The 72089-nt window shown below is 44.3% G+C and overlaps 1 long non-coding RNA gene across 1 annotated transcript; it reads right to left on the bottom strand.

The window, feature by feature from the left end:
- Nucleotides 1-32504: 32504 nt before the first annotated feature.
- Nucleotides 32505-58152, bottom strand: LOC145390124 (uncharacterized). The gene is made up of 5 exons (XR_013895573.1): nt 58112-58152; nt 52752-52958; nt 51113-51412; nt 44030-44078; nt 32505-32525 (listed from the first exon to the last, which is right to left on the bottom strand). It is a non-coding gene; the product is annotated as an uncharacterized LOC145390124 (long non-coding RNA).
- Between the last annotated feature and the right edge of the window lie 13937 nt (nt 58153-72089).

The following is a 72089-nucleotide window of genomic DNA, read 5'->3' as shown; positions in this document are numbered from 1 at the left end:
GAGGAGAGGGAGGGAGTTGAGGGAAGTATGTATAACTGGGCAGGGGAGCAGCTCGGTTATATCAGTGCATCCAAATGTAGGTGTCCTTTTCTAGCTCCATCGTTTTGTTTAATTTTTGAAGGCTCTATGCATCGGTCTTGGTCACCTAATGGCGGCTCTCCATGCTGCTCCATCTGTGGCAGCTTCCCTATTCAGTCCCTCATCCCTGAGGTCACACTGAATGACATCGTCCCAGCTTTTTTTTTGGTCTACCTCTCGCAACCCTACCCCTAACATTAACACTTCTCACTTTCAGCACCCATTTATCATCATTCATCCCCTCCACATGCCCAAACTATCTCAGTCTGCCTCTTTTCATCACAGCACCAATACAGTCCAGTCCCAACCTACTCCTCAACTCTTCCATCATAAACCTAGCTCCCCCAGGCCTCACCCTCGGGGATGCACTGCACATCCACCTAATCATTGTCATTTCTGTACATTTGAGCTTGCGAATATCCTCTTCCTTTACTGCCAGGTCTCACTACCATACAGCATTACACCCCTAACAAAAGCTGTATACAGAGATCCTTTACTACAGAGGGAGAACCCTCTCAGTGTCAGGAGAGGCAACAGCTCCCTGAACTTCTTCCAACCACTCCTTGCTCTAGCCACAGAGCTAGCTCCAGCCCTGCCACAAGCACATAACATGTCTCCCAAATAACAAAACTCTTCCACACACTCAAGAGATCCACCAGCAAGTTCAATCCTTTCACGCTTGTCAATCTCCACCTGCTCTCTCTGACACACCGCACACATGAAATCAGCGTTATCTCGCAGTCTACCTCTAATACCACTACATCTCTTATGCACCCAATTATTACAGACACTGCACAAGATGGAATTACTTCCTATGCCCTTGTGGCAAATCGCACATAGCCATTCTCCTTCTTCTTTGACAGTACTGCCCCTAGCCCTGGATACCATCACTTTTGTTTTTTCTTCATTTACTCCTAAGCCCTTGTGCCCCATGCCATCTCTCCACTTCCTAAATAATGTAAAATGTACCCAATACAGTACTGGTATTTGTCCCTCAGCATCGTTTTAAGTGTGTTTAATGATGGAAAGGGTCGATTGTGCGAGTTTAGGCAGGTCTGGGAACATATCCCCATTGACTACATGTTATAACAGGTTCACTATACAATGGATTGCTATACGATGGGGTTTTCAGGAACGGAACCCCATCGTATAATGAGGGTTTACTGCATGAAAAAATATAATGGAAATTGGCTGTTTGGGTTTGGTAATGTGTACTGTATTGTAAATGAGTTTTTATCCCTGTAGAACAGTAATGCCACTCAGGGATGTGTGAGGCTGGTCGCTCTCATCTTAAATGTCAGGACCAACTTGCCTAGTCCCAGGGTCCTATGCTTCTCATGGGGCAAAGTAGGACTGGATGATGAATGAATGACTGAGAACAATGTGATTGGATGAGAATGAATGAATGAATGAAAGAACAGTAATGAGAAGCTGCACAGTCTGTTGCATAACACAAGCACAGTGGCTGCCCTGGATGCTGGTACTTTCAGCTGGATGTGGGTCTTCCAGTCTGCCTGAACGCTTTTCTTGAAAGTGTGTGTAGTGTGTGTGTGTTTTTACCTAATTGTATCTTTACAGGAATGAGTCAGGCTCATACTGTTCTGTGTATTAAACCATTTTTATCATACATATCCATAAATTTGTGAATAGTTTTGGCACACGCTATTTCATTCAGTAGTGCATTCCACTGATCAATTGCCCTATTTGGGAAACTAAATTTCCTTGCATCTTTATCACCTCTGTTTTTACATACATGTAGTTTTTTGCAGTGTCCTCTTGCTGATGCTTCCCCATAGGTTATATATTCATTTATGTCTATTTTCTCTTTCCCTGAGATGCATTTATATAGCATAATCATGTCTCGTCTTTACCTTCTCTCCTGTAGTGTTGGTAGATTCATTTTTTCTAGTCTTTCTTTGTAGCTTAGGTCCCTTAAGCATGGTACCCATCTTGTAGCTGCCCTTTTTACCTTTTCAGTCTTATCTGTGTGTTGTTTGAGATGAGGATTCCAGACTACTGATGCATACTCCAGGGTTGGCCTGATGAATGATGTTATTATCTTTCTCAGTGTGTCTTCATTTATATATGTGAATGCTATTCTCATATTAGTAAGCAGTGTATACATGTTATGTACCTTCTCACTGATGTGGTCTTCTGGAGATAGTTTGTTATTGATAATCACTCCTAGGTCCTTCTCCCTTTCTGATATGTGTAGGGTTGACCTTCCTAACTTATCATCCCAATCTAATCTTTTCTCACTTTTGCCACACTTAATTACATGACACTTGTCCACATTAAATTCCATTTGCCATTTATTGGCCGAGTGTGTGTGGGGGGGGAGGGAAGAAGAAACCAGAGGCCAGTGACTCTCTATGTTGTAGGAATGGCTCTGTTCCATTGGCTGAAATCTATGTTGTATTAACTCAGAATTTTCCACCCACAGAAGTTCAGGCCCCTGGAGCTGCAGCCCAAGAAGACCCGTGCCATCTGATGCAGCCTGACAGCGGCAGATGAAGCGCCTCACACCTAAGATATCTCTCTATCTATCTATCTATCTATTGCCAGACGCCACAATCCCGTAAGGGATGGCCATTTGACTTTGAGTTATTTGTTTTACGGGGAGGGGCACTAATCCTCCACCAACCCACTCGCTGACACGTAGGGAGCAAGTGTGGTTTGGTTATATGGTTACCACCCAGTGATGTAAATGGTTTCTTTGCTTACAGGAAACCATTTGGCTTGTCACTCAATGTAAAGCCACCTGTAAAGGAAAGGAAAACAATAAGAAGTGACAGGAAAGATGGGAGAAGGGGAAGAGAAGGGGGCAGGCACAGAAAAAGAATGATACAGGCTTAAGAAGAAGTAGGCAGCACTACATCAAATGTGTGGATGATGGTCGCCACCACCCACCACACACCTAAGATATCAAAGAGGCGAATTTCCCACCCCGAAGGTATGCCGTCAAGGCATAAATGAATGTCGGAATGTCTGTTCTTTAACCCCCACTGAACTGTTTTTAATTCCCCCTGAAGAGTTAGATGACTGAAATTGTGTGAGAATGTTAGATGTCTGAGCAATTGTGTGAGAATGTCAGTTGACTGCAGTTGTGTAAGAATGGTGGGGAATGTTTAATTATGTATCTCTTGTCATTTTTTATCCCACAGTGAAAAATAAAATATCCGTGAAATGTAAGTTTTATACCCACAGTCAGACCACAAGTGGCTTTTGCAGACTTAACACATCTCTGTGATTCATTCTCATTGCATCTCAGCATCCTTTTGTATGCACCTAATAATGAATACAGTGATGTAGGAGAATACTGAGTTGCAAAAAGGAAGCTAAATCACTAACAAAAAGGAGCTTCAGTGCCTACCATACAACTTATAATGTGGCCTCTTGTAGGTTGTGCCATCCACTCATGTGATAGTTTTCTTTGCTATTTACATCTTACGCTTATAGATTAGTCACTTACAGGAGCAGCCTAGCATGGACTAACCTACCTTAAGTTTTCCCTTCATATGCTTTTTGTTTTTCCAATTTCTTGCAGTTATCCTTTCATGTTTTTTGTTTATGTTTTGTTCAGCCAGTCTTCTGCAGTTAAACTTGCATGTTCATAGTTACGTTCTTTGTTCTTGCAGGTTTTTGTAGCTACACTTTCATGTTCTTTATGTGCTGTGTTCTGTCAGTGTCATATTGTGTGTTTATGTGCATTTTTCTGCCTACCTTATACTGTTGTGTTCTTTATGTGTTTGTGTTTTTGTCTGCCAGCCTTCTTCAGTTATCCTCAGCTATGTTCTTCTCTTGACTCAGTGCTTAGCCAGAGTTTTAAATCATGGCATACACTCTAGTCAGTTAAGGCAGCTCCCTAACACCTCTTCCCAAGCATTTCAATTTTTCTCTTCCTCCTCTTTCTCTTCCAAGTCCTCCTCTTCCTGTTCTTCTTTTTCTTCCAGTTCCTCTTCTCTTTCCTCTTCCTCATTTTCTTCTTCTTTTCTTTCATATCTCCTTTTTCCTCTTCCTCTTTCTGTACCTCCCTTTCCTCTTCTCTCTTGTCATCATGTTCTTCCTCTTGTCCTTTCTTTTCTTCTTCCTCTTCTTGTTCCTCTTTCCCTTTCCCCTCTTCTTTCTTCTCCTCTTCCTCCTTTTTCAGTTCATCCTTTTCTTTTTCCTTTTCCACTTTTCCTCCTCCTCTTCTCTTGTTCTTCCTGTTCCTTCTCATCCTCTTTTCCCTCTTCTTCCTCTTCCTCTTCCCATTTTTCTTCTTCCCATTCTTCCTCTTCCTCTTCCTCTATTCCCTCTTCTTCATCTGCCTTTTCTCTTTTCCTCCTTCGTCTTCCTCTTCCCCTTCTTCCTATACCTCTTCCTCTTTTCCTCCTTCGTCTTCCTCTTCCCCTTCTTCCTATACCTCTTCCTCTTCTTCCTCATTCTTTCTCCTCTTCCTCTTTCTCTTGTCCTTACCCATCCTTCCTCCTCTGCCTCCTTCTCCTCCTCCTCTTCTTCTTTCTCCTCTTCCTCCTTCCTCTTCTTTCTTTCTTTTTTCATTTTCTATTTTCGTCTTTCTACTTTCTTCTGTTTTATTCTTTCTCCTTTCTTTCTTCCATTTCCTCTTTCTCCTTTCTTCTATTTTCTCATTTTTCTTCTTTTCCCCTTCGTCTTTCTTTTCTCTTCTTTGTCTCATTTCTTCGTTCTTTCTCCTTTCTTCCAATTCTTTCTTCCATTTCTTTTTCTCCTTCCATATCCTTTTTCTCCTTTCTTCCATGACTTTTTCTCCTACTTTCTTTCTCATTATTTTCTTCATTTCTTCCATTTCTTTCTTTCTCCTTTCATCTTTATTTCATTTCTTCTTTCTTTTATTTTCTTGTTTCTTCTTTCTTTGTCATTTCTTCTTTCTTTCCCCTTTCTTCTTTCTCTCGCATTTCTTCTTTCTTGAATGAAATACAAACTTTTGTATGAATTAATTTAAAGGTCTGCAACGTAAACATTGCCGTAACGCGTATAATTATGAATGGAACGTAACGTAAACAAAGGGTGAGAAAACATGAATGAACAAGAAAATCTCTTTATTTGTAGCCTAATCATTTTAGTCTCACGTTTAACTCATCTCAGAAGCGTTTATATATGTCCTACCACATCATTACACACTGCAGAAGCATTAAGGTACAGTAATCAAGCGGAAATATGTTAAAATAAGAACTTTGAGAATGTGTGTTTTGAATGGACCGCTCGTCAACTCGTATTTCCATATGGTTATATTTGCATGCTTGTTGATTCTGGAAGAGCTAGTATATTTGAACTTCTGGACAAAAAAAGGGCATACTAGCGTGGTTGAGCATTATGTTATAGAAAAACTAGTATAATCTCCTCTCTCAGTACATCTGATTAGCACTGAAATCATTCCAAATAATTATATTACTAGAAATGTCTGGTAACTTTTCGGGCTAGCTAACATCGGCGGTTCAATCCGAGTTGATTTTTTTTTAGATACAGTGGCGTGACATTGCACAAAACTCCTGACCTATTGCGGACAGTAAATGTTGGCTATATATTACAGGCTATAAGGGATACATAACTGCCTTTCTCGCTGAAGAAATAATAGCACAGCTGGGGCGGATGTCCAGGCCTTACGAGCCCTACGTCAATCAGCTATACAGTAGATGCCGCTGCAGGGTGGGCCACGAATCATGGCTTTAAATAATTCTCCCCCACGAAATCCTGTGCTATAACTTTTACTAGCCGTCATTCAATCCCTCAACCCCCTCTTACACTGTATGGTACTCCCCTGCCATATCGATTATCAGCCCCTTTCCTTTGCCATATCCTTGATTCTCGACTGACTTGGTCCCCGCATCTCACTTCCCTTAAGACCTCTGCTTCCCTCAGACTTCGGTTATTACAAACTCTCAGCCATATGTCCTGGGGTGCAGACCGTACAACTGTGCTCCGGCTCCATACAGTCTTAGTTTTGTCGAAGACTGATTATGGCTGTCAGGTTTATGCATCTGCCTCATCTGCCTCCCTTCGGCGCCTAGATTCTGTTCACCATCATGGGTTACGTCTGGCGTTGGGTGCTTTTCGCTCCACCCCGGTTACGAGCCTACTGTACTGTATATGTCGAGTCGGGTATGTCCACTCTATCCTCCAGACGTGACAAGTTGGCTCTCCGTTACCACATTCTCCTTCTTCAACACCCATCTGCAGGTTTCCCTTCCTCTGTTACGCACCTCTCCCCTCCTTTTCCGCCCTCGTTAGCTTCATCTTTTCCTTGTAGGGTCTCCAATTTATTTCCATCCCCTTTTTCCCTGCTATTTCAGTTCTCCCTCTGCGAGATTCTATGTTCCCGCCTTGGCTTCTTCCTCGCCCTACTGTCTGTGATGTCCTGCTCTCTTGTCCAAAGTCCTGTTCCACCCCACAGGAACTCTATCATCTTTTTATGGATCATATGCATTGTCACTCCTCAGCGACCCCAGTGTACACAAACGGCTCTAAGTCTTCTGTGGGCTCGGATTTTGCTGCTCTTTTCCCAGACCATACCTATCAGATCCGCCTTCCACCAGTCGCAAGTATTTTCACTGCTGAATTGCTGGCCATTTTACTGGCCCTTCGTGTTATATACCGATCAAGGTTACACACTTTTGTTATTTTCACAGATTCACTTAGTGCACTACATGGTATTCAGTCTATCCCTGCCAGCAACCCGCTAGTGCTGAAGATACAGGAATGGCTGTTCCACATTAACACCAGATTGAAGTCTGTCTCCTGTTGGGTCCCAAGCCATGTTGGAATACCGAGTAGTGAGAGGGTTGACTGCCTAACACGTGCAGCTGTCACCTCTTGCTCTGTCACACCTCATCCTATCCCGGCAACTGATTATTTCCCGATTGTTACCCGTCTCCTTGGCCAGCGGTGACAAGCAAAATGGACGTCTACAACTGATAACAAACTCCGCGCCATCAAACGTACTGTCACTCACTGGCAGTCGTCCTCCCATTGCAACAGGCGTTGGGAAACAGCCCTAGCCCGTCTGCGCCTTGGCCACACGCGGATCACACATGGCTTTCTAATGTCAGGAGGCACTCCTCCGATCTGTCAATGTTTTCAGGCACTACTCACGGTCCACCATCTTTTGCTTGACTGCCCTTCGTTCCACGTCGTGCGCAGACGGACTCTCCCGTTCCTTTACTCCCTTGGACGTCCCCCTACCTTAGCCGATCTTCTTGGTGAATCCCCTGTGTTTTCCATCACACACCTCATGCGCTTCCTATCTCAAACCCGTATCTTGCCTCACATTTAGTGTCTTCCCCGTCTTCCCCTCTACCTTTATTCCACCATAGCACACCCGTCATTTTTATGCAGCGGTTTTAGTGCCATATAGTCCTCCTGGGCTTGGTGCCAGTCCTTATTACTTACTTCTTCTCTCTCTCTCTCTCTCTCTCTCTCTCTCTCTCTCTCTCTCTCTCTGCCGATGCTGGAGTTTGAATATAAAGTGTTACTGTACTGATAGTTTCCACTGAAGATTTAAGTGTCTTGTTGATATTAAAAAAAAAAAAAAAAGACAAGGCAGGTTGGTAGGTAGATAGTCAGGCTGGCAGGTAGGCATAGACAGGCAGGCAGGTAGGCACAGGCAGGCTGGCAGGTTGGCACAGGCAGGCAGGTAGGTAGGCAGACAGGTAGGCAGGCAGGCTGGCAGGTAGGCACAGGCAGGTAGGTAGGCAGACAGGTAGGCAGGCAAGCATGCAGCTAGGTAGGCTGGCAATTGGGAGGCTGGTAGGTAGACAGGCAGATAGGCAGGCAGGCAGGCAAGCAGACTGGGCAACAGACAACACACTAGACAGCAGGCTGGATAGCAGGCTGACATTACCTGTGTATACTACTACTGTTACAACTACTACTACTACTGCTACAACAACTACTACTGCTGCTGCTGCTACTACTACTGCTACAACAACTACTACTACTGCTGCTGCCACCACCACCACCACCACTACTACCACCACCACCACCACCACCACCACCACCACCACGATGGTCGGGGTTGGGATGCTTGCTAGTAAAAAGGATAAATAAAAATGTATTTCAGGTGAACATCATCAACCCAGACGACTAGATTAGCGTTGGGAGTATGGAGGGTGAGAGACTAACTAGGAGAGTTTATGTGAATGAGGTGGAGGGGGTAGAGGGAGGGGGAGACCGAGGAGGAGATGGAGGCATGGAGGAGAGAGGTAGGGCATATATGAGAGAGTGGGGATGTAAATTGGGAGTATAGAGGGTGAGTGACTAACTAGGAGAGTGTATGTGAGTGAGGTGCAGAGGGGAGAGGGAAGGGGAGACCGAGGAAGAGATGGGGGGATGGAGGAGAGAGGTATATGAGACAGGGGGTCAAAATTCAGAGTATGGAGGGTGAGAGACTAGCTAGGAGAGTGTATGTGAGTAAGTTGGAGGGGAGGAGAGAGGGAGGGGATGACCGAGGAAGAGGTCAAAGTTCAGAGTATGAAGGGTGAGAGACTAACTAGGAGAGTTGATGTGAGAAATATGGACAAGGTAGAGAGAAGGGGAGACCGAGGAAGAGATGGAGGGATGTATATGAGACACGGGGTGAAAATTCAGAGTATGGAGGGTGAGAGACTAACTAGGAGAGTGTATGTGAGTGAGGTGGAGGGTGGAGAGGGAGGGGGAGACCGAGGAGGAGATGGTGGAATGGAGGAGAGCGGTAGGATAGGGCCTATAAGAGAGAGCGGGGGATGTAACTTGGGAGTATGGAGGGTGAGAGACTAACTAGGAGTGTATGTGAGTGAGATGGAGGTGGGAGAGGGAGGGGGAGACCAAAGAAGAGGTGGAGGGATGGAGTAGAGAGGTACATAAACGGGGGGGTGTAAGATGGGGGGAGGGTAGCGACATGGCAGGGGACAGGGTGACATGGAGACGATTTGTATGTGGCCACTCCTTACGCAAATGAAGGCGTCTGACTATAGATGGATATATAGATAGGAATAATACTAAAGGTAAACATTAATCAGCATAATAAAAACAAGTATTTTATCTCGACCTAGAGAAGCTTCGAATCCCGTCAGTCACCCTCTAACCGTGAGAGGGGAAGGACGCTCGAGCTGTGTGTCTATTCTCAGTGTTGATAGTGTTTCAACAGCTTGCCCATCTTGCCGAGATGAACAAAGGTGAGGCAGGATATTGTTCATCAGTTCTTTGATACTGCCTGTTCTTTCAGTTGAACCATCTATCAATCTACAGTATTGCCACACGCCTTAATTACGTAAGGGGTGGCCACAACCTAATCGCCTCCTTGTCGATCTGGACCCCACCAGTTCACTGCCCTGCTCCCAGCTCACACCGCCCTCTCTCATATACCTCTCCACTCTATCCTTCCATCTCATCCTTGGCCTCGCCCTCCATCTCCGCCCCTCCACCACACATACACTCTTCTCGTCAGTCTCACTCTCTCCATCCTCTCCACATGGCCAAACCACCTTAATGTGTTTCTCCTAACCAATCTTTATTCGTGTGAAAAGTGGTGTGGAAATAAGTTATCTGAGAGGAATGTGGAGCTACGTGGAGAGACAGACAGGCTGACAGGGTTGCCGCTCCGTGAAAATCGTCTGCTAATGTGGAAAAACAAATAAGCGACGGACATGCAGTTCCGGTCTAGCAGCCGTAGGAGGATCACTGCCGGCTTAGTGAGACCTTCCCAGCTATGCCCGACCAGCGATCTACTGCCACCGCCTACGACCCGTTGAGGGGGGCATCCAGCAGTAGTTCTAGGCCGCCGGGAGTCACGAAGATCACAGGTGCGGTGGTGTGGTTCAACGTGAAGTCTGGGTACGGCTTCATCAAGCGCCGGGACACCGGTGCTGATGTTTTCGTGCACAGACTCCGGATCGTTGCACCTAACCCCCGACACTTTCGGCGCTCTCTTGGCGAGGGTGAGGCTGTGGAGTTTCGGCTCCGTCAGTCACCCAAGGGTCCCGAGGCTACGGATGTCACTGGGCCGGGAGGTGCTGCTGTGCAGGGCTCTGCCCATGCACGGCGGCGCCCCACGGCCCAGAGACGCCAGTCTCGTGATCCTGGGTGTTCTGGGGAGACTAATCTCCTGGTCTCGATGTGCGTCGCTACGGCACAGGCTTTTTGTGGGGGTGACAAGGCTCTGTTGCACGTTCTCCTCCCTCAGATCTTTGAGGAGAACGGGCTACCAAGACTTGTCATCCCCCAGAGCTTTGTCGGAGACGCATATTCAGCCCCTCGTCCAGATCGTCGTCCCCGGCGGCCTCCTGCGCAGCCCAAGTCCCGGCCACCTCCACCTCGGCCCCGCTGCACACCGCGCAAACGGCTGTGCCTGGACGGACCCCTCAACAGGGCGACTGGCTCGTCTGTCTCTCCCCCTACCGACCCGGCACCGATCACGGCCATGGAGCTTGACACCATCACCACCGTTGCTGAGATCCACTCCTTGCCGTCTGCAGCTGAGGGGGAAAGGGCTGCCGTCCCCGTTTCGCCCGACCACCGCGACGTCGAGGGCCCTTCCCCCCCCCCCCGTTTCTCCACCTGCTGCTGAGGGAGTGGATCTCACAACTTCCGCCACCGATCCGCCGCCTGCAAGCCCCTCACCTGCCCTTGTTCTGCCATCCTCTGCTGAGTCCGACGATGCTGCGTGTACTCGTGAGCTCCTCGCCGCCAGGCTCGAACGCGGCATAACTCTAGCTCTTAGCCGGGTCCTTCAAGACTCCCCATTAGGCGTTCCACCTCGCCTTAGGGACTCGGGGGAGCTAGAGTTGTACGAGGATATAGATCGCGACTCCGAGTACACCGACATCTCGGACTCTGATGGGCAGACTTGAGGTGCTTTTTTGCCCAGCCGTTTTTCACCACTGACCATCGCACCTTCCCCTGCCCCTGCCGCCTTCCCCTCGTCCTTCAGCCTGCTGTTTCCGCTTCCCCTCGTCCTTCCGCCTGCTGTTCCCGCTTTGCTCTGAATCGAGAGCTTGATTCCGCCATTTCCCTGACGGGCTCTCTGTTTGCCCGTGCCCCTACATGTGCGGGGCGAATATCAACACACACACACACGACGGACATGCACGTGGGAAAAATTACACGCTACTCATTTACAGAGCCGAGGAGAGGAGGGGGGGGTGTCAGCTGGGGATAATGCCATAGCCCGCGCCCTCCAAGATAGTGTTAAGGTGGGAAGGAGAGGCAGAGAGGGAGGAAAGGAGAGGCAGAGAGGGTGGAAAGGAGAGGCAGAGACGGAGGGAAGGAGAGGCAGAGAGGGTGGAAAGGAGAGGCAGAGAGGGAGGGAAGGAGAGGCAGAGAGGGTGGAAAGGAGAGGCAGAGAGGGAGGGAAGGAGAGGCAGAGAGGGTGGGAAGGAGAGGGAGAGAGAGGGGGGGAGAGATTGAGAAGGAGGGACGAGGGAGGGAGGGAGGGATGTGAGGCAGGAGGGAGGAGAGAGAAGAGGGAGGGAGTACAAAGGAATACAAAGAACAGCAAACAGCAACAGACCTTATGATCCTTTCGAGGCTTTTTGTTACAGAGTAGACTATGACTACGAGATCTAATTCTACATGCTGATGGATAAGGATAGTAAAGCAAGAAGGAGGAAACTACAACATAGCGTAGTTCACTGTATAATGACAATGGATTCTAAAGCAAATATATAAAAACAAGTAGGAATAGTTCTATGTAAACAGTAAAACAAAGCTGTGCATAACACTTACCGTACAGAGTTGTGTATTACTGTATCTTTAAGCCATATTGGACATGTGGAGAGAATGGAGAATGAAAGACTGACTAAGAGGGTGTATGTAGGTGAAGTGGAGGGAGGGAGAGGGAGGGGGAAGACCGAGGATGAGGTGGAGGGATGGAGTTGAGAGGTAAATGAAGGAGGGGGGAGTGAGATGAGAGGAGGGCAGTCAAATGGTGGGTGACAGAGCGACATGGAGGCGATTTGTTTGCGGCCACCTCTTGCGGGATTAAGGAGTCTGGCAATAGATAGACAGATAGACAGGGATGTGAAGAACCGCTCACCCTCCATCTTCTTATGTAACAACTTCCTATAGACTTATCAATCCATCAGAAATGCATCTACATAAACAAACACATACTAAATAGTTTTCCTCGCTGTCTTTACATATACTATAATTTCCTTGTATTTATTATCGTTGTTTTATAGAGGGAGGGGAAGGTGGTATATCTCACTAGGATCCTTTGGGCAGTCCTTCATTCATGCAACAGGTCAACTCTGGAACTGTCTCCCTCTGTCTGTATTTCCTACATCCTATGATCTCCAGTTTTTCACACGCAGTGTGTCCAGGCATCTCGAAATGAACGGATCTTGAATTTGGCTCTCCTTTGTATTGTTTTTTTTTCTTTGAAGGAACGGTTTCCCGGCTCCTGGCCTTTGGTTCCTTCTTCCTTGCATAAAAAAAGAAATGAGAGGAGCATGTGGAGTTACATGGAGAGACAGACTGACAAATGAGGAAGTGAAGGAGCGTTGTGGTGTGGATGTGGATGTGATAGGAAGCGTTAGGAGAAACACACTGAGGTGGTTTGGCCATGTGGAGAGGATGGAGAGTGAGAGACTGACGAGGAGAGTGTATATGAGTGAAGTGGAGGGGGAGAGAGGGAGGGGGAGGCCAAGGATGAGATGAAAGGATGGAGTGGAGAGGTATATGAGAGAGGGGGATGTGAGCTGGGAGCAGGGCAGTGAAATGGCGGGGGACAGGGCGACATGGAGGCGATTTGTTTATGGCCACTCCTTGCAGGATTGAGGCGTCTGGCAATAGATAGATAGATAGACAGTTATTCGTCCTATCTATCTATCGCCAGTCTCCAGAATCCCGTATCTATCCATCTATCTGTCTATCTATCGCCAGACGCCATAATCCCGTACCTATCCATTTATCGCCAGACGCCATAATCTCATATCTATCCATCTGTCTATTTATCTATCGCCAGACGCCATAATTCATTACCTGTCAGTCTATCGCCAGACGCCATAATTCCGTATCTGTCCATCTATCTATCTATCTATCGCCAGACGCCATAATTCATTACCTATCAGTCTATCGCCAGACGCCATAATCCCGTATCTATCCATCTATCTATCTATCTATCTATCTATCACCAGACGCCAAAATCCCCTATCTATCCATCTGTCTATCTATCGCCAGACGCCATAATCCCATATCTATCTATATATCTATCTATCGCCAGACGGTATAATCCCTCATCTATCTATATATTTATCTATCTATATATCGCCAGACGCCATAATTCCGTATCTATCTATCTATCTATCGCCAGACGCCTTAATCCCGTACCTATCTATCTACCGTATCTATCGCCAGACGCCATAATCCGGCAAGGGGTGGCCGTTTGTCTCTTGAGTTAGTTGTTTTACGGGGAGGGGCACTAACCCTCCGCCAACCCACTTGTTGACACTTAAGGAACACGTATGGGTTGGTTATATGGTTACCACCCAGCGTTGTAAATGGTTTCCTGGCTTACAGGAAACCATTAGGCTTGTCACTCAATGTAAAGCCACCTGAAAAGGAAAGAGGAGTAACAAAAAGTGACAGGAAAGATGGAAGAAATAGGAAGAGAGGAGGACAGACACAGAAAAAGAATGATAAAGGTGAAGGAAGAAATAGGCAGCACTACATCAAGTGAGTGGATGCTGGTGAGAAATAGAAAGAGAGGAGAGCAGACACAGAAAAAGAATGATAGAGGTAAAGGAAGAAGTAGGCAGTACTACATCAAGTGAGTGGATGATGGTCGCCACCTTGGAATCATATCCATTAATCCTTGAAGTAGTCGGCCACCTCCGATATTTTGCTCAGTTGCCGCTGTGTTGGTCTCTTCATTACCGTATGTGTTGTGTCTTTGGCCTTCTCATGTTTACATTGAGTGCGGTAGGTTCCTCGTGCTCCATCACCTGTATGGTTTTGCTGAGTGACATGTCTTGGTGGTGTGGGGTAGCCAGATAATGTCACTCATCATATCATCAGTCAGACCTTGCCTCGGTGTTCTTTTGGCCCCTTGCACTGGTACCCTAAGTGCACCAGTGAAGGGTGTTGCCAGGACTGACGTGTGCACGGGTGCTTAGCGTCACCCGCGTTGGATGGCTGCCACAGACGCTGCCCCTCACTGACACTATGTTTATTATCATATCCTCTCAGTGGCAACACTTCCACAATGGCTGGAGTGTCGTACCATGAGCTCTGACCCCCTGTTGTGGTGGTAAGTGAGCCTCTAGGTCACCCCAGTCCTCTGTGATCAACCCAGTCACCTCCAGCCCCGTGTGTGCATTGCCTTACATGGCCGTGCACAGTAAACACCCTGGAATGTACTGGTGTTGTGATGAGGAGGGGTAGACTGAGATGGTTTGGGTATTTGAGGAGGATGGGGAATGACGGTTGGGTGCAGAAAGTGAGAAGTGTGTTGGAATGATCTCCTGACTGAATGGCTACATCAGACTGGTAGTGTTTGGTGGGAACAAAATCACTTTTACTGTTGTGTGGCATCTACAGTACAAGTGCCATGTCCAGGCCAGTTGTACGGTACTATCATCGCTTCGTTTTTCGTCTCGTTTCGTTTATAAACGCTCCAACCTGTTTGCATGCATTGCCTTAGTCACCTACTGGCGGCTCTCCATGATGCTCGATCTCTGGCAGCCTCCCTATTCAGTCCCTTATCCATGAGGTCGCACCCAATGACTTCGCCCCGTTTTTTTTTTTTTTTTTTTTTTTTTCGGTCTGCTTCTCGCATCCCTAACTCTAATGTTCACATTTCTCACTTTCTGCACCCAACTGTCATCCCCCATCCTCTCCACATGCCCAAACCATCTCAATCTACCCTTCTTCATCACATCAATACACTCCAGTCCCATCCATTCTCCCAAACCATCTCAATCTATCCTTCCTCATCACCACACCAATACACTCCACTCCCATCCTTCCTACCAAACCATCTCAATCTACCCCTCCTCATCACACCACCAGTACACTCCAGTCCAATCCTACCTCTCAACTCTTCCGTCACAAACTTAGCCCCCCCTCCTTCCCCAGGCCTCACACTCAGGGACGCACTGCACATCCACCTAATCATTGTCATTTCTGTACGTTTGAGTCTGTGAATATCCTCTCTCTTTACTGCCCAGGTCTCACTACCATACAGCATTACACTCCTAACACATGCCACATACAAAGACCCCTTAGCACGTAGGGAGAGACCTCTCAGTGTCAGGAGAGGCAACAGCTTCCTGAACTTCTTCCAACCACTGCTCACTCTAGCCACAGAGCTGCTCCAGCCCCACCTCCAGCACATAACATGTGTCCCAGATAACAAAACTCTTCCACACACTCAAAAGACTCACCAGAAAGTTCAGTCCTTTCACGCCTCACAATTTCCACATAATAATAATGATAATAATAATCATAATCATCATTATCATCATCATTATCATCATCATTATCATCATCATCATCATCATCATCATCATCATCCAGACCTCCTTTACCACTCTACGGCAGGGTGAGAAGTAGCAACGTCCAGACAACCTAAGTTTGCCCAGTTCAATGGACCACGCTTCCATTCACTCATTAGTCAAGCCCCCGGAATCCTGGCTCCATCAGATAAACCAAAAAAACTTTCACCACGTTCTGTAGCTTCTCATATACCTATCTGATACAGTCAATTAGAACGCTGTCACGTTAAAATGGGGTGCCAAATTCCTGGTTATGCACTTATCACAACATTCATCCAGCCAGGCTCACCGACTTCCATACCTCTCATCCCAGCACACTCATCCACCATATCTCTCCACCTTCTCCTTGGCCTACCTCTCCTCCTCCCTCCTTCAAATTCGCTCAGATATACCTTTTTCACCACTCTATTGTTATCCATTCTCTCCACATGACCATACCATCTCAGTACACTCTCTTCGATTCTGGTGTCCACCGACTTCTTCACTCCACATCTTCCGCGAATCGTTATTTCGTATCCTATCCACTCTCTGTACTCCACATACATTCCTCAGCAGTCCCATCTCCACTGCTCTCACTCTTGACTTTTCATTTTCATGCCACACCATGCATCATCAGCATACAACAAATTTGAGATATTCCATCCATCACCATTCATTACCAACGCCATCCTTGTCCCCATTACTCGTGTTTTCACTTCGCGCGCACACACACACACACACACACACACACACACACACACACACACACACAGTACAGGGAACCTCTACAAATGGTAAGAAGCAGACAAGAAACATTCAGATATTATGGATCTACAGTAAGAAGTCTGAACGTCGGGGGTAGGGTTGCGAGAGGCAGACCGAAAAAGATCGGAGACGAGGTCATAGAGTGTGACCTCAGGGATAAGGGACTGAATAGGGAGGCTGCCAGAGATCAAGCAGCGTGGAGAGCCATCATGTGACTAAGACCGACGCATGCAAGCTTATTGGAGCTTTTATAAAAGATACGATACGATCACAGTACAAAGCAACTGATTAAGCAGCCAATAACTTAGTGTAGAATCCGAATGCAGTATAGATATCGCAGGGAAATACAGTAAGCCAGGAAAGATGTGATAAACTGTAGATTAGCTGGAAAGAATGGAAAACACAATCCACTGAGTGTCCACATATAGAGCCACATGGAAATTTATATTAGACCACCGCCATTAAGAAATAAAAGGACCTTTGAACATGAGGCAACGTAAGAACAAGAGAGAGAGAGAGAGAGAGAAAATAAAAACGAAACGACAATGGACGGTATAAAGATTCGTCGAAGTTACATAAGGGTCCCCTACATTTTGTGGGAATTTTCTTTATTGCAAGCCCCGCCCCCAATGCGGCGTCTACCTGTCTGCCTCAACCCATTTAAAACCCCCATGCCCAGTCAGCGACCCTCAGTGTCGCTCTTGGTGCGGTGGTGTGTATACCTGCTTCGCTTAGGTCATGGCGCCAGGCCGTCTACCTCTTCATCCGCATATCGCTGTGTCACCGCCTCAGTTACCAAATGTTATAAGGGGAGTGCAGGCGTGCGCCGCCCAGCTCCGCGGCGCCCGGCTGTCTGGTTTACCCACCTGGTACCAATGCACACCAGTCTCGCGTCATGGCAAGGGCGGAACATGTTCGTGTTTCGCTGAGGGTTCACTTAAGCACCAATAGTTTATTTATTACTGACCCTTTTATTAATCAACTACTTAGTTCACACCCTGCAATTCACTTAAGACTCTAAACCACCCCTACACCCATTATCAAGATCACGGCAGCCACGTAATAACCCGCCATCCTCATATCCAGCATCCTGCCTCAGACCCTGAACCACCCCTACACCTCCCATCAAGATCACGGCTACAGCCCAATACTCCGCCCACCCCCAAGAGAACCTACCCTGACTCCCCTTCCTCCACTCCTCCCCCCTACCTCCTCCCCTTTCCTTATCCCCCTACCCAAGCCCCCCAGGGCTACAACACCTTACCCTAACACCCGTATCCTACCATCCTACCCAGGCTCCTGGAGCCGGAAAAGATCAGATGAACCTGAGAGGCAGCCAATAAGCTAATGCTTGGCAGAGAAAGCCGTAGCTATTCACTCCTCCCGTCCTTAATTAACAACACAGTGCACGTGCGAGACCCCCCCCCTTCCCAACACCAAACACACGCACGTTGGGTTAAGCCCCGACACTCTTTCTCTTAGTCTAAATTCTTCCTCTCCTACTTAAAACACACACACACACACACACACACACACACACACACACACACACACATGCACCTTACACAATGCAACCAGGACCAGAGCTCTCAGTAAGGCCGGGAGTTTAAACTAAGGCCTAGTTCCTGCCACCACGTGTCGTCGCCCTGGTTGCATAACACTCATCACATATACACAATCATTCTTACCTTCCTTCCTTTCCCCCCCTTTTCTATACGTCATTATTATTATTATATATTACTTGTTGGTGCACCTGTGCGGGCGAGATGGGCTCATCCAGTACGGGGATAGTGACATCAGTTGTCACCTCATCTACAACCTCATTGTTCACATCCTCTCTGTTCAGCACAGACTCAAAATGGAATTTAAAATCCTCATCACTGGGGCACAAGATTTCATCAGGTCTGTCCATGTTAAAGTCTCCTTTCCAATCAATTGCTCTCCACACTCTTGCGTCATCAGCGTCATCCAGCAGCCTCTCCCACCTACCAAGATTGCTACCACCTATCTCTACTGCTCTGTCTACCCTGCCTACATTGTCCTCCGCACACGAGTATAAAGCGTCAGTGATGCGCTTCTCAAAAGCTTCAACATTTACATAATCTTCATTAGGTACTCTTTGCATAATATTATTCACAAATGCTTCTTTGTTGATTCTGTTAAATCTGAGTGACTTTCTCATTAAACAAGTCTTGCCAGCATTTCCATGAAGGGCTGCGTGATCCCCTAGCGACCCCGCCCTCGTCATGAGACTGTCCAAATCTACGCCTGAACACGTAACTGTTACTGTAACGGGGGCATGATCGGAAGGAAGGTCACCCCGCCTTAACACAGAAAAATCACTCATATAGTCTATCAGAGACGGTGACGCCACACACGTATCCACCTCCGAAACCCAGGTGCCGCGTCTCCGATATGTTTTATCACCAGGAAAATGTTTGTCAGCATACATGAGGTTATTAATGACAACCAATCTGTTATCAATACATATAGTACACAACAATTCAGCGTTATCGTTAGCCCTGTTTACATCATCGTGAATCACTGGGTATGACATATCATTTACATTAGGTATCTCCGCTATCGACACACACACACACACACACACACACACACACACACACACACACACACACACACACACACACACACACACACACACACACACACACAATTTATTTTTGGGTAGGGCTGGTAAAGAGACCTGTATGATCATGAGAGTTAACAGAGACAGTATTAACACTCTTATGACTCACTCTCAGCTGAATGCTATCGCCCAGCAGTACCTGGAATAAAATACTAGAGTTGCCCCTACTATGAGAGGGCCCGGGTACCATCTAGTGGTTGTGAAAGTAGCTGGACAAGTTTCTCGTCTTGGTAGGCGTCGCTACTTGGCTACTTTTGCTAGTGGCCGTATGACAGTGGAAGGACGAGGGTGTGTGTGTGTTGCTGTAGCATCATTCCTCTGAGGTAAGTGTTGGATATTTGCTGTTTTTAGCCATTAAGGTGACTACATTAAGACACAAGGATATCGCACTGACAGCCAGGAAGTATCATGGCCCAAAGAAATATTACCTATGAGGCTACTAGACGTAATTCTGATGAGACAAGGGGGCTGTTGGTGTGAGGGAGATGAGGAGGCCTTGTACCGCCTCAATCTTGGTGTCTCAGACCAGTGAAATAGCAGTGTGAGTGTCATCCTGTAGATTCTCGTTCCGATCAGACTGGTGGACTAGGCTTGCCTGCCTCCTTGTCCATGTCCACCCAACAGTACAGTTTGGGACCTGAATGTATACTGATAAGTGCGATTCAGATATGAGAGGGACAATGTGATGGAAAAAATTATTGTATGTAAATTATTTTGTCCTGAAGCGCATGCACACACACACACACACACACACACACACACACACACACACACACACACACACACACACACACACACACACACACACACACACACAAAGTATATTATGGTGTTGTTCCTTCATTTGCCTAGGCCGAGATCGTCGTTTTTTGCAGCTGATTTCCCGTAGTGCAGTGGTAAATTTGGACAAATATACAGCTCTGCATCATTTCCACGTCCCTTCTTCGTGACTAGCATCAATCTAGTGTTAACCCCTTGTCACAACACAAAATTTAAGAAAGAGATTGCAATTTTACGCCAAGTTAGATTGAACAGGGGTCCTTATCCTGCAGCGGTGTGTCACAGGCTGATGATGATGATAATAGGGTTGTCGGAGATGATATTGATAATGATGATAGTGATGCTGCTGATGATAGTGATGTTGAAACTCCTGAACCAACTAACTGGACCGAGATTATGGTGATTGTAATGATGATGAAGCAGTTGGGATAATAATGATGATGATGATGACGGTGATGGAACTTATGTAGTAACTCTTTAACAGGGTTGTGATGATTGCTGTGCTTGACGCTGTTGCTCCTGGCGATGATGATGATGATGATGATGATGATGATGATGATGATGATGATGATGACGACTACGACAACGATGATGATGGTGATGACGATGATGATGATGGTGACGGCGACGATCTTCATGTCTATGGCTGAGTCACCTCTTGTTTTTCGTTTCTCTTCAAATGTAGTTGGTGACTGTGTGTAGGAGAGAGAGAGAGAGAGAGAGAGAGAGAGAGAGAGAGAGAGAGAGTGTGTGTGTGTGTGTGTGTGTGTGTGTGTGTGTGTGTGTGTGTGTGTGTGTGTGTGTGTGCGCTCATGCTTGTGTGTATTTGCGTGCGTGCGTGCGTGTGTACAGCATTTCCCTCACACTCGAACTATTTATATCATAAGAGTGCAAATGAGGTCAGGGATATTGCTCTTCTTGGCCATACAAATACTAAACATTTACACTATATTCTGAAAAAACATACTGGATTCCTAAGGTCACTCAATGGGTTTCAAAATCATTGTTCACTGTCTCTTTATTTATCGCAAGGAAAGGGATGGATGTGTGTCCGAAATAGTAGCTCAGTTTTGGTCTTTCTCTGGACCGTGAATGATTTAAATGGAATAATTATCCTTATTTATATTGGTTTAGTTGTGAGGATGCAACACACGTTTTGTTTACGTTTTATCAGGGCACATCAAAGAGCGGCCATGTCCATCTGCTTCTCACTAATGATTTTCGAACGAGGTTCTACATTCCTCTAGATTTTAGGGACAGTGAAGCCGCACAGCACCACAACACGCCATACCATACCATACCATACCATACCATACCACACCACAAAACCCCACACCACAAAACCCCACACCACAAAACCCCACACCACACCACACCACAAAACCCCACACCACACAACCCCACACCACACAACCCCAAACCACACCACCCCACACCACACCACCCCAAACTTTACCACACCACCCCAAACTTTACCACACCAACCACCCTTCCACACCACACCACACCAAGGGGATTAACCAAAGGGTCCTGAAGCTCCCGCATCTAGTAATTCTGAGCTTGTTTCCAGGTAACTCCACACACACACCTCAGGTCACGTCTTTCACAGAAGAGATAACAGAAGGAGAGCGAGCGTAACTGAATGGCAAGCCAGAGATGGAGTGAGAAGAAGAGGTGCACAGAGAACAAGATGGAGAGATCATATGATGCAGATCTACCGAGCAAGGACGGAACAGGCTAACAATCAATGGATCAGAGTGGAGAAAGGTGAGAGGGTCCTTATCATGCAGTGGTGTGTCACAGGCTGATGGTGATGATATTGATGGTGATAATGATGTTGATGCTGATGGTGGTGATGCTTTAACATCTCAACGTATGAGGTTACAGAATGCACAGTGAGGCTGCATAGTCAGGAAATGGAAGAATATGAGTGCATTTAAGTATTTATGTAATATGATGAATAAGGATGGAAGATTAGAGGATGAAGTGACTGAAATGATACGTCAGGGAAGGAGGGTTGCTTGTTCTCTAAAAAGCAGTGATTAGGAAGAGGGAACTGAGGATGAAAGTATGAAAAAAAAAAGGGCACTGCATGCTGTGATTCCCACTTTAAAGTATGGAAGTGAAGCTTGGATCTTGCTGGAAGGACACAAGTCAAGAGTGAGAGCGGTGGAAATGAGCTACTTGAGAGGAGCATGTGGAGTTTCATAGAGAGACAGACAGACAAATGGGCAGATGAAGGAGCGTTGTGATGCTGATGTGGATGAGACTGAAAGCGTTAAGAGAAACACTTCGAGATGGTTTGGCCATGTGGAGAGGATGGCGAATAAGAAAATGACTAGAAGAGTGCACATGAGTTAGCTGGAAGGATAGAGGGGGATGGGGAGACCGACGATGAGATGGAGGGAAAGAGTAGAAACATATGAGTGGGATACTTGAGCTAAATGGTAGAGGACAGTACATCATGAAGGCGATTTGCTTGTGGTCACCCCTTACGGGATTAAGGCGTCTGGCTATAGATAAACAGATATAGATAAATACAGTAGATAGATAGGTAGGTGATGATGATAATATGATATTGATGATGATGATGATGATGATGATGAGAATGGTAATGATAATGAGAATGACGGTGTAAATAATGATGATGATGATTATGACGACGACAGCTATGATGATGACGATGATGATGATGATGATATTGATGATGATTTTTGTCGGCAGGTGGAAGGACGAAACAGCAGGAACTCTACCATCGGTCCAAGCATCCACGATTCCACATCCATCCATCCATCCATCCATCCATCTTGCTTGATGTTAAAAGCTAAGTCTATTTAACTTATGTAGTACCAATTGCTTCTTCATAAGCTTTCCAGCTGTCTGAACAGATCTGCAGTAGTTTTAAAAACTTCTAGAATAACTCGGTTCTGGTGCTCAGTTTGGTACTTTTATTTTCCTTTTATCAGAACTGGCGAGGCAGATTTTGAGAAAAGTCCCTCAAGTAACTCCTATTATTTTTTTTACTAGGTTTCTAATGATGTCCATAGATCCGTTGTTGCTTTAATAGTTTCCTAGACAACACAGTCTTGGCGCTGTTCTCTGCCACCCTATTATACCATGTCATATAGTGTTCTCGATCGCTTGCTCTCTACGCTCGCTCGCTTGAACAATAAATCACTGAAGAAAAGGTGGTATAAAGCCCCCTAAGCCGCCACAGTATTATAACCCTCGGTATGCAGTCCGTTCCCTGTGGCCTTGTAACTTTGTGTACCCGAAGCGCTTACAAAATAACTTGAAATAATTTTCCTTTCGTAACTATACTCGTTTCACTTTAACTTGGCCTGAGTTGTTGTTGTTGTTCTTGTTACATCTTAGGCTCCTCTGGATGTGAACCCAGTGTTATGTTGAAGGATTGTCTGTGTTGTGGTGGTGTGGTGCAGGAAGTGAGTGGGTGTGCTGTGGTGTGGGGGTGCCACTTTGCAGTATGAGCACAGGGGATTGTATGTGTGTTATATTTTGTGTTAGTATTGTAGCAGGGAAGGTTGGTGTACTCGTGTCTCTGGGTTCGGTAGTGTCTGAAGGGTGTATGGCTGGTGGTGGCACATGAAGGATGCTGTTTGGTAGAAAGTTTTGGCTGGCTGGGGTGTCTGTGTGTTTATGTATGTGTTTGGTATAGAAAGTTTTGGCTGGCTGGGGTGTGTGTGTGTTTATATATGTGTTTGGTATAGTTTTGGCTGGCTGGTGTGTGTGTGTGTGTGTGTTTATGTATGTGTTTGGTATAGAAAGTTTTGGCTGGCTGGGGTGTCTGTGTGTTTATGTATGTGTTTGGCAGAAAGTTTTGGCTGGCTGGGGTGTTTGTGAGTTTATGTATGTGTCTGGGAAGTGTAGAGTCGGGTGGAGGAGGGGATATGTTGCAAAGATACTCTGTGTAGTGTTGGGCGGTTGTTCGATTTTGTTTGTGGAGAGGATGATGCAACATAAGGTTACAAAGGTGGGACGGATCTTGAGCTGAAGTGATGAACTGTGTGCCTCTCATATTCACTTGGTCTCTGACTGAAATTAGTTATGTTTCTTGGTGTAGGCTGTCAGTACTTGTGGTCTTAGTGTCTTCTGCTATCAAGGTATTGTTTTCTGTTCTTTAAAGCTCCTTCGTGTTTGTGTTGGATATGATTACGGCTCAGCTTGTGCGGCAGTAATTCACGGTTGTTTTAATGTATTACTTATAAGTGGAGGATGGAGTTGGGATGTATATGAGAGAGGGTGTGAATTAGGGGGAGTGATGCATAATGACGGGGGACAGGGTGGCATAGAGGCGACTTGTTTGTGGCCACCTCTTACGGGATTAAGTCGTCTGGCTATAGATAGATGGATAGACAGATAGCTTATAGTTTCCATACGGTTTGCCGAGTAGTAGCGATAGTTATCACTAGAATATGATGGTAGTCACGAATGAGTGCTGTGGAAAGAATGTAGGGCTGTAGTATTGTCTACTTCTGCTACTGATCTGCCTGACATTCTCATATGCTTTAAATAAAACTCTGTGCCAAGTTAAAGTGAAAGGCGTGTATGTTTGTGTAGGAGGAACGAGAGACAAGGAGGTATTCTGTGGCCTGTTTTCTTTGTGCTTCCTACAAGACACAGTAATAGTTATGACGGGGCATTGATGGCAAGTTTGTGGGTCAGCACACACTTACGGCCTCTCATTATACAAGGTGGTCCATATATTACGCCACCCAGTTCTTGTGTGTTGCGGGCACGGCTCAGTGAACATTACCAGTGTCTACCCTGCATCATTATCTACTTCCCACAACCCTCTTCAGGCTTAGCTTTATAATATAGGCTTTAATTTAGGTCCACTGATTGCATGGTGGAGAATTCCCATAACCTTTTTTATGCTTAGCTGTATATCATTGTATTGTATAATCTTTTATGTCCACTGATCACAAGGCTGAGTAGTAATTTGGTGAAGCGATCAGAATGTCTTAGCTCATCACAAAAGCCGTCCCCACAACACACAAGACTGCAGAGCGCAATATACTTATCACCTATATTAAGTCAAAGCCACAGTTAAAAAGGTAATGAAACAAGACAGAAAATTTAAGTTTTCATTATTAATACTTCAGTATAGAATACATTAACAGAGACAGCAATATAAAATATGCATTCAAAAGTAGCATTTGTCCACAGAACATCCTGGAGGGGAGCGACCCGACTTGCAAGGCAGATCACACCATCACCACCAGGCTTCTCTCGGCAGGTCAGGGCAGATCACCAGCAGCAGCAGCAAGTCATCTCACGGCTGGGGAAGACACGACACCCTGCCGCCGCCGCTGCCGCCGCCGCCGCCGCCGCCGCCACCACCACCACCACCACCACCAGGCATCTCAGAGTAGGGGAAGACACCACACCACCGTCAGGCTTCTCACGGCAGGGCAGACCAAACTTCAGCAGGGTATGACCAGTGTGGCAAGGAAGCAGCGTCAAGGCAGCAGACTCCAGCACGACCTGTGGACCAGATGTGTATTAGTTCAAATCAGTGTTAGCTTTAGTTATTTAATCTTCTATCTATCTCTATCTATTGCCAGACGCCTCAATCCCGTTTGGGGTGGCCACAAACAAATCGCCTCCAAGTCGCCCTGTCCCCCGCCATTTCACTGGCCTGCTCCCACCTCACACCCCCGTCTTTCATATACCTCTCCACCCCATCCCTCCATCTCATCCTCGGCCTCCCCCTCCCTCTTTCCCCCTCCACCTCACTCACATACACTCTCTTCGTCAGTCTTTCACCCTCCATCCTCTCCACATGGCCAAACCACCTCAGTGTGTTCTCATAACGCTTCCTATCACATCCACATCCACACCACAACGCTCCTTTATATCCTCATTCGTCAGCCTGTCTCTCCATGTGACTCCACAGGCTCCTCTTAAATAACTCATTTCCACTGCTCTCACTCTTGACTTGTGTCCTTCCAACAACGTCCAAGCTTCACTTCCATACGTTAGAGTTGGTATCACAATACTGTCATGTAGTAACTTTTTCACTTCCATGCTCACTTCCCTGTTTCTTATCACTGCTTTCAAAGAACCAGCAACCTTTCTTCCCTGCTGTACCCTTTCAAGCACTTCACCCTCCAAACCTCCATCCTTACTCATCACACTACCCAAGTACTTAAACGTACTCACATTTTCCAATTCCTCACCATCCAACCTCGCTGTACATTCACTGACTTCACCTCTCTCAAAGACCATCACTTTACTCTTCCCTACATTCACCTTTAGATTCCGTTTCTTCCACACTCTCCCAAACTCATCCACCAAGCCTTGTAGCTCCCCTTCGTGTTCACTCAACAACACAGTATCATCTGCAAACAACAGTACAGGGAGTTTCCAAACACTATCCTCTTTCACCAGGGCCACTCCAACATCCACTACCCTACCTTGTACCTCTTTTATTACCCCATCCATGTACAGATTGAACAACCATGGAGACATGACACATCCCTGTTTCAACCCAACTTTCAAAGAGAAAAATTCACTTAGTTCACCATCCACACGCACTGCAGCCTTCGCACCATCGTACATACTCTTCACAGCATTCAACAACTTCCCATCTACTCCATATATTCTTAACACTTTCCACAATCCTTGTCTATCCACCCTGTCATATGCTTTCTCCAAATCCATGAAAGCCGCATACAACTTCTTTCCCTTCTCTAGAAACTTTTCCACTCAAGATCTAAGAATGAATATCTGATCTACACAACCTCTTCCCTTCCTAAAGCCTCCCTGTTCTTCTCCAACTAATTTCTCTGTTCTTTCTCTAACTCTGTCAATAAGTATCCTACCATACACTTTTCCTATTATACTAAGAAGACAAATGCCCCTTTGATTACCACACACTTCTTTTTCCCCTTTTCCTTTGTACAAGGGAATAATTATACCTGACTTCCAATCCTCCGGGACTCTACCTTCCTCCCAGGCCAATCTGCACATCTTCCACATCCATTCTACTACTATCTCTCCCCCATGCTTCAGCATTTCACCACACTCTCCATCAATTCCTGGGGCTTTCCCAGATTTAACTTTCTTCATTGCTTCCACAACTTCTATCCTACTGATTTCTTCCTGTCTTCTCACCTCCCTCCTCCTCCCAGCCATTCCCCAGCCACTTATACTCGCATTACTTCCATCCTCTATGTTCAACAATTCCTTAAAGTGTTCTCTCCATCTGCTCACTTTTTCTCCCTTCTCCACTAGTAATCTACCATTTTTATCTTTCACTCCCCTGCTAACTTCACTTCCACCCTGTCTTACTCTTTTCACCTCTCTCCAGAACATTTTCTTACAGTCCCTCCACTTTACACTCAAATTCCTTCCAAATTCCTCATCCACTCTCTTCTTACTCTCTCTTACTAATCTTTTAACCTCTTTCTTTCTTTCTACATATAACTCTCTCTTCCGCCTCTCAACTTCTTCCACGCCCCTATTTCTCATCCATTCATTGTATGCTTTCTTATTTTGTGCCACAGCCTGTCTCACCTCTTCAGTCCACCACGCCGTTCCTTGCACCCCCTCCGTCTTCTCTTCCTTCCACACACCACATCACATGCTGCACATATTTCTTCTGTAAATATCCTACACACACCTTCCACGTCTCCCATCTGCTCCAATTCATATTTGCCCAATCGTTCCTCCACTTCTCTCTTATACTCTGCCTTTTTCTCATCCTCTTGTAACCTTTCCACTCTCCTTGCAACTACTCCTTCCTCTCGTCTTTCCCTTCTTCTATTCCTCCATCTTACTTGAATCCTAATTCTGGCCACCACCAAGTAGTGGTCAGAAAGTCCACTCCCCAACCTCTATACACTCTTGCATCCTTTACACATCTTCGCATCCTTTCATCCACACACACATAATCAATCATTGCCTTCCTTTCATTCAGTTCACCACCCACCCTTCTCATCACTCGCCATGTATACCTGTGGATCATTTTATGCCTGAAGAGGGTATTGGCTATCACCAACCCCCTCCCAGCACAAATGTCCACTAACGCACTCCCATTCTCATCTATCTCAGCAGGCACACCCCACTCACCAACTATTCCATCCACCTTCACATTCCCAACTTTACCATTCATATCACCAATCAAAAACACTCTCTCATTCCTTCCAAACTTTTCCATGCACACTTCCACATTTGTCCAGAACTCTTCTCTCACTCTTCTAGCACGATCTTGCGTTGGTGCATACACACACACAATCGCCCACATTTGTATTCCAACTTTCAACTTTACCCACACAATCCTTGACCCAACTGATCCATACTGTCTTATGCTACTCTTCCATCTTTTACTCACAACTATACATACTCCTTCCTTTGCCCTCTCATTCTCACCTACTCCTGCACATATACCCCATCCATACTCCCATTCTCTCACACTTTCTCCTCACCATTTTGTTTCAGTTATTCCACATACATCCACTTTCGCACCCTCAAGCACCTGGACAATCTCTCTCTCTTTCACCAATATTTTATCCAAATTTCCCATACAGGGTGTTGCATGAAATGTTTGACAAACTTCAGAAAGTTGTTCTTGGGGCAATTTTGAGTTAAGAATTGCTGCATCAACCTGGGCTAATTTCTCTTCTATTATGCTCCGGTTCTGTAGGGAATGGCAGCAGATTAGAGACTGGTATCGCAAAATTTTATCCCCTGCCATCACCACCAGGCGTTTATTTTTAAATCCCCTTGTAAAACTGTAGAGATATATCGGCAGGACAGTAAATAGTGATCCTACTCTGGTACTCTGTATGGAATTTGAGAGAGAGATGATGATGCCACTGATTCATGGGGTTATCTTTAATTTAACAAGAAACACTTTACTTACCTCTCTATTCAGTTTGCACGAAAATTAATGTTTAAAAGACTGATAATATATTCACGAAATTTTCTTCTTAAAATTTAATAAGTAAATGTTTAATTTGAAGTGTGACGTCACTGGTGCATTATGGGAGCAACGTTGAGAGATGCTGGAGATGAGTGAAGATTTTATTCTTTACGGTGTTAGTCTACTTCTTATTATGGTAATTCTTATGCCCATGTGTTTATCAGTGTTTGCTGTCATTATCGAGAGGTGTAGTCGGCTGATGTAAGTTGTAATTATTAGCTATAAGGATGATATACGGCGGTGTGTATCTCCAGGTGACCGAGATGTCCCTTTAAACTGGAGTAAGCAGTGCTACTTAAATCCCCCGATATTCACACCATCTGTTTAGGTTTTAAGGTCGAATGTGATCCTGTACATGGGCAGGCATAGTAGGTTAATTGGCTGGAAAAAATGAGGGGATGTATGTAAAAACTAATGGGTAGTTTGTTTACATCGGGGATATAAACTCCGCGAGTCCCTTTAACTCTTGCAATCCCGGTGATGCCCTTTTCAGTTTATTCATAGTGCCAGAAGGCAATTTTATTCAACTTATGCAAAGTCTCTGCTATTGCAGGAGTTCAGTGAGGCTGTGCCTAACCCCTACACTTCCAGAAGTCTATACAAAGCTAAATATAATCATGAGATGGCATGAAAAATTATCAAATCCCTGCTCTGTGAGTTAAACTAGTGAAGACTGAAGGTATTAACATGTGTAGGAGAGACACTGGATAAAGCCTGTTTGGAGATATAGTATATTGAACTGGAAGGACTGCATACCTTACATCCTTCATTAGCCATTGCTGCTACCTTTAAATAAGAATTATCATACTGAAGGTAATTACTAGCAGCCTTCATTAACATATTACTGTACTGTAATTAGGAGAGGGGTTTCATAAGTTGATTGGAAGTCAGGAGACAGCAGGAATATACCATTACTGTTGAGGGGGATGAATTTGTGTGTAGGCTATGATATAGGAAGCATATCTCAGAATATGGATGTACAAGGTTAATCATATCTTGTATAGTACTTACACTTTCAGATTTGATAGCTTTTCCATTTGTAATCTTTACTGAATGATGCAATCAGTTCATGATTACACATTATATAATCTCAGACTTCATCTGTGTCATTGTAGTTGGCTCACCTTGACAAATTTTAGTCCTTCTGCTGCTTAGTTCCTGTATCTAAGTGGCAGAATAAGACAGTATTATGGTTTTGCATCCTCCCCATAGATCTTCATTGTGATTTGCATGATAATCTAGTCTTTATCTCTAGAAACAGCTCAGCATTCAAGGTGGAGAGATGCCAGGTTTTTGTCAGTTTAGGGTGGACATGTAGTCTATATGGTTTGTCTTTATTGTTTTATGTATTCATTATTATTATTATTATTATTTTTTACTGTGGATCAAATTTAGCGATTCATCTCTTCCGTTTATAAATCGGTACAACAGATAGGCTTTCATTCTCAAGGTATGACCACTGAGTACTGTACTGTCTTCCTGTGCAGTGTATATTTTGTCATTTGTACTCTCATTATAAGTTTCATTAAAGAATTTGTATCATATGTTTAGTTTCTGTGTCACTCAGTGTGTTAAGTTTATGTAATATATGGTTAATCGTTTAAGTCTTGCCGTTGGATAGCAGACGTAAGTTGCAGTTTTTACTTTCTCCCGTTATATAAGTAGCAACTGCTCTATATTCTTTCCATAGCACTTGTTCATGATTAGCATTAAACTGCAGGCTTAGGTATTCCAAGTAGCTCAGGAAATTTCGAAATATCTCCTCCTAAAGCGACATTAATAGGTACATGAAAATTTAGTTAAGTCTATGCATGTTGTCCAATTTCCCATTTTTTGTAACATGTAAAGAAATAAAATACAGTAAAAGTTTTAGCCGCTATCCCTGTGGGGCCGCGGTAGCATGGTTAGTATGGTGCTGGCCTGCTAATCAGGAAGACCCGGGTTCAAGTCCCGGTGTGATAGAGGTTTCTTTAAAATGTGGCTGAGGGAAGTTTGCGTAGCAGGCTTTCCTTAAAACCACAAGGCACTTACACACACTACTATATACATACATCAAGACACACTACTACATACATACACACACACACTAAGACACACACACACACCAAGACACGTACATAGCCACAGCCACCTTCACACAGTAGACACACCACACCAAGACACACACACTACTACATACATACACACATCAAGACACATACATAGCCACAGCCCCCTTCACACAGTAGACACACCACACACACACACACACACACAGAGGGTGGGACAGATACACCACAGGCAGACAGAGATGGATATATACAAAACACAGGGAGTGAGAGAGGAGGGGGTTTTATTAAAAAGTCCAATTTTGGTATACCTCCTGTGGCAAAATTGATATAGCCCCCCCTTTAATATTTTTTGGATATTTTCATTTAGTGCCCCCCAGGCCCCAGACCCACTCGGCTGAACCAAATTGTCTGGCGTCAGCTGAACATGATATGCCAGAGTTATGCCGGTCATGTGGGGGTTAATGGTGACACTGTAGTAACTGTCAGGCTCCTATGACTCACTCAGCCGAACAAAATCGTCTTTCAGCTGGAATGGAATACTAGAGTTGTTCCAAGCACCAGAGGGGGGTTAAGCTTCATAACCCTCTGGTGCTTGGGACAACTCTAGTACCCCATTTCAGCTGACTAAGACGATTTTATTCGACAGAGTGAGTCATAGGAGCCTGACAGTGTCAAAACCGGCACCATTAACCCTCACGACCGACATTAACTCTAGCATCATGTTCCAGCTGACGCCAGACAATTTGGATTCAGCTGAAGAGGATCCTAGGATCCTGAGAGACACTATAACATCACAAACAAAATACAAAATGCCTTCCCTCCATCTTGAACGTACTATAATTCATTTACATTAAGTAAGCTCGTATTTTCGTATTTTTGCAGCTTATTTCATGTATCTTAGTTAAAAGAAAAAAATACTACGAGCCGGTGAATAAAACCAACACTTGTAGACGAAGAATATAATTACCAAACCGTTTCGGTGGACATTGCCACCATCTTCAGTGGTCAAGATAGTGAGAGGGAGTGACATAATGACTATAAAAGGGTTCCTTTTTATGCGTGTGTGTGTGAAATGGTGGGGTAAAGGAGAGGTGGGGTGGGGTAGATTGTAAGCGGGGATTAACCCAAGGGGGATTTTGGGGGGGACATTATCGGACAGGTCAGGTGTAATTCCTTCCTGCTACGACACAGTTAAGGTCAGAAAGGAATTACACCTGACCTGTCCGGTAATGTCCCCCCCAAAATCCCCCTTGGGTTAATCCCCGCTTACAATCTACCCCACCCCACCTCACCTTTACCCCACCCTTCCACACACACAGGCATAAAAAGGAACCCTTGTATAGTCAGTACGTCACTCCCTCTCACTATCTTGACCACTGAAGATGGTGGCAGTGTCCACCGAAACTGTTTGGTAATTATATTCTTCGTCTACAAGTGTGGGTTTTATTCACCGTCTTTGATTATCACGCAAGAGTGATTCATCCAGCCATTACTACGAGCTCTGTATCTTTTCATAGCCCTTCTTCGTGACTAGCATCGTATTCTAGTTATCTATAGTTACAACTGAGCATTCAAGTTGGAGGGATCACAACTTTAAGCAATTACAGTAAACAAACAAACAAAAAGCAAGTGTCGTCCTCTTGACCTCTCGTCTTCGCAGGAATGCAGCGGTGGCGCCATCTTGTGCGTGGAATGCGTGAAGTGCAGGCTCTTGAGTGGAAGGAGCACGGAGCCACGGGAGACTTATTAATATTCGCTAGTCAGCCAGTCTAGAAGCCTGGGACATTTGCCTGAAATAATAATAATAATAATAATAATAATAATAATAGAAATAACAACGAAACCAGTCATATACATAATTCAATATCTTAGTCACTCGATCTGTCCATTCCGCCCCTTCAGTACGAGGACGCATTTCTGTAAGCTATTTTTTCTAACATGGGAGGTTCGATACGTTTGATTGAGCCTATCCATAAGACTCCTAAAGCTGAGTAAATGCCTCTGAAAGTTGCAAAATATAAAATATAAAACGTCTATATGATATAAAAACCTTTGTTCACCTCCGGGACTCGATTTGTGGCGCCTAGACCAAGTGCTGACGTCATATTTACACTTTGCTACCTTTAGACGATTTCCTGGAGCTTAAAGAAACCCTCTCGGGATGATGGGACAGACACAATAACCCCTTCAGACAGAGAATGACTTAGTTACTTTGTTCTAGGTAACCGGACGATTTTATTCAGCTTAGGAGATCCCCTCGTAGTGAAGGGATTGATGGTGACTGTATCTAACCCCTCCAGTACGAAATTTCTCTCCAGAGTTGAAGAAAATCGTCTGGAGGAAGAAAGATGAATATGGAAGAAAGATGAATATGGAAAAAAGTGTTAATGTGGACAATGAGTTAGATAAGACTGGTTTAGTTAAGGTAGGGTAGGGATGGGACGGTTGTGGCAGGGTGGGGTAAGGTTGGGTTAGTTTTGGCAGGACGGCGTAGGGGTGGGCCGATTTTGGCAGGGTGGGGTAGGACTGGGTCGGTTTTGGCAGGGTGGGGTAGGATTGGGTCAGTTTTGGCAGGGTGGGGAAGGGTTGGTCGGGTTTGGCAGGGTGGAGTAGGACAGGGTTGGTTTTGGCAGGGTGGGGTAGGATCGGGTCGGTTTTGACAGAGTGAGGTTAGATTGGGCTGATTATGCCGAGGTAGGGTAGGGATGGGTCGGTTATGGCAGGGTTGAATAGAGGTGGGTCGATTAGGGCAGGCGAGGGTAAGCATGGGTAGGTTATGGTTGCATTGGGGAGGGTAGGATAGGTTATGGCAGCGTAGGATAGGGCTGGGTGGTGGTGGGCTCGGTAGGGTAGGGCTGGGTAGGGTAAGGTAGGCTGAATCAGGGTAGTGTAGGGTACAGAAGAGAGGTGGGTATAACTGCCGTTTAGTTCCGTCATATCCAACGCCTATTTCACTCAGTTATACTACACTGTCTCATCAAATTTGGGGCGATCTTCTCTACGATTTTTGTTCTTCTCCGCTTAGTTCAGTCCTTTAGTTCATTCATGACCCTTGGCTTTCCTTTTTATTTATTTTTTTATGTGGTGGAGCGCAGGTGCACGAGGCTAGACCACCATAAGTCCAGAATATTAAAGGGTAGGCCACCAAGCTACGCCCTGGTAACGTCTACACGTCAAAACATCTGTCCACCTCTGGGACTTGAACCGCGGAGCGCTGGACGCAGAGCTCTCGGTTTGCGGATGTCACTTTTACTCTTTGCTAGCTTCTGACGATATCCTACAGCTTCAGAAAACCCTCTTAGGATGACGGGACAGAATCATTTAATCTTTCAAGCCGAGAACAACTTATTTACATTGTCCTAGCTGACCGCATGATTTTATTCAGCTTAGGAGATCCCCTGATAGAGATGGGGTTGATGATGGCAGTATTTAACCCTTCCAGTTCGAAATTTCTCTCTACTGTAGAGGTGAAGAAAATCATCCGAAGGTAGAGAGAAGAAAACAGGAAAAGTAATGTAGTGGTGAAAGGGCTGTACAGGGGAGGGTAGGTTAAAGTAGGGTAGAGTTGGGTCGGCAATGGCAGGGTAGGGTAGGGTAGGCTGAGGTAGGCTAGTGTAGGGTTGAGAAGAGTAGGGTAGGGTAAATTGAACTGAATAAGTATATACAATAAAATCTGGCGATACAACAACCAGGGTCATATGCCGCCGGACGACAACGAGAATAAAAGCACTCGAAAAGATGAACTACACACACACACACACACACACGCACACACACACACACACACACACACACACACACACAATACAATTCATAATTAAAACAAGAAAAACACTAAAACACTAAGAACACTAAAACCACTGTATACTAAATTTTACACGGTAGTGCAGCTGCCTACACCAAGCAAAGGTTTCCTCTCCACCACAACAAGCATCCTCTCCAAGTACCAACAGAAGACTACAATCCCTCTCCTGCCCGGTGCTCAGAGAGGTAACGATGGCGCAATACCCCAACAGTGGACACCATCAGCAATAGCCGAAGAGTCAGGGGACGAAGCATTCCACACAGAAAGTAGGGGGAGAGTCCTCCATTAAAAATCAATGAGAGAACCAGGAATGGCCCATTCGGAGCCAGCATAAAGCCGTCTCCCACCTGCATTCATACCTCGGCAAATGAAGGGGCCCCGTTTACCCACAAATATCACACATTTTGTTGGCCCCCACCGCATCCCACCTACTCTGCCAGTGGGAGCAAACAGTGAGTGGTTAGATGAATATCACTGAGCGAGGCAGGGGAGAGGTGAGGATGGGCGAGAGGCAGCAGCCTTTGCCAGAGCGTCAGCATGCTCATTGCCCACAATGGTACAAAACCACAAAGCAGTCCCTAGCAAGCACAGCCATTCTAAAACAATGTAGACAACAAAAGAGGATTGGACGGGAAAACACAAAATGGAGATCGGCAGAGTCGCTAAAAACTGTATAACAAACAGGAGGGAAGCTAAATATCAATTTGACTGCGAGTAAAATAGCAGTAAGTTCTGCGATAAAAGTAGATACGATGGGGGGAAGACTCCTACCACGAATGAAATCGGGGAAATATAACACCCAAGCCTGTCCCCTCACGGGATTTCAATCCATCAGTACATACGAGAATCGAGACACTGTGAGAGGAAGCATGTTCTAAAAAAATAGCAAAGAGCCGCCTGTGAGGACAGAAAGGCCCCTCTCTCAGGAAAGTAAACACACGGTTGCACCCCTGAGAGGAGCCAGGAGCCATCCTTGGTACACGCACAGGACAAACAAGAAAGTTTGTAAAATCCACATCCACCATGTCAGCCTTAAGCCTGTAGCCAAAGGGTTGTGGATAGCGATGATACGGCGAGGCTGACACTCCCTGCGGAACAGAGCCAACAAAATCTTCCTGAACTTTAGCAAAGACGGTGACACTAAGGACACTAGTTTGAGGCACTCCCTCCTCTTGAGGATATGAGGGAAACAAGGTGGCACCAATACGGAAAAATTCCATAATCAGTAAAGGCAACCTACCACGCAAACCAAGATGGTGACCTGCAATACCTGGCTTGTGAAACGGTAGGACAACAGCCCCCGCCAAGAAGCAGGAGTGGACGAATCTCTCCAAATTCTATTTATAAGACTCAGGAGGAAGGACACTGCTTCATCATCCAGGTACCTCAGCACTGCATGGGGAATATTATCGACTCCGGAGAAGTGTCATGACAGGGAAAGGGTAGACCAAAGTTTACACCAAGACAAAGGAATGTTGTAAGTCTCTCCGCCCCCAGAACGGATGTCCAACACCTTAATCTCCTCCACCTCCCTAAGCCTGGCAAAAACCGAAGAACGAGTATCCCTACAGGAGACCTCAGCGGTAGGATAGGGTAGGGAACGCTAGGGAAGGGTAGGCTGGGGTAGGGTAGTGTAGGGCAGAGAAAAGTAGGTTAGGATGGGTTGGTTTAGGCTAAAGTAGGACAGAATAGGAGAGGGGTAAAATGTGCCTAGTCCAGGAACGAAAAATATATCAGTTATCCATGTAACTAGCGTTTTCTATTTCGGTAGATTATTTTCTTGTCTGCCTAAAGTATCGTGATGTACGAACAATGAGATTAGATATCGAAACTGTAAGATGCGAATTAGTTACAAAGACGGTATTTTGTTTTGGCTAACGTTACATCGATACGTTCAGCTAAGAGCAACTCGGCAGAACTGAACAGTATATGACGTGCTAGATGAACGCTGTGACCGGAAAATAAATATATATGTATATATACTTCAGCATACAGTAAGCGATTTTATGTTAACTGAAGAGAAGCCACCACAGCTAATGGGTTAAGTTTACACACACACACACACACACACACACACACACACACACACACACGTTGCGAAAAGTTTCACTGACGAAGTGGGTGGTTACTGTCCCCCTTGAGCAAGGGGACTGGTGTGTGCGTGTGTGGTCACAGCCTTGCCCTTAGATCGGACTATATGAGCTCTCAGCTCCCTTCCGGGAGGGTAAAAGCTGACGATCACGACCATCAAGTGATCCTGACCGACCCGGTGAATTACACACACACACACACACACACACACACACACACACACCATTACTTGCAACTGGCTGGCCTATCATACAGCCATATCCTATATTCATGAAGTACAACACATCTTACATTTATGTCAATCAATCAATCAATCGACTCCAGTTAATCTAGTTTCTGTCAGAGCACAAATATCAAGTCCGTAATTTTGAAAAACCTTCACTAACTCATCGATTTTACCGTCATGATTTAGCGTTCTCACATTCCAGTTACCAATTTTAATTGTATTTTTTGCATTAACAAAGGAATTAGATTGTAATTGAGGCAACCGTGAGATTCTTAGCACCCCCTGCCCATTTAAGGGCTGCACGGGACTGGGGGCCATTATTGTTCTTTCAGAGTCCATCAAGGTTTCTTTGGCTAACTTCCTGAACACCTCGCCATTGTGTTGCAGTCGCAGTAGGCAGCTAACTTGCCTGATTGCCCACACCCGAAAGACCCAGCCAGTCACGTGCCGGCATGCTTCCCAGCCATTTCACTCTCAAGGAGTTCCTCTGCCTGGATGTGAGAGGGATGTTTGTAGAGCAAGGAAGAGTGGCTGTGCGTGATAGAAATGAATGGAGAGAAATTGTGAATGAATAAATGATGACGCAGCCTTGGGGGGATATTCTCCTACATTTGTCTGATCAGCTGATCAGGCAGATGAGGGTAAAGGGATGGGTCTATTATGATGTGGCAGGTGTAAACCAGCTCTGCTGTAGGGCCTTGCTGTGGATGTCACTGATTGCACGGCGCAATTGTCCCTCGTGCGGTCAGGAATTGTCCCTTCTCCCCCTTGGGGCTAAGATGCGAATGACCGTGTTAGAGTGGATGAGTAAGTGTCGACCTGTCTCGGCTACCCCACTTTCCTTGGGGGAAGCATCCTGGGTATATATATATATATATATATATATATATATATGTGTGTGTGTGTGTGTGTGTGTGTGTGTGTGTGTGTGCCCTAGTCAAAATGACCTGAGTAGGTAATTCCTTGGGGATTGGGAGCCATTCCTCACCTCACCTGTCCTCACTCCCTACATCCACCCCTCCCCTTCTTTCTCTCTCTCTCTCTCTCTCTATGTCTATTTGCCTCTCTCATATACAGTATATATATATATATATATATATATATATATATATATATATATATAGATAGATAGATATAGATGGATAGATAGATAGATAGAGATATAGATAGATAGACAGAGATAGATAGATAAATCGATCTACAGAAAAACAGCCAGATAGATATAGGTAGAAATAGACAAGTAGACGGATAGATAGTTTTGTGTGTGTGTGTGTGTGTGTGTGTGTGTGTGTGTGTGTGTTCTAATACAGTCTCCCCATTCCTCTTATTTTTTTTTACGTCAATATTATCCACACAAAAGAAACCTACTGTAACTTATAAAAGATACTGTACCCACACAGTGAAATTGTGGGAAGTGCCATAATAGAACGAATTAAGCCCGACCAGAATCGTATTCTTCCATATGAATAGTTATCGACACAGTGAAATCAAGACCTACTGTAACGACATCTTACACTGCGATGGTTATATCGTGAACATGGGCCTCGTCTAGTTCCTATGTTGGTATGTAAACCCATATGCTTAACATCTATCTATCTATCGCCCGACGCCCTAATCCCGCAAAGGGTGGCCGCAGAGAAAACGCCTCCAAGTCGCTCTGTCACCCACCATTTGACTACCCTCCTCCCAACTCACCCCCCCCCCTCCCTCATATACCTCTCAACTCCATCCCTCCACCTCATCCTCGGTCTACCCCTCCCTCTCCCTCCCTCCACCTCACCTACATACACCCTCTTAGTTAGTCTTTCATTCTCCATACTCTTCACATGTCCAAACCACCTCAGTGCATTTCTCCTAATCTTCTCAATCACATTCACATCCACCCCACAACGTTCCTTCACTTCTTCATTCGTCAACCTGTCCCTCCACGTCACTCCACATGCTCCTCTCAAGTAACTCATTTCCACTGCTCTCACTCTTGACTTGTTCCCCTCTTGCAAAGTCCACGACGCGCTTCCATACGTCAGGGTAGGGATCACAATACTATCATGCAGTGACTTCTTAACTTCCATACTCACCTCCCTATTTCTCATCATTGCTTTCAGTGCACAAACAACCTTCCTTCCCTGCTGTACCCTTTCACGCACTTCATCCCCCAAAGTTCCATCCTTACTCATCACACTACCCAAGTACTTGAATGCACTCACATTCTCCGTATCCTCACCAACTAACCTCACTGCACACTCTGTGACTTCATTCCCCTCGAATACCACAACTTTACTTTTGTGATGAGTAAGGATGGAGGTTTGGAGGGTGAAGTGCTTGAAAGGGTACAGCAGGGAAGAAAGGTTGCTGGTTCTTTGAAAGCAGTGAAAAGAAACAGGGAAGTGAGCATGGAAGTGAAAAAGTTACTACATGACAGCAGTGGCGGCGCCAAGGGAGGGCTTGGGGGGGCTTCAACCCCCCCAATAATGAGCCAAGCCCCCCCATCAGCCCCCCCAATATTGCCAGATTCCAAAGGCGAATTTAGGCAGGACGTCCCTTATTTGAACTTTCAATTTTGTATTACTATTTACAAATAATACACAAAAGTTGACGAAACGAAGTGTTATAAGTTTAGGAAAAGATTCAAGACAATAGATTAAATCGTGATTATTATTTTTAGCTGTTAGCATTTAGCAGATTCTGAATGATAGTAATTTCACGGAAATTACGGAAAATTTATCAGTTGACTCAACTTCTAAGGAAAACTTCCAGCCTAGTTCTAATACTAAGGGTAACTTATAATATATTCTGTGCAATTCTTGTAATTCAGATGGTTAGTTTACATATCCTATAATGAAAATGATAAGTGAAAGTAAAATACAGCATTATTTTATTAAACTACATTAGCCATTCTTTTAGTGTATTACGACTGTACGAGTATTATCTCGTCTTCAGAAATATAATTGAATGTCGATTATGTCATAATTCGAGGCAGGAAGTTAATAAATTTGAATATATTTGATTAAAATGAAGTAAAGGATTCACACTGCTATAGGGCCTACATGGTCCTAGGCTCCTAGCCTAGCCCAGCATTCACGAATCGAGTGCACGATGAGCCATTCCTGTTCGATTCCTGTCAGCTACCAGACCAGTCTACCACGCGACGCGGTTGTGTGTAGATCTCCGAGTCTGTTGGCTGTTAATTGCTTAGTGCAGTAGACACTGAATTACTGAGCAGCTGAGCTTATTAGTTGTGGTTTTCGTCTTGCACTGATTTACAGGTATGGTGTAAGTTGATTTTCTTCTACTTACAAATGTATATAGGCTACTATAAGATTATAAGAAGCTGTGGAAGGAAGAATAAAATAGTGTGAAAATATCTGGTCTGTTGTAATGCTAATATGCAGTTTTATGCTTCTGTGATCTGTGTGCTTGTTTATGCTGTTTTCCCTGTTTATGAAAGTAACTGATGGTGGTTTATCATATTTGATCACATAGGCCGGGTTGATCATGGAACGCTACCTGTTACCCAAGATTCCCAAGAAGAGGCTGCGAGATGATGATCCTCCTACAGACACACCTGCTGTTAATGAGGACCTGGACAGTGGTGATCGTGATTGTGAGTCTGCAGCCTTACTAGGTGAGGCTAGTGCAGAACCCCAGCCACAAGAGGGCACTTCTCACACCCATGGTGAGAAACTACTACCTGGACCCAAGGACCTGAGCCAGCTTCCAGATAGTGGTCCCACCTGTCCAGACTTGAAGAGATACCCAGCCACAGAATACAGTGGCCAGTCAAGGTCATTCAACAAGAACTGGCGTGATCATCATTCGTGGCTGGAGTACTCCACGACCCTAGATGCTGCATTCTGCTTTGCATGTCGTCATTTCGGTCATGTACACTTAAGCAAATGTGAGAAGTCCTTCACCCATGACGGCTTTCGGAACTGGAAGAATGCAACCTCATCTCTGAAGTCTCATGATAATTCAGCAGGACACAAGTTTTCTATGCAAGCTTGGGCAGAGTTTAAGATGCAGAAAACAACAGGTTCTAGGATCCTACATGCTTTTAATACCAACCATGAAAAAACTGTAAAGGAAAACAGACATTACATTAGAGCAGTAATAGACGTACTGCTCTACACAGCCTGCCAAAATGTTGCCCAAAGAGGTCACAAGGAAGACACTGATTCTGGCAACAAAGGTAACTTCCTGGAACTGCTGGACCTGATTTCCAGGTATGATGACATTGTCAAAAAGAAACTGAGTGGTGGTCCTGGCAATGCTAAATATACGCACCACGATATCCAAAATGAACTGCTCGCCATCATAGCTTCAATAATCAGAGAGGACATCAGCAACGAGGTCCTAAGAGCAGAGCATTTTGCCCTAATGGTGGATGAGACCAAGGATGTCAGCAAACAAGAACAGCTGTCCATTGTGGTGACGTATCTCCACAAACAGAGCCTTCATGAGGTGTTCCTTGACTTCACAGCAGCCGAGGGTCTGCATGCAGACTCATTGCTCAACAAGATCTTGGAGACCCTGGCCAAATGTGGTATTGACCACAACGCCTGCATTGGCCAGAGCTACGATGGAGCTGCAGTCATGTCAGGGCACATCAGTGGTATACAGGAGAGGTTTAGGAGAAAGGTACCACAGGCTGTGTATGTCCACTGTTATGCTCACAGGCTCAACCTTGTGCTCGTTGATTGTGTACACAATATCCAGGCTGCAGCAGAGTTTTTTGTGGCTATACAGAGCTTGTACAAGTTCTTCTCTACGTCAGTAGTACATGAAGAATTTATAAAGGTGCAAAAAGAAATAAATCCCACAAGGAAGCACACAGAGTTGAAGCAACTGTCTGACACAAGATGGACCTTCCAACATGCTGTTTGTCTGGCAGTGAAAAGAACCCTACCTGCCATAGTGACAACCTTGAAACGTCTCATGGAGGGAGACAATGCACACAGAGCCACTGAGGCAAAGGGCCTGTGCATCCTGCTAGATCAGCAATTTGTGACAATTCTGATGGCCATGGAAAAAGTGTTACTGATGACCAAACAACTGTCAAACCACCTCCAGTCACATGACCTTCAGCTGGCCTCTGCAGAGGACTTGATGCAGTCTGTCATGTCTGGACTGACAGGAATGAGGACTGAAGCTGCCTGGAAGGAGTTAGAGGAGGCTGCTGAGGATTTGTGCAAGGTAGTTGGGATACGCACTGAGACTGAGCGTCCAGGTAGACAACGATCTGCTCCCAGACACCTGGATGAATTCATCATAACATCCAGTACAGGTCAGAGGGATGGAGCTATACCAGATGCCAGGAGAAGGAGCTTCTATGCCATCATAGATAGAATGCTCAATGAGCTGAGCAGGCGATTTTCATCTGATGCCTGTAATGTTCTGATGGGTGCTGCTGCCTTGAATCCTAAGCACATTACATTTCTGGACAAAAAAGCGCTGTCAGGAATGGCAGCCAATTATGGAGTGGCAGAGGGTGATCTTGCAGTGGAGGTCCACCAATTGACAAGACTAATAGCTAGGAAGAGAGACAATGGCCTGGAAGTGTCCACACCACTTGAGCTCGCAGCCATGCTGGAGTCAAACAAGGACACCTTTATAGATCTGTATAAACTTGTATGCATTGCAGTGACCCTCCCTGTCACCTCAGCTGCCTGTGAGAGGAGCTTCTCATGTCTGAAACTCCTCAAGACATACTTGAGGAACAGCAGTGGCAACAACCGCACCAGCAACCTTGCTGTAATATCAATTAATTCTAGGAGGGCCAAACAGCTGAACATTGATGCCATTATAGACACATTTGCTGCCAATCACCAGAACAGGCGCATAGTTTTAAAGTAACGTGACAGTCGTTACACCTTGATTTAAAAATTCTTCTGATTCTTCAGATTGTATTAACTTCATTACATAGAATTTTTTTCTGTCATGTTAACTGCTTGCTTACACATGATGTCTAAATTAATTGAGTTAAACTTCAATCTTATGGAATAAACTGGAAATAATAAATGTTATTATGTTGCGTATACATTAATCTGAATTTCCTTGCTAGTTTTATGTATTTCATTTGGCAGAATTTTTGATGAGATAAGAAATGTTATACATTAACACCGCAGTTTCAAAGAGTACAGGTGTCTAAAATGAACCTCAGTACATTCGGATATTATGAATATGTACATACCAATTTTCCATCAACACTTCAGTTTGATGACATTTTGTGAAGCCCCCCCACATTTTACCCCAGCCCCTCCTCAGCCCCCCCAATGAAAATTTCCTGGCGCCGCCACTGCATGACAGTATTGTGATACCAACTCTAACGTATGGAAGTGAAGCTTGGATGTTGTTGGAAGGACACAAGTCAAGAGTGAGAGCAGTGGAAATGAGTTATTTAAGAGAAGCCTGTGGAGTCAAATGGAGAGACAGGCTGACGAATGAGGATATAAAGGAGCGTTGTGGTGTTGATGTGGATGTGATAGGAAGCGTTATGAGGAACACACTGAGGTGGTTTGGCCATGTGGAGAGGATGGACGGTGAAAGACTGACGAAGAGAGTGTATGTGAGTGAGGTGGAGGGGGGAAGAGAGAGGGGGAGGCCGAGGATGAGATGGAGGGATGGGGTGGAGAGGTATATGAGAGAGGGGGGTGTGAGTTGGGAGCAGGGCAGTGAAATGGCGGGGGACAGGGCGACTTGGAGGCGATTTGTTTGTGGCCACCCCAAACGGGATTGAGGCGTCTGGCAATGGATAGATAGATAGAACTTTCAGATTCCTCCTCCTACACACTGTCCCAAATTCATTCACCAAACCTTGCAACTCTCATTCATCTTCACTCAACAATACTGTATCATCAGCAAACAGCAACACCGGAAGCTTCCAAATGGTTAACATAATGTCTGAATTAATGGCATATCTGTCACACTGATCAGAATTAAGACGTACTGTAACGATATCTTATACATGTACTTTATGGGTTATAACCAGGACAACACGACTCTCATCTAGTTCCTATGTTGATATATATAAACCCAAATATCTAAGTATGTATGGACGAACTAATGGCATACTCATCATATTTATCAGAATTAACTTATTATAAATCAATTACTTACTTACTAGGTACTGTGCTATATAATGGAGTAGTTTTCTCAATATTCATTGTACTCACCAAAGATCCTGCGATGGGTGAAAACAGAGGAGGACGGTACACACTGTCCCTGCAAGGAAAATGGAATGATTACTATAACTGCACATTATATGGCTACATAAAACTAATATTATAAATGTGGATTTCTCTCAGAATAAGGCATAAAAAATTGTCATTCCAATTTGCGAATATCTCTGCACGTACATGTTATCTCATGCACGGTGGACACTAACATTTTTTTTTATATATATGCTTGCCTGGTGCACGTGTGAGTGAATGTGTGAATATTTTATGTATACATGTGTGTGTGTGTGTGTGTGTGTGTGTGTGTGTGTGTGTGTGTGTGTGTGTGTTTGCTTCGTGCTCCATGTGTTTTCTGTAACTGTTGCTGCGTTTTTCGTCTGTTTTATATATTTTGTTTGTACTTTGTGTTACTGCAGCTTTATATGCTTGTATGTTTCGTGTCTCGTGTGACTAAAGGTGAACTGCTTAAGAACAGTTCCTTTAATAGATACGATTGCTTCTTCCGGAATACAGCAAATGTTTTCAGTTTATTTCGCTCTGTGGACGATTGTATAAGAGCGTCGTGGAAAATACTGGAATTAGAAAAACTGCAGTAGATACAGCCTTGTTTACCAGATATCCTGCCCAAGTTTCATTAGCAGATACGTTGTCCAAGTTGAATAAAATCGTCTGAAGTAAGAATAAGCTTGAAGAGACGTTGCTGTACTGAAAGTCATTGGATATGCCTTGTTTTATGTCTGTTCGTATGTGGCTGCGAGATAACAGACTCAGGTTCAGTCTTTTATGGCAAGCGTTAATAGATATCTCAGTGCTTTCTTTAATATGGAGGTTAATATATCACTGGAATGTTTCTAAAGCTTTCCGCCTCCTCTCAAGTAAACATGCTACTGTCTATTACACTCTCCCAATTGGTAAAATCACTGGTGTGTTAACAGATCCCCACCTCTCAGGCAAGGGTGTTTACTCGTCTCTGTTACATGGGTGTCTATTACACACGTCCTATTGGTAATCTGTTGATGGTATGTTTTTCAAAGCCTCCCACCTGTCTCTCGTGCAACGGTGTTTATTATCTATTACACTCCTCTTATTAGTGATGTGTCAAGAGCATGTTTTTAGATTCCGACCAACCTCGTGCAAGGCTTTTTACTGATGATTACACGGAAGTGAAGCTTGGACATTGTTGGAAGGACACAAGTCAAGAGTGAGAGCAGTGGAAATGAGTTATTTAAGAGGAGCCTGTGGAGTCACGTGGAGAGACAGGCTGACGAATGAAGATATAAAGGAGCGTTGTGGTCTTGATGTGGATGTGATAGGAAGCGTTATGAGGAACACACTGAGGTGGTTTGGCTATGTGGAGAGGATGGAGTGTGAAAGACTGACGAAGAGAGTGTATGTGAGTGAGGTGGAGGGGGGAAGAGGGAGAGGGAGGCCGAGGATGAGATGGAGTGATGGGGTGGAGAGGTATATGAGAGAGGGGGTGTGAGTTGGGAGCAGGGCAGTGAAATGGCGGGGGACAGGGCGACTTAGAGGCGATTTGTTTGTGGCCACCCCAAACGGGATTGAGGCGTCTGGCAATAGATAGATAGATAGACATACACCATATTGGGAGTCGTACACGTCCTCTCTGATTATACGATGACAACTCTCTCAAATCATGCATGGTCTTCTCATAGCCTTCATCAGCCTCTGAACCACGTAGTCTCGTCTGCTTATACTTGCACTCCTCATAGTCCTAATCAGACCTCAGAGCTACCTATCCAAGCCGTATATTACTGTTATCCTGTGTTCTTTTTATCGTTCTTCTTTTTTTCACTTTTTCTGGCCCCATTCATGCCTTTCTGCGTTTTGTTTCAGTCTTTTGCTCTCTTTATCTCATACTCTGTTTTTTTTGGTTTTACTCTCTGCTCTTTTTCTCTTATCCCTCCTCTTTTTCTCTCGTATTCCTGCCACGGTCCGCCAGTTACAATATTTCACGGTTTATTATGCAGATACGAGGCTGTAAGTAATGACCAGGCAAGATGATATATTGAAGCCGTTGCGAATCAAACAGACATATATGGTAAAAGGTCAGACACAGACTTACACATGCACTTCTAAACTGAACTGGAGGAGAGAGAGAGAGAGAGAGAGAGAGAGAGAGAGAGAGAGAGAGAGAGACATGCACTTCTAAACTGAACTGGAGTAAAGATACATAGAGAGAGAGAGAGAGAGAGAGAGAGAGAGAGAGAGACAGACAGACAGACAGAGTATAAATTTTTCTTTACAGAACACAACTCACACACCGTAAACACACACAGACACAGACACAGACACACACACACACACACACACACACACACACACACACACACAGATACACACACACATAGACAGACACACACACACCATCTTCTACTTGTACACAGAACCGGCGAAACTTGGACTGTTACACCCGTAGACTTTCAGAGAGCATAATTTCTTATATAGCGATTTTATGGGCGACCGAAAGTTAGGTTAGGTCACTTTGGGCAGGGTTTGGTCTGATTAGATAATTTTTGGTTGGGTTGGGTTCAGATCGACTAGATATAGACGGATTAGGTTAGATTGCTTTAGAATAGGTCGGTTTTGATATATTTTGGGTCGGGTTCTATTGGGTTGGGTTAGGCTGGGTTAGGTTCGGTTGGATTTGGTCATTTGAGGCTTGAGTGGGTTTCGTTAGGTCGGGTATGGTATGGTTAAGTGAGACTGGGTAGGATTAGGCAGGGTTAGATGCGGTCAGGCTGCGTCAGAATTAGTTAGTTTAGGTATGGGGAGGTTACGTGAGATAGTGAGGTTAAATACAATTAGACTGGGTTAGGTGAGGTTAAGTTAGATTAGTTTGGGTTATTTTAGGTTGAATTAGGTCACTCGAGGTTAGGCCAGGTTCAGTTCCAGCAAATATGGATAGGTTAGGCGCAACTGGCCTAAAATAAGATTCAGGAAACGTTATAAACGCAACCCCCTCCTCCCATCTGATTCTGTGACCTACGTCTTGGCTTCAGTCTTTCTCTCCCTATTTCACTCTCTCGTAAAAGTCTTGGTCTCTGTCGAAACGCCTAAATTTACTGCATTGTAAAAGTGGTTTATGCATTGCGGTCTTTTGTTGGTCGGTCCTTCCAAAGCCAAGTATCGCACGAGGTGGACGTGGTTTTGTGTGTGTGTGTGTGTGTGTGTGTGTGTGTGTGTGTGTGTGTGTGTGTGTGTGTAAGTGTGCGCTTGAAGCTGTGTGTACTTGAGTAATGCCCACTTGCACACACAAATGCCTCGACAGTAGTGTGTGTGTGTGTGTGTGTGTGTGTGTGTGTGTGTGTGTGTGTGTGTGTGTGTGTGTGTGTGTGTGTGCACGCAAACGTGTGTACTTGGCTGATATCCACATGCTTACACACAAAGGCCAGGACACACAGAGTAGTTGTTTATGTGTGTGGGTTTATGAATAGACTACACTTACACTCAGGCCAGGACAGACATAGGGTAGTGTGTGTGTGCGTATGTGTTTGTATGTGTTAACAGAATACACATACAGAGTACCATGTGTGTGAACAGAATATGTAGAGTAGCATGTGTGTGTGTACGTGTGAATAGAATACACATGTAGACGTCACTGACACCCTCTAATTCTTTCAGCCAGGATTGGAGACGTAGCGTGTATATATCAGGACTCCATATTATAATTACAAATCATAATAGATAGCATGATGGATAGATAGATAGATAGACAGATAGACAGACAGATAGAAGCAGCAAGTACGTGTGGACATTCAAGGTCATATACATACATACCAGTTCTCACAAACCACTTACTAAAGTCAGTCAATAATATCTTTACAAACACTCCCGACGCAGTGCCAAGCGACATAGGTTTCATAGCACTCTTTTTTTTTTTTTTTAGGGATTTATGTGTATTAAACCTTAAGGATTCTTTAGTATGTTGCGTTTATTGTTTTGATATAGACACAATTTCCATCAGTAACCTTCAGAATGACACCAAGGTGTAATGTACAAAATAATTCGCTATGGAAAACGTGTTAGGAAATCTCAAGAGTCACATATAATATGGGCCAAAACCTTATGACATCTAACCTTCAATCCGATGACCTAACAGTAATGAGGGGGAAGTGAAGACTAAAGCTCACCCTTTCAATTAGGAAAGTCTGCTTCCTAAATGAATAAAATTGCTTGTCGGTATCCACACTATAATGAACCCCTTCAATACGATGTCTACTAGATTTAATTATTGCAACTACCAGGAGATTTTATTCAACTTATGACATCTCAAAACTCTTCACCTTAAGTGGAACTGCCGAGACAGACAAAGAAAGAGACAGACAGAAGCAGAGACTAACAGAGAGACAGAGGCACAGGCAGAGGAAGATTTAGAGAGAGAGAGATTGGATCAGTTACAAGGACAGGGAAAACTGAGGAGAGGAAATCAGGTAAGGAGAAGGGTAGAAAGACCGAGAGAGAGACTGAGACAGAGAGAAGGAGGCAGAGACAGAGAACATGATGCAGAGGTGAGTGCATGCAACTGAATGAGGTAAACGTGAGAGGATGCGGGGTTTGGAAGTGGAGGAAATGGAACTATTCTTTCAGTCCAAAATGGAAGAGGCTGAAAGAGTGCGCACATATTCATTCACGCAAACACTGATACAAGCACTGATCAGCGCATGCACGCACACTAATACACGCAGGCACTGATACACGCAGGCACTAATAGGCACTGATACACACAGGCACTGATACACACAGGCACTGATACACTATCTATCTATCCATCTATATACCTAGGCTGCTTCCCCCAAGGAAAGGGAGGTAGCAGAGACAGGACGACACACTCCCCATTTACTCATCCATTCAAAGACGTTCATTCGCATCTTAGCCCCAAAGGGGAGAACGGACAGATCCTCACCGCACCACACTGCACAAGGGTCAACTGCGCAATGCAATCAGTGACATCCGCAGCAGGGCCCGACAGCAGAGCTGCTTTACCCCTGCCACATCATAACAGACTCATCCCCTTACCCGCACCTGACCTGAAATAGCTGATCAGACCAAATGGGGGAGAATATCCCCTCAGGGCTGCGTCATCACTTATTCATTCACAATTTCTCTCCACCCATTTCTGTCACGCACAGCCACTCTTCCTTGCTCAACAGACGTCCCTCTTGCATCTAGCGCTCTCTTCACACTGTCCATCCATCCTATTTGTGGTCTTCCTCTCAGCCTTACACCTCTCACATCAGATCTAGTTATCTTTTTCACCAATCGCTCATTATCCATTCTCTCCATATGCCCAAACCATCGCAACACCCTCTGCTCAACTCTACCAGCCATCTCCCGAACAACTCCAGTTCTCCTTCGCACTTCATCATTCCGCACTCGATCCATACGCGTCACTCCACACATACTCCTCAGACACCTCATCTCCATTACATTCAAACTTTTCCTCTCTGCTACACCCATATTCCATGTTTCAGCCCCATACAATGCAGTCGGTACCACAACACCCTCATACAGCCTTCTCTTTACATCCATTCTAAGCAAACGACATCTAAACACTTTTTTCATTCCTCCCAGCACCTTTCCTACTTCATTTATTCTAAACTTCACTTCTGCATCTATTCTTCCATCCACAGAAACATGTGACCCTAGATATTTAAAACACTCTACCTCCTCAAGCAACTCGCCATTCAAAACTATATTCATCCCCCTACCATCTACCAACCTCGTACACTTCATCACTTTACTCTTATTCCCATTTACTTTCAATTTCCTCCTTTCACACACCCTTCCAAACTCCTCTACCAACTGTCTCAATCTCTCCTCTGAATCAGCCACCAGTGCAGTATCATCTGCAAACAGCAGCTGCTTCAGATTCCACTCTCCACCATCAACATTCACCAGACTCAGACCTCCACCTAAAACTCTTGCATTCACCTCCCTTACAACACCATCCATGTAAATATTAAACAACCAAGGCGACATCACACATCCCTGTCGCAGCCCCACTCTCACAGGAAACCAATCACTCACAGCATTTCCCACTCTTACACACGCTCTACTATTTACATAAAAACTTTTCACCCCTTTTAGTAACCTACCATCAAGTCCATACAATCTTAAAACAGTCCACAAAGCCTCCCTATCAATTCTATCATACGCTTTCTCTAAATCCATAAATGCCCAAAACACATCCTTACCTTTCGCTAAATACTTTTCACACACTTGTCTCACAGCAAACACCTCATCAACGCATCCCCTCCCTCTCCTAAAGCCACACTGCTCATCACCAATCACTCCCTCTGTACCCTCTCTAACTCTCATAATTAACACTCTACCATACACCTTACCTACAACACTCAACAGACTTATACCCCTAAAGCTAGTACATTCATACTTATCACCCTTGCCTTTATACAACGGGACCACACAAGCACTTGCCCAGTCAATTGGCACCATACCTTTCTCAAAGCACACATTCAACAATCTTACTAACCAGTCAACAATAGTCACTCCACCACCCTTCAGGCTTGAGATTTTATTAGGTCTTGTGGTATTATTCTTACAAAGCTCATGGCCTCATAGTGCCAGGGATTGATTCCTGGCACTGCAGCATCCTATCCTATCATCATCAGCATCATCATCATTGTCGCTGTTGTCAATGAGCAAGTAATATGAGTACCTAGATTAAGTTAACTGGCACTGTATACTCTAGTGGTGGAAAGATCTACTTAGCCTACTGAGCCTGGCACTGCCACTAATCCTAATTATCATCATTAGGCATTATCATTAGCTCTCATCATTAGGCATTATCATTATCAACAGCTCTGCCTCCTTTTCCCACCCAAGGATGGGGTGAGGAATTCTCAATTAAAATTTCATAAGTAGGGGAGCAACTGTAATACTCTGTACATCTCAACTTGGCTAAGAGTGATTTAGAAAGGATGCAAAGTTAATGTACTGCCATCCTTGTCTTACTCTGCTTCAGGGCTTTGGGGATTGGGCTGCAAATGACACAAATCTTTGCCAAGTCAAGGTGGACAAACCAAAAATGTTCTAACTCACTTTTCAGAAGGGCGGTAATAGCCGTAGTTGTAGTGGTAGGTGTAGTAGTAGCAGTAGATAAGATTTGAAGACAGATGGCCTAGGGTAACCTCTTCTGACCAGTTAATTTCCCCACAGGTTAAAGGCCACTGTGTTACAAGGAGCCTGCAGCACCAACCCCAATGTAGCATTGTTGCCCATCGCAGCATCGACATCAATCGCAGCATCACTAACCCCATCGCAGCATCACTAACCCCGTCGGCAGTGGTAACACCAACACAGCAACAACGGAAACATCAACACGAGTTTCACAGGCAGCCCCTGAAAATGTGGCAGGTTTTTAGGAGATAATCTCAGCTCTGTTGATAATTTAACTCTTTGTCTGTGGAGGTGTTCAATACAGATCTTAGTTAACTCTTAATGTATTGGTGCTGGAGTGGCACTACTAGGATGAAAGGGGGAGATTGCCTTCCCTATCCCCCAACAGGAGAAAGGTGCACTACAGAAGGGTAACTCAGCCTGCCATCCACTGAATTCATATTCTGATGGGCCTGGGGTTGCAACTACTACAGCTACTAGTACACGAGAACAAATATGAACAAATCCATTTTACATCATTTGTCTGGCTCAATTCCCTGGTAATAGTCCCTCATGTACTTCCTTATTCCCAGAAAGGAAGATTGTGGACTGCAGCAGAACATGACAATCCTATGGTTCTGCATTATTTACATAATTCTTAATGACTAGTATTATTCTTGTGTTACTCTTTTGTTACTACTCAAGACTGAATATGAAAAGATAGCAGTTTAGATAAATAGGTAGTAGGAAACGGGGTTGTAGATAGACTTAATTTCTTCACAGAGAGGGCTGTCTCCTAATATGAATAAAACAGTCTGGTGGTAGCAAGTATAAACTATATGACATCAGCAGAAGGCCCCATACTACAGGTCCCTTTGGCAAAATAAAAGATGTCACAGCCAAAAGAAAAAAAAAATCCTGCACTTTTCCCCCCATGTAAGATGAGGTACTTTAACTGGTTATAATAATAATAATAATAATAATAATGATAATAATAAATCATCCATCATCCAATCCTATCGGCCAATGAGGCAAGTTGATCCTAACATTTAAGATGAGAGTGACCAGCCTCACTCATCCCTGAATGGCATTACGTGAGCAATAAACTCCAACCACCCCTTGGATATAAACCTTCACCAGCTCAATCCAACTGGAACATCACAATTACCCACTAAGTCACCAGGCACAAAAATTTGGTTATATGATTACCATCCAGCACGGTAAATGTTTCCCTGGTGTACAGGAAACCATTTGGCTTGTCACTCAGTGTAAAGTCACCCACAGGCAGAAGGAAGGGGAAAGAATGAAGGAAAGAAAGACAGAAGAGGGGGTGTAAAGTCACCTGTAAGCAGAAGGATGAGGAAAGAATTAAGGAAAGAAAGAGAGAAGAGGATGGAAGGAAAGAAGGATGGAGGAGAGGAAAGGGCAGACCCCCTGAGAGCAGCTCTACATCGAGTGAGTGGATGGTGAGCGCTCCCACCTACCACAAATAATAATAATAGTAATAATAATAAGTACTTTAATAACCCTGTCTCCTGCCATTTCACTGATCCCCCCCTCTCATATACTTCTCCATTCCTACCTTATCCTCAGTCTCCCCTTCCTTCTACCTCAACTCCCTATTCCAAATAAGGAGGATGGTGGACCGTAGGAGAAAGGGAACTTCTGGTTTCCTGTCCAGGCAGCTGGCTGGTATTTATGTGGCAGCTGGTTGGTATTAATTTGGCTTTCTTCTCCCCCCCTGCTCCCTCTCTGTAGGCGGTTTCCATGGCTCAGTCAACTCACACACCTGAAAATATACTACACATTAGTTCTTTCCTTTCAAACCTTGATTAACAAAAGTAGCTTGTTGGCAGCAAGAACATTATCATCTGGAGACAACATGAGTTAAATAACTTGTCAATACCAAATGCAAGATGTTTTCAATAATAATTCATCCATCCATCCATCATCCAATCCTACATTGCCCCATGTGGAGCATAGGAGCCCGGGGCTAGGTAATTGGTCCCGACAATTATGATGAGAGTGACCAGCCTCACTCATCCCTGAGTGGCATTACATAAGCAATCAACCCCAACCACCCCTTGGATATAAACCTTCACCGGCTCAATCCAATTGGAACATCACAATTACCCACTAAATCACCAGGCGCCAAAATTTGGTTATATGGTTACAACCCAGCATAGTAAATGGTTTCCTGGTGCACAGGAAACCATTTGACTTGTCACTCAGTGTAGTCACCCATAGGCTGAAGGAAGGGGAAAGAATGAAGGAAAGACAGAAGAGGGAATGTAAAGTCACCCGTAGGCAGAAGGACAAGGAAAGAATGAAGGAAAAAAGACAGAAGAGAATAGAAGGAAAGAAGGATGGAGGAGAGGAAAGGGCAGACACCCGAGAACAGTGCTACATCGAGTGAGTGGATGGTGAGCGCCCCCACCTACCACAAATAATAATAATAGTAATAATAATAACTACTTTAAGAATAACGAGAACTACTCTAAGTCTCAATGGCATGCCTAATGGGCCACATCCCCACACATCATTCAAGGCCCTGAAATCCTGATACCACAACACAGGCATAACTATCCACACACAGGAGGAGGCCGTAGCACGGGCCGAACAGGGTAGTACTCCCGAGGGGAATGGGAATGCTGGTGATAGGGAGAGCTGGAGCTCCTGTTTCACTAGCTATCTAACCATCCCCCTTTGCTGACCTTTTCAGTGTGACAGTAACATGGAGAGTAGACCAGCATACTCTTCCAAACATTTCCTCTAACTATCTATGCACTACACCACATGCACTTTACATTTCACACAACGTATCCTACTACGTTACAGGGGTTGGCGCCAGCAAGGGCATGCGGCCAGAAAACTTCGCCCCCGTTACCTAGTGGCGGACTTCTGGGGGGAGGCGTGGCGGGGGTTCCGCCGGCATAGATCATGGGTCCAGGGCGAGATGGGGCTCGGGCCTGTGCTAGAGGGTACAGGGCATTGCGGTTCCCAGGCTGCCGCTTACGCCCAATAGAGAGGAGCCCGAACCTGGGAGTAGCGCCCCAGGAGGCTGCCCTATCAGTGGGTGTATAATGGCGGGATAGTTGCAGTGCCAAGACGCGCTTGGAGGGTGTCCCTGCAGCTGTCCTGGCAGGGTGCCCCGAGGCCACTACCACAGCCACTGGTAAGCTGGTGGGCTAGGGGTCCCAAATCCATTGCCTGGACCTGGGACTGTGCAGTGAGTGGGACCTGTGCTGTGTCTGTCCCCCTTTATTAACACTGAAGATGACAAAACAAAATAAGTTTCAAAGCAAGCCTGAGGACAGTAAATCATCCATGGGGATGAGGGTGGGTTCATGGAATGTGGGAAGTTTGAGGGGAAGAGCAGGGGAAGTCGTTGAGGCATTCAGTAGGAGGTGGGTGGATGTGGCGTGTTGGCAGGAAGTCTGGTACAGGGGTGGATCAGCCAGAAAGATTGTTGGGAAGGACTGTTGCTATAAGTTGTTTTGGCAGGGGGGGACAGACGGATATGGAGGTGTTGGTGTGATGGTTGCGGAGAAATGGGTGGAATATGTTATGAATGTTTTGAGTAAGCGATAGGATATTGGTAGTGAAAATTCCGTTGGGAAGAAAGATAGCTGCGATTATATCGGCATATGCTCCACAGGTATTGTCATTATTGTATGTTTAAGCCTATGAACATCCTCATCCTTCACTGCCCAGGTCTCACATGCCACATACAAAGATCCCTTAGCACTGAGGGAGAGCCCTCTCAATGTCAGGAGGCAACAGCTCCCTGAACTTCCTCCAGCCACTCCTTATCCTAGCCACACAGCTAACACCAGCTCCACCTCCAGCACATAACATGTCCTTAAAAAAAAAAAAAAAAAAAAAATCCTCTACACACTCAACAGCAAGACTAATCCTTTCATGCCTGAAATCTCCATATGCTCCCCCCCACACACTGCACACACCATGTCAGCATTTTTCACAGTCTACCTCTAACACCACATACACAGCCTCTCACCAACACTGAACAAGTTGTAATTCCTTCCCACACCCTAGTGGTAATCCACACATGGCCACACTCCCTCAGCTTTGACAGTACCACCACCAGCCCTAGATACCATCACCCTTGGTTACTAGTCGTATCAACCCTCCAATCACACAACACACTGCCATCAACTGAGACAAAAGGGAACAGGGATCTGTCAGGTTTGATAACATGCTATAACAAATTTAACAGACAATGGAGAAAGTTGCCTTCATGAGGTGGCAGTCTCCTTGGTTATGGCTACTAGTCATATCAATGTGCTATAGCAATACACTGTACAGGTACAGGAGGCTTGCTTTCATGTGTCTCCTTGGTTACTAGTCCTGCAGGTGGTAGGTGACTGTGATCATCCACTCACTTGATATACAGTGCAACCTCTTAAATTCGAAGTTCTTGTGTCCTTTTGGAAGTTTTGATAAATTTGAACTTTTAATAAAGCATTTCTGTGGCAGTCTTAATTCTCATGGTTTAGACATGCTTTTGACACAAGCTTTGTTGTCTGGGCTAACTAGCTGGCTTCAGGCATCCTATTTTCCATTGTTAACACTACCATTTATCTCATCTCTTAACTCAAGGATCAGTACAATAATCGCTACTAACCATGATGTGTTTCTTTCACATTTCCTTTCCTCATCTTGTGTATGTCCCCTTGTTCTAAAACACTTAGCAGTTCTATTCATATTTAACATCAATCAGTAAGTTGCAAGGGACAGTAATTATGCATTCATTTATTTACGTAAAAACTACAGTACTGAACATGAATATTTACATCTTTCAGCAACCACCATCCACTCCTTGATGTAGCACTGCCCACTATCTCCATTACTTTTGTTTCTGTCCTCCTCTCTCCCTATTTCTCACATCTTTCCTGTCAATTTTTATTACTCCCTCCTTTTCAGGTGGCTTTACATTGAGTAACATGCCTAATGACTTTCTGTAAGCCAGAAAACCATTTACAATGCTGGGTGGTAACCATATAACCAACCCATACGTGATGCTACACTTCACATATTGTGCACTGATTACACAGTTTATTTTATGACATTTTATGATACGTACAATTACTGCCAGTCTGCATTACTATAATCTTGCAGAAATATTGCAATCTCAGTGATGAAATACTTAAGTACGTGTGTGTGTGTGAAAAAAAATGGACGATGATGGTGGTGGTTTATATCTGCTCAAAAATAGATTGCACAGTGGTTTAACACTGATGCAAATGATCTATTAGAATTACACTAAGACTGCTGCCTACCAACAATCATGCTTCAGTCAAAAGTGAATAAAATCAGTTGACGTCTGACAAGCGGTGTTGCATGGTGTTGTGTGATAAAGGAATATTTACCATAATTCCACTCCAAAACTTAAAAACCTTATCACACTGCTTTGTAATGTCATACACTGTCAGGTTTAACACCACCGCTATCTTTGACAACACCTGCAATGAGTTATTTACTCTAGTTTCAGTTGGTACAGCACTGAGAACTGTCAAATTTGTCATACATGGTAGTTTCCATCACCAATCATTTCACAACACACACACTAAGTACTTGTGGCTGCATTCTTATACTGCATCATTTTAGTTCCCAGCACTGCACTAATTGGTAAAGCCAGGACACCCGTTTGAAGCCACAATTATGGTCAAATTTGGATATGATAAAACTGACTCAAATAAGAAAGAGCTTACCCAAGAGGAGGAAAGGAAATTATTATTATTATACACACTTCATGGTGAGGTCATCAGTACCAGATGGGTGTAGCTAGGTATTTTTTTTTTTTTTTTTTACTAGTCTCCGGTTATTTCTGAGCAAGTTTGGGAAATAAAAATGACATTTTTCATAAATTATGGGAATTGAACTTTAGAGGATGAAAATTTTTGAGGTTGCATTGTAGTACTACCTATTCTTCCTTCAACTTTATCATTCTGCTTGTCCTCACTCCCTACTTCTCCCTTTCCTTCCTGTCACTTTTTCTCTTCTTTCCACTTCATGTGGTTTTACACCAGGTGACAGGCCTAACGGTTTCCTGCAGCCCAGGAAACCATTTACGATGTTGGGTGGTAACCATATCACCAAATAATGGGGTGATGAGGGGCTTGCTATGGTGCTCACGTTAACTGGATTATGCAAATGCAGCATCCATCCAGGAACCAAACCTCCACACTATTCAACGCACCTTGCCGTTGCAGGGCTCTGTCTGCCACAGGGGAACACTGATTCACTAAATGAGGTGGCAAGGCTGTTGCTTGCCTGTGGTTGATGGGTCTGCTTGGCCAGGCAGACTGGGGTTGATCAACAACGTACTTCAATTCACAATGCCATCAAACAAAACATGCCCCAATGCCCTCCCATATCCTCCAAGGATGGTGGAGTACACGAGTCTCCTTGGTTACTAGTCTAATACCTCCCTATCATCCCATAAAGGAAAATGGTGGACAACAGGATAAGGGCCAATTCAGCCAGCAGACCAACATGTTCCTGTTCTCCTGGCCACAAAATACATCACTTCAGCACTACCATATAAACCAGCCAGGGAACACAGTGACAATTACTTGGATTTAACGTACATGAAAACAGCACTTCTTCATGACTAGCATAAACGAGGACTTGCTGTACACACAACTACAGTTCTTTCACTTAAACTTGGCCAAGACATATCCTTTGACAGCTGACTTAACTTAGTTCAGTAGCAAAGACACAATCACTGGCTCTACAACCTTTCCACCACACTGCATGACTAAGATCACTAATTTTGATCTAATACAGTATAGCTAAACACGATTCAAAGATGGTAATTTTAGGTCGTTGAAACCTTTCCACAGCACTTCTTCGTGACTAGCAAGGTATTTTAAGGCCAAGTTAAAGCAAAATGATTGAGATGCAGTTTTAACACATTACCAATAACATATTCTTCTACCCAGCTGGCTTCTTTACCCAGCTGGCTTCATCTTGCCATCTTGATATCTTCATAGATCTTGTTGGACACCATCTGTTTCCTGCAAATACAACAACACATTAGCTATGTTTTTATCTACACCAACACCCACTGACCTAACCTACAACACCCACTAACCTACTCTACACCTACACCCACTGACCTAATCACACACACACACACACACACACACACACCTAACCTTCAAACACCAGCCAACTGGATTACCTAAACTCAAGATCACAAGTTTAAATTCTGTACCTAAACAACAAGAGCCTATCTGCACAGACTGCAGTCAATATTTAAGTTTCTCTTTCAAACTCAGAATGTGAAACTTGTATTAAAATGCCTCCTTATGGCCAAAACTGACAACTGTTTAATAATCAGCTGATGCAACAGCTGACCTATCAAATCAAATCAAAATTTCAAGCTGAGCAACTTTGTATTTCATAAGCCACTACAATGCTTCCTTAAAGTCAACCTGAAATGCACCCAATAGTCAGCTTAGGCAATGGCTGACATGATAAACCAACAAAAGTTCAGGCTGAGCAGCTTTGTATTTCATAAAATCACTCAAAGTTCTCTAAGAGCAGATATTTACACTTTCGTTGGAGAGAAAAAAAAGTACCACTTCTAGACCTGTTAGCTTTGCCACAGATGAACAGACCCATTAATATTCCAAAGCACATCTGGCTGGACCACCTTAACCCACTACACCACCAGGCACCTACAGTAAACACAGCAGCACAACCACCTGACACAAAGCATCAGCCAACACCACCTTAACCCACTACACCACCAGGCACCTACAGTAAACACAGCAACACAACCACCTGACACATTCAAAGCATCAGCCAACACCACCTTAACCCACTACACCACCAGGCACCTACAGTAAACACAGCAGCACAACCACCTGACACATTCAAAGCATCAGCCAACACCACCTTAACCCACTACACCACCAGGCACCTACAGTAAACACAGCAGCACAACCACCTGACATTCCATCAGCCAACACCACCTTAACCCACTACACCACCAGGCACCTACAGTAAACACAGCAGCACAACCACCTGACACATTCAAAGCATCAGCCAACACCACCTTAACCCACTGAACGACTTAGACGATGGCCAGATTTAGAAAAATGGCAGAAACTGTAACCACTGCTAATACACCTAAAGATAATTCACCATACTCCCTGAGTGCTTTATCCATCTACATATATCTATTTATCTATATCTACTGAAGTAATTCTGGAGACTATTTCAAAGTCTGCATTACATGAGGAAGCTACTACAGTTCAAAAAAATCTTCCCAAACAAGAAATGAACAAAGTAAGGGAACCATTCAGTGCAAGATGCCTGGCCACTGCATTTAAGAGCATGTCACAGTAGGAAGCACCAATGAACCAGCACCAGGGAACCAGCACCAAGTCACACTGGCTACATGGCACCAAGACTGGCATGGAAGCAGCTTTGGCCATGAAACAGTTTGGTGTTAATGCACAAGGAGGAAGGCAGGATAGGGAGGAAGGAAGGATAGGGAGGAAGGGGAGGATAGGGAGGAAGGGGAGGATAGGGAGGAAGGGGAGGATAGGGAGGAAGGGGAGGATGGGGCAGTGTTAATGGCAGGGCCTTAAACTATCCATGGCATAATACCAAATGTCTAGCCTGATAGTAGGGGGAAATGTAGGGCCAAAAGAATTATGGAACTATCAAGAAAAGGTGGAACAGTAGAGAGAGGACAGGAAGGGGAGAGAAAGGAGATACAGTCACTGGTAAAAGGAAAAGAAGTCACAGGCAGAAGGAGAAAGTCACAGGCAGAAGGAGAAAGTCACAGGCAGAAGGAGAAAGTCACAGGCAGAAGGAGAAAGACACAGGCAGAAGGAGAAAGACACAGGCAGAAGGAGAAAGACACAGGCAGAAGGAGAAAGACACAGGCAGAAGGAGAAAGACACAGGCAGAAGGAGAAAGACACAGGCAGAAGGAGAAAGACACAGGCAGAAGGAGAAAGACACAGGCAGAAGGAGAAAGACACAGGCAGAAGGAGAAAGACGCAGGCAGAAGGAGAAAGACGCAGGCAGAAGGAGAAAGACACAGGCAGAAGGAGAAAGACACAGGCAGAAGGAGAAAGATGCAGGCATTTTGTAAAAAAAAAATGTCAGATTAATTCAAACTTACACAGTACTTCCAATTCCCTGACTCCCCCAACATCTCTTCCTTAGTGATATATTTTTGGTTTTATTCTTGCTACTACTTGGCAAATTTTTACAACTCAGGGGTTGGTACTCTTGAAGCACCTCCCCTAACACCTCTTCCTTGTTGATTTATTGTTTTATTGTTGCCACCACCAGGCATTTTAAAACTCAGGGAGGACTTACAGCTCTGATGGGGTTAATAAGGCTACATCTTCAGTTAAAAAAATACAGGATTAATAGACTCTGGAAATATTGCTATCGTATCATTTATATAGACTCTGGAAATATTGCTATCGTATCGTTTATACAGACTCTGGAAATGTTGCTATCGTATCGTTTATACAGACTCTGGAAATACAGCTATCGTATCATTTATATAGACTCTGGAAATATTGCTATCGTATCGTTTATACAGACTCTGGAAATACAGCTATCGTATCGATTATATAGACTCTGGAAATACAGCTATCGTATCGTTTATACAGACTCTGGAAATACAGCTATCGTATCATTTATATAGACTCTGGAAATATTGCTATCGTATCGTTTAGACTCTGGAAATACAGCTATCGTATCGTTTATATAGACTCTGGAAATACAGCTATTGTATCGTTTATATACACTCTGGAAATACAGGTATCGTATCATTTATATAGACTCTGGAAATATTGCTATCTTATCATTTATACAGACTCTGGAAATATTGCTATCGTATCATTTATAATATAGACTCTGAAAATATTGCTATCGTATTGTTTATATAGACTAAAATATTGTTATCGTGTTGTTTATATACAGCAGACTCTGGAAATATTGCTATCGTATCATTTATATTCACTCTAGAAATATTGCTCTCGTATCATTTATATAGACTGGAAATACAGCTATCGTATCGTTTATATAGACTCTGGAAATATTGCTATCGTATAGTTTATAGAGAGACTGGAAATACACCTATTGTATCGTTTATATAGACTGGAAATACAGCTATCGTATCATTTATATAGACTGGAAATACAGCTACCGTATCATTTATATAGACGAAATACAGCTATCGTATCATTTATATAGACTGGAAATACAGCTATCGTATCGTTTATATAGACTCTGGAAATACAGCTATCGTATCGTTTATATAGACTGGAAATATTGCTCTTGTATCGTTTATGTAGACTCTGGAAATATTGCTCTCGTATCATTTATATAGACTCTGGAAATACTGCTATCATATCGTTTATAAAGGCTCCAACATGCTTGAATGCGTCGGTTTTCACAACTTAATAGCAGCTCTCCACACTGCTCAATCTCTGGCAGCCTCCCTATTCAGTCCTAGCCCTGAGGTCACACCCTATGGCCTCTTCCCAGGTCTTTTTCAGTCTGCCTCTCACCCCTACCCTCAACCTTGCCACTTATCACCTTCCGCACCCAACTGTTACTCTCCATTAAAAATAAAATCAAGGCATCTGAGAGAAGACCAAGTACCAATGGAACTTAGAAATCTGGATATACGACAAGGCTTTACTATCACACCACTGATTTCCCTAGATAAATAGCTAAGGAAGAGGTGTTAGGGAGCTTCCTTTTGAATGCAGGGGTCTCCAACTGACTTAAGTTTAACCCCTAAAATAAATCATTACAGAAGAGATGTCAGGGAGCTTCCTGTTGTGTGTTAATTTACTCCTGCCACAGCCAATGGTTTTATCCAGCTCTGGGGATATTTTATTTACTGATGGGGTAACAATGGCTATCTGTCTTCTGTTGCAAGTCTCCAAAGACTTAAAACTATATGGAAAAGTTAAGAATGAAACCTAAGGCACAAGGGGTGGCAGTGATCATTTCCTGGGATATGGTTGTTAGCACTGCCAATTTAACTGCAGCACACTTACTGCAAATAATTCCACTTAGCAAAATTGAGTTTTTAATGTTCTGCATGATTCTTGCAACTTTAGCTTCCTCAGCTATTTAAGCACAAGTTGCAGTGCATTTTGACTAACACCTACTGAGGCCAGTTCTGCAACCAACTGGCAATTAACAAAAGCAGCACCACAGCAAGATTTATAGAAAACTATACGTTATGTATGAAACACTCCACTGGCCCATCAATGGTTATTTCAACAGACTGGCACCTAAGTGAATATGTATAACATATTTAAATATACTCATCTTGTAGTATCCAGCCAAGTTGCTCCCCTTCATCACTGGTGGTGGTGGTGGTGATGGTGGTGGTGGTGATGGTGGTTGATGTCTACCACCAGACACCCACCACAGCAGGGGTGGCCTCCTCTGCCATCGAGCTGCCCTCGTCATACTGCCCTAAAGTACAAACATGCTTTACAACTCCACCCTTGAACTACAATGCCAGTGCTACCTCAACCATCAACACTAGTTAAATCTTAGGCTGAAGAACATACTGAAGGCTGTATCAAACCAGCCATTTCAAGGAGTCTATCAGTTAATATTCTTGCCATACACATATGTACCTATCTCTCAGGAGGAGGATGGTGGACTGCAGAAGGGGAATTTTAGCATGAAGTCTCCTAGATTCATATCCAGATAAGCATGAACCCACAACTGAGTTAAGGGCTCTAGTAAGTAAGTTTCTCAGTGAAATATGTTAACACCCAAATATGCCTAGTAACCAATGCATTTATTCCTATACAGTATAATGCTACTTCCCTATTCAAGTTAGGTAAATGCAAACAGCAAACTAGCTAGGAACAATCATCATTTTCCTTCATCCTGATCTTTTCCACCTAATGCTGGAGTGAGGAAGGGTGCAGAAAGGAAGGACAGGGAAAGAAATAATAGAGGAAGCACTTACATTTATACCTCAACATTTTTACCTGCCTAATGGAGCAGGAAAAGGGAACTTATTTCCTTCATTCATTCATTTATAAAAACTCCAAGATGCTTCCATACATCAGCCTTGATCACCTAATGGCAGTTCTCCATGCTGCTTGATCTCTAGCAGCTTCTCTGTCCAGCCCTTTATCCCTGAGGACACTGACTTCATACCAGGTCTTTCAGTCTGCCTCTCAACTTTACCCTCCATGCTCACACCTCTCACCCTCCGCACCCAAATGTCATCCCCCATCCTCTCCACATGCCCAAACCATCTCACTCTACCCCTCCTAATCACAACACCACTACACTCCAGTCCCATCCTTCTTCCCAAACCATCTCAGTCTACCCCCTTCACATCACAACACCAATACACTCCAGCCCCATCCTGCCTCCCAAAACTATCTCAATCTACCCCTTAACTCTACCCTCAACACTCACACCTCTCCCCCGCTGCAGCCAGTTGCCATCCTTCATTCTCTCCACATGCCCAATGCAATGGACAGTAAATTTCTATGACTGCACCTCTGTAGATATATACTTTACCAATGCCTTCACCCACACTGGATAAAACTTAGGTCATAATGTACCAACTGTTCCCTAATCTTTCTTGCATAGTCTACTGTATAGTCTGTTAACTGCTCTAACACCTGTATCTAAATGACTTGTTAATTATGCTAAAGAAGGGCTATGGCAGAGGTCGGCAACCTGCGGCTCAGAAGCCGCACGCGGCTCTTAGGACACTTTTGTGGCTCCAGGAGCTTCATAAATAACCATTTATTCTTTCAGAACAAAGGCATCATATTACACATGCAAGGCAACATTAGATTTTTCATTCAGCTTTGATAAGATCTATACTATAAGCAGATCAAACAATATCACCGTAATGTTTTGTTTAGATTTAGAATACTGCAGATTTCGGTTTATGAGAATTTTCTGTATTGCGGCTCCAAGAGTACTACATTTTTATGAAACAAAAGATCTATACTACAAGTAGATCAAATAGTATCACCGTAATGTTTTGTTTAGAATACTGCAGATTTCAGTTTCAGAATTCTTTGTATTGTGGCTCCAAGAGTACTACATTTTTATGAAACTTTAAAACAAATGGCTCTTGTAGCTTTAAGGGTTGCTGACCTCTGGGCTATGGGAAAGGTGTACAGGCAAGGTAATGTCAATCTGGCATTAAGCTGTATCCCTCCACAAAAGGACAAAACGCTATACCAATTTATGGGCTAAAATCGGTGCTTCCATCTCAGATTTCTTAACCAAGGAAAAAATAATCTTGCCACTTAGCTATACTGTAGTCTGTCCTTCACCTGATGGAACTGGCCCACTCACAAATTTAGTACTTAATTGATTACAGTTTCATTAATTTTATAGTTATGGAGGTAGGAATGAGTCTCCTTGGTTACTATATGTTTTCACTGGACATTACCACTCCCACATCAATACAGTGTGCTTGATGGAAATTCAGTTATATATCTATCTAATCTATCTATTGCCAGACATCTTAATCCTGTAAGGTGTGGCCACAAATATCCTCCACACTGTCCTGTCCTCTGACATCCCTCCAACTCACACCACCCCTCTCATCTCCATCCCTCCAACTCACACCCTCCCTCCACCATATCTACCCACACTCCTCCCTCTTACACACATTCTCTCCCATATCTACTTGTATCTTCTCTCCATCCCTCCAACAAACATCCCCTCCCATCTCTCCACTCCATCCCTCCATCTCATCCTTGGCTATAATGTAAGAATGAGTGTCCTTGCTCAATTCAACCCTCCATAGTTACCTGCCTACACTAACAGACAAACAGGAGTGACAGAAAAGAGAAAGACAGAAAAGAGACAGATAAGACAGACAGACAGACAAGAGAGACAGACAAGAGGGACAAAGACAAGAGACAGGAAAAACAGACGGGAGAGACAGGAGACAGTACTATACCCACCACAACAGATTTCAACCTCTCCAAGCAGTCATGGCCCCTCTGCTACTCTGAGTTCTCCAGGCAGTCTCCCTTCACTCCTCTTGAACCGCCATCACGCTGCCATCTCTCTGGAACCCTGCTTTCTTGTACCACTTCACTTACACCCACACAAACCCAAGGCCGCCACAGGAACACCACTGCAATGATTGTAGGAACATAATACAAATTATTCACATTTACAGTAGACAGTTATACAGTATATAGCACAACTTCTACCTTCTACTTGGCCTATATTTTGCCTTACGCAGTCCATCTCACACAGTTCAGTGGCAGAACAAGGTAATGCTACAGACTACCCTTTCCACAGCACTTCTCCATGACTACCAACATTCTACTCATCTACAGTTACAATTCAAAATTCATGATGCTATGATATTTTAAACCAAAAAAGAAGGGCATAGCATCATATTCTAATAAAATTTTGTTACAGCCAGGTATTCAAAGTGAAAGTTGTTTTTATACCTATAGCCACTTCTGAATCAGTCACTCCTGCAAAAGAATACCACGATGTGTTTGCATTTGACGAGCTGTAGTTATAAGTTAGGAATGAGTCTCCTTGGTTACTATTCCAATTTACAACTACTAAAATCTGACTGGTCACTCCCACACAAAATATGAAGATGTGGTTGCATCTGACGAGCTGTAGTTGAGTAGATGAGTGCCACGCCTCCTCCCGGATAGTCAGCAGTAGGCTTGGGAATACTAATGATAGAATGTGTCTTAGGCAAGGCATTACGAATAATATCGATATCAGACTCATACAACTAGGTTTCAGTCAAGCACAAAATGGCAAGCTCGTGCAGATTTAGAGTTTCATTAATACAGTCTATCTTTTTACGGATAGAACGAATATTTAAAAGACCCATCCTTAACTGGTTCAAGAGAGATGTAGTCAGTTTTTTGAATGGTCAAAATTGGTGTTTTCAATCAATCTATTCCTATGAGAAATCATGAATGGACAGTCTCTACTTGATGCAAAATGGACAACCGACTTTTCAAGTTAAATAAGTGCTGTCAACCCTCATCATGTACTCCCCATACAAATGTCATCCAATCATCATCTATCTGCTCAGCAAAAAATCTAACACACACCAAAATGAGATACTGGTCTCTGGTTTGAATAAATCTACACTATCAGTCTACATATGGCCGGACGCCTTAATCCTGTAAGGGGTGGCCACAAACAAATTGCCTCCAAGTCACCCTGTCTCCTGCCATTTCACTGATCCCCCCCTCTCATATACCTCTCCATTCCTACCTTATCCTCAGTCTCCCCTTCCTTCTCCCTCAACTCCCTATTCCAAATGAGGAGGATGGTGGACCGTAGGAGAAAGAGAACTTCTGGTTTCCTGTCCAGGCAGCTGGCTGGTATTTATGTGGCAGCTGGTTGGTATTAATTTGGCTTTCTTCTCCCCCCCTGCTCCCTCTCTGTAGGCGGTTTCCATGGCTCAGTCAACTCACACACCTGAAAATATACTATACATTAGTTCTTTCCTTTCAAACCTTGATTAACAAAAGTAGCTTGTTGGCAGCAAGAACATTATCATCTGGAGACAACATGAGTTAAATAACTTGGCAATACCAAATGCAAGATGTTTTCAATAATAATTCATCCATCCATCCATCATCCAATCCTACATTGCCCCATGTGGAGCATAGGAGCCCAGGGCTAGGCAACTGGTCCCGACATTTAAGATGAGAGTGACCAGCCTCACTCATTCCTGAGTGGCATTACATAAGCAATCAACCCCAACCACCCCTTGGATATAAACCTTCACCAGCTCAATCCAATTGGAACATCACAATTACCCACTAACCCACCAGGCGCCAAAATCTGGTTGTATGGTTACAACCCAGCATAGTAAATGGTTTCCTGGTGCACAGGAAACCATTTGACTTGTCACTCAGTGAAGTCACCCACAGGCTGAAGGAAGGGGAAAGAATGAAGGAAAGAAAGACAGAAGAGGGAGTGTAAAGTCACCCGTAAGCAGAAGGACAAGGAAAGAATGAAGGAAAGAAAGACAGAAGAGAATAGAAGGAAAGAAGGATGGAGAGGAAAGGGCAGACACCCGAGAACAGCACTACATCGAGTGAGTGGATGGTGAGCACCCCCACCTACCACAAATAATAATAATAGTAATAATAATAACTACTTTAAGAATAACGAGAACTACTTTAAGTCTCAATGGCATGCCTAATGGGCCACATCCCCACACATCATTCAAGGCCCTGAAATCCTGATACCACAACACAGGCATAACTATCCACACACATGCATTTCATAAAAACCATCCAATAATCCATCCAACTTTTCAAGTTAAATAAGTGCTGTCAACCCTCATCATGTACTCCCCCATACAAATGTCATCCAATCATCATCTATCTGCTCAGCAAAAATCAAACACACACCAAAATGAGATACTGGTCTCTGGTTTGAATAAATCTACACTACCTGTCTACCTATAGCAGGACGCCTTAATCCTGTAAGGGGTGGCCACAAACAAATTGCCTCCAAGTCACCCTGTCTCCTGCCATTTCACTGATCCCCCCCTCTCATATACCTCTCCATTCCTACCTTATCCTCAGTCTCCCCTTCCTTCTCCCTCAACTCCCTATGCCAAATGAGGAGGATGGTGGACCGTAGGAGAAAGGGAACTTCTGGTTTCCTGTCCAGGCAGCTGGCTGGTATTAACGTGGCAGCTGGTTGGTATTAATTTGGCTTTCTTCTCCCCCCCTGCTCCCTCTCTGTAGGCGGTTTCCATGGCTCAGTCAACTCACACACCTGAAAATATACTATACATTAGTTCTTTCCTTTCAAACCTTGATTAACAAAAGTAGCTTGTTGGCAGCAAGAACATTATCATCTGGAGACAACATGAGTTAAATAACTTGGCAATACCAAATGCAAGATGTTTTTAATAATAATTCATCCATCTATCCATCATCCAATCCTACATTGCCCCATGTGGAGCATAGGAGCCCAGGGCTAGGCAACTGGTCCCGACATTTAAGATGAGAGTGACCAGCCTCACTCATTCCTGAGTGGCATTACATAAGCAATCAACCCCAACCACCCCTTGGATATAAACCTTCACCGGCTCAATCCAATTGGAACATCACAATTACCCACTAACCCACCAGGCGCCAAAATCTGGTTATATGGTTACAACCCAGCATAGTAAATGGTTTCCTGATATAGACATAATTTCCATCAGTAACCTTCAGAATGACACCAAGGTGTAATGTACAAAATAATTCGCTATGGAAAAGGTGTTAGGAAATCTCAAGTCACATATAATATGGCCCAAAAGCTTATGACATCTAACCTTCAATCCGATGACCTAACAGTAATGAGGGGGATATGAAGACTAAAGCTCACCCTTTCAATTAGGAAAGGTTGCTTCCTAAATGAATAAAATTGCTTGTCGGTATCCACACTATAATGAACCCCTTCAATACGATGTCTACTAGATTTAATTATTGCAACTACCTGGAGATTTTATTCAACTTATGACATCTCAAAACTCTTCACCTTAAGTGGAACTGCCGAGACAGACAAAGAAAGAGACAGACGGAAGCAGAGACTAACAGAGAGACAGAGGCACAGGCAGAGGAAGATTTAGAGGAAGAGAGATTGGATCAGTTGCAAGGACAGGGAAAACTGAGGAGAGGAAATCAGGTAAGGAGAAGGGTAGAAGGACAGAGAGAGAGACTGAGACAGAGAGCAGGAGGCAGAGACAGAGAACATGATGCAGAGGTGAGTGCATGCAACTGAATGAGGTAAACGTGAGAGGATGCGGGGTTTGGAAGTGGACGAAATGGAACGATTCTTTCAGTCCAAAATGGAAGAGGCTGAAAGAGTGCGCATGATGGGAGCAAGAAAGAGGAAGGAGAAAATAAGTTACTTAATGACCAAGTGTAAGATGGTGAATTGAAGTAGGAAATGCAAATGTGGAAGACAGGAAGACAAAAGATTATTAATGAGAAGCAGTGGAAAATAGTGATTTGAAAGCAGGAAATGCATACATGGAAGGCAAGACAATGCTTGATAGTGTCCTGGTACCAACACAGACGTCAGGCAGTGAAATCTGAACAGTGATAGCGAGGTAAACAAAGAATATTTACACTCCCACTATATTTTGCATTCTGAAGTAAGGCGAAGAGCTGTGAAATACAACACTTTCTGTTTAAATTTTAACAACTGAACAGAAGACAGAGCTGTGAAATAACTATGCACCTCACATTTCAAGAAATATATTATATTTTAACTTTTTTTTTAGCATAAACATATATTTTGGCTACTCAGAACTATCATACACGCTGAAATGTATGGGAATATACTGTTTGGTTTCAGTTTCATGGATGGGAGAGAGTTCGTTACCTTTCTGTTTGATTTAGTTCAGGAAGACAGCTGTTCAGGAGAGGAGCATAAACACCCCAAAAGGGAGAGAGAGAGAGAGAGAGAGAGAGTATATATTTTTCCTTATAGAAAACATCTCACACACCCGAAACACACACATATACACACTCAAACAGACAGACACACACACAAACTCATACTTGTATACCGAACCGGCGAAACTTGGACTGTTACACCCGTAGACTCTCAGAGAGCATAATTTCTTATATAGCGATTTTATGGGCGACCGAAAGTTAGGTTAGGTCACTTTGGGCAGGGTTTGGTCTGATTAGATAATTTTTGGTTGGGTTGGGTTCAGATCGACTAGACATAGACGGATTAGGTTAGATTGCTTTAGAATAGGTCGGTTTTGATATATTATGGGTTGGGTTCTATTGGGTTGGGTTAGGCTGGGTTAGGTTCGGTTGGATTAGGTTATTTGATGCTTGACTGGGTTTCGTTAGGTCGGGTATGGTATGGTTAAGTGAGACTGGATAGGATTACGTAGGGTTAGATGCGGTTAGGCTGCGTCAGAATTGGTTAGGTTAGGTATGGGGAAGTTACGTGAGATAGAGAGGTTAAATATAATTAGACTGGGTTAGGTGAGGTTAAGTTAGCTTAGTTTGGGTTATTTAAGGTTGAATTACGTCATTCGAGGTTAGGCAGTGTTCAGTTCGAGCAAATATGGATAAGTTAGGCAAGACTGGCTTAAAATAAGACTCAGAAAGCGTTATAAACACAACCCCCTCCTCCCATCTGATTCTGTGACCTACGTTTTGGCTTCAGTCTTTCTCTCCCTATTTCACTCTCTCGTAAAAGTCTTGGTCCCTGTCGAAACGCCTAAATTTACTGCAATGTCAAAGTGGTTTATGCATTGCGGTCTTTTGTTGGTCGGTCCTTCCAAAGTCAAGTATCGCGGAGGTGGACGTGGTTTTGTGTGTGTGTGTGTGTGTGTGTGTGTGTGTGTGTGTGTGTGTGTGTGTGTGTGTGTGTGTGTACTTGAGTAATGCCCACATGCACACACAAATGCCTGGACAGTAGTGTGTGTGTGTATTTAAAAAAAAAAAATGGATAGACAGAGAGGGAGGCGGGGTGAGTCAGCATCCATGTTCTTGAGTATCCCAAGCGTTTTAAGCCAAATTACATGCGCTGGGGAGACAGTTGGACTTTGCACCTTACGTCAGGGATCCATAAGGCCTATTTTCCCTCATCCAGGTCGGCGTTGGTATAGGGAAAAATTACCCTTCAGTCACCGACCCTTAAGGATCGGGATGGGGCCACAGGGGGTAGTTCCACTCTATAAACTTTATCCAAAAACAAGCACCTTTTCCATGCTCTCTTTCTTCTTTCCTTATCCATCCGTTCCTTCCTTTCCCCCCTTCCTTCCTAACCTCCTTTCCTCGCTACCTCCGCCCTTCCTTCCTTCTTTTCGTCTCCACCTTCCCTTTCCTTCCTTCCTACCTTCCTTCCTTTCTTCTCTACCATCTCCTTCCTTCCTTCATTCATTCACTCATTCATATCCTACTTCCCTCCCTCCCACCCTCCCTTTTTCCCTTCCTTCCTCGCCACCACGGCAGGATGCAAGAGGCAGCCACTTTTCCCTGCGTGTGGTTGTAAACGTGGGCGATAATATGTATTTATAAGGTAAGTCTTCCCCTGAGGCGGCTTATAGGGACTCACCGATATTGGAAGGAGAGGGACTGGGGGCAAAGTGATGGACGAGATGCGTGTGAAGGAAGAGACGGAGAGAAAAAGTGACCAACAAGATGAGGGGAAGAAGAAAGGAGTGTTGGAGGAAAGAGGGAAGAAAGGACGGGGGGGAGGAAGTGGGTGAGGAGATGAAATAAAGTGAGGAAGGATAAACGAAGTGAAGAGAAAAAGAGATGAAACTATAGCCTGCAAGACAAAGTGCTGGGAGGTGGGGTTGCCACGCCCGTACAAAAAAAAAGTTTCATTTCCAGTCCTCCACTCCTATCAGTTTCAGTTGCATTATCTGACAGGCGGGGAACTAGGGGTCAAAAACCAATCTTCCTCTTCCCCATGGATAGCATTATATTCCTACAGGTATATATCTTCATACTTAAGTCTTTCTATTAATTTAAGGTCTGGCCACAGTAAAAAGAAAGCAAAGTCTAACCAGATTGTAAATTTATATGACCAATCTCTCTCTCTCTCTCCTGTTTTGTAAGGCAGCCATCAACTAATTTCCTCTCCTCCTCTTCCTCCTGCTTCTCTGCCGTCCATCATCGGCTTATCTCTCTCCCCTCTCTCTCTCCCTTTCTGTCACCCATTATTTTCTCCTTCATCCATTTGCATCCCTCGCATTATCCCCTCATTTGTTCCCCTAATCTCTCTCTTCTCTAATCTCTGTCTCTGTCTGTTTGCCCGTCTGTCTTTCTGTCTATTTATCTACATTGTTACTCTCCCCCACCTCCTACTCTTACATCCCTCCCACCCCCCACCTCTCTCTCTCTCTCTCTCTCTAACACGTCTATATTTTG

The sequence above is a fragment of the Coenobita brevimanus genome, unplaced genomic scaffold, assembly GCF_032717465.1.
Source record: "Coenobita brevimanus isolate Jiangsu-jjx unplaced genomic scaffold, ASM3271746v2 jjx.HiC_scaffold_288, whole genome shotgun sequence".
NCBI lineage: Eukaryota > Metazoa > Arthropoda > Malacostraca > Decapoda > Coenobitidae > Coenobita > Coenobita brevimanus.
This window is presented reverse-complemented; position numbering and strand designations above follow the sequence as displayed.